Source organism: Helianthus annuus, chromosome 13, assembly GCF_002127325.2.
Source record: "Helianthus annuus cultivar XRQ/B chromosome 13, HanXRQr2.0-SUNRISE, whole genome shotgun sequence".
NCBI lineage: Eukaryota > Viridiplantae > Streptophyta > Magnoliopsida > Asterales > Asteraceae > Helianthus > Helianthus annuus.
The window spans coordinates 150,066,999-150,139,087 of record NC_035445.2 but is presented as its reverse complement, the minus strand read 5'-3'; the positions used below and the strand labels follow the sequence as shown (position 1 = coordinate 150,139,087).

Below are 72,089 nucleotides of genomic sequence, written 5' to 3'. Positions count from 1 at the left end.
GAACGGCTAATTACCGAGGCAAGGCCCCAATCATACTCGATTTTTTCCCGAATTTGTGTCTATGAAAGTTTTCGTGTAAGTTTATGTATATATACGGTGGGTTCGTGTCTGTTCGGAGGAGATACAATCAGAGGGGATACTACGATTGCTTGAACGTTTTTTGTGACGGTTGATATTTTAGTGGTGTTAGACGGTGATATCTTAGTATAACAGTTATAATATATGAAGATGCATATCCGATGCCGGACACTATCATCAGGACGAATCGTGCTCCACTGGGACGGACACCTAAGACGTGTCCGATCCACATCACGTACCTCCGAAGACGAACCTCCATTCGAGTGCGTCTGGCCGGATGACGTCATCTCAGTTGACTACTATAAATACCCTGCCAAGTACAAAACCAAGTACAGTTTTCTGAGCTTCCGTCCTTACTTTCTCTCTCTATTTTCTCTCTCTAAACAAATACTTATCCTCACGCCGGAGGGTGGTCGCAGAGGGGCCCTCCCATCTCTGCGGCGAGCCTAACGGTTTTCTGTTTTGCAGGAACCTTTCTCAACCTTTGACAAGATCCAAACTCTCGTTTACAGGCTCCGGCCTAACTACGGTTTTTTGGTTCTTCAATTGGCGCCATCCGATCTTAAAGCTCTTAGTCCTTCACTTTAGTGAATTTCTTGAGCAAAGAACTGACAAATGGCGGCCTTAGGTTCTTTGAATCTGGGATCTACGACTGTTAGTACACAAACTACTGCACCAGCAAGTATTGTTTCCACAACCTCATCTACTTTAAGCTCAGGGCCAGGAACAACCTTGCCATTTATTCTACTTCCTACTTCGCAAACATCAGAGTTTAATGCAGAGTTTCTCTCCAAAAATGCAAGTCTTCTACGAAGATTAAAAGCACAGTAGGCTAGGGATGAACAGATCCTCGGTCTACGAACCAGGCTCTTTCATGAAGAAGCTCCGATAAGGACTATGGGTCCCACAATGATTACCCCTCCTACTTTCTCCACAGTTGTCACTTCGGAAACTTATACTGGATATGTACAGGGTTCATCCGGGCCTTCGCCGGCAATGACTATACGAAATGAAGCGCAGATGGATGTAATTAGCGATCCGGAACTCACCAAGCCGTACCATCCAGTCTCCATGAAGCGCAGATGGATGTAAAAATTCCAAGAAATATTGTGATTACCATCATGCTCGGGGTCACAGTACAGATGATTGCTGGTCCTTAAAACAAGAAATAGAAAAGGCAGTGCGATCCGGAAAGCTATCGCATCTAGTCAAAGAAGTAAAGGAAGGAAAATCTTCGGGGAATTCGGGAGATAATCCGAATAATCAACCGGCGATTTGCATGATCAGAAGGGCGAACAACCAAGGCATCAAGCGATCCAGTCAGCACATGGCCGCTTGGATGCAGCAACCCATCGGTTTTCCTCCCATCAGTCCGGCAGAAGTCAAGGACGGACCAATCATAGTGTCCGCAGTCATAGCGAGTCACAGGGTTCGAAGGGTGTACGTCGACAGTGGAAGCGCCACAGAAATCATGTATGAGCAATGTTTTCAACAGCTAGCTCCACAGACAAAGGCGAAGTTGATCCGAGTATCAATGCCATTGGTAAGTTTTTCCGGAGAGGTGGTGCAGCCTTTAGGGCAGATCACTTTGCCAACAACAATGGGAGAAGGAAATCTGGTTCGAACCGTCAATCTAACGTATTTGGTGGTGGAAGCAAGGTCCGTCCATAATGTCATATTAGGAAGACCCGGTATGTGCGCCTTCGGAATTATCAGTTCTACCATACATGGAGCGCTAAAATTCCCTACTGAAGCAGGAGTAGCAACATTGTACTCCGAATCAACAATCAGCGTAGCTGAAATACGACAGAGTAACGGTGATGACGAGCCTCCAAATATTCTTACGGAAGAGTGGGCTATACACCCACACTTCCCTGACCAGAAAATTGCAATCGAGGTCCAACTTCCCGAACAAACCAAAAAGAAGTTGTGGAAGCTACTGTCCAATTCACTCGACGTATTCGCCTGGCAAACCTCCGACATGGTTGGAGTTCCTCGGTGTTTGGCCGAACATAAATTAAAGGTGTCGCATTCAACAAAACCGGTAGCTCAAAGAAAAAGAAACATGGCCCCAGCTCGTAATAAGTCCATCTCCGAAGACGTACGAAAGCTGCTGAGTGCTGGTATTATAAGGGAAGTGCGGTACCAAACATGGGTCTCCAATCCAGTAATGGTAACGAAGAAGGACAATACCTGGAAGATGTGCGTCGATTTTTCCGATCTGAACAATGCATGCCCAAAGGACTGCTATCCTTTGCCAGAGATAGATTTAAAGATCGACTCCCTCTCTAGTTTCCGTCTTAATTGCTTCCTAGATGCGTATAAAGCTTACCATCAAATTCAGATGGCTTCGGAGGACGAGGACAAGACCGCATTTGTAACAAACGAGGGTCTCTTTTGTTATACTAAAATGCCATTCGGCTTAAAAAACGCCGGAGCCATGTACCAGAGACTAATGGATAAAGCGTTTAAAGATCAGATCGGAAGAAATCTAGAGATCTATGTTGATGACCTGGTCACAAAAAGCCGGGCCGAAGACGACATGATAGATGATATACTCGAAACCTTTACCAGGCATCGTAGTATCAACCTCAAACTCAATCCCAAAAAATGCTCTTTTGGGTTAGAAGAAGGAAAGTTTCTTGGTGTATGGATAACCCAGTCCGGAATTTAGGCGCATCCTGACAAAATCAAAGCAGTAGTCTCCATGCAGCCCCCCAAAACTGTCAAAGAAATTCAGTCTTTAAATGGAAAGCTCGTTGCCCTTCATCGTTTTGTTTCAAAAGCGGCAGATCGCTCTGTTCCTTTCATGAATGTGTTGAAAAAACGAACGGAGAAAGGCCAAATAGAGTGGACATCAGAAGCCGATTCGGCATTTCAGGAGCTGAAAGTCTGCCTCGGATCCTTGCCCACCCTAACTGCCCCAACTACCGGAGAAACTGTCACGGTATATCTCTCCGCTTCCCACTTTGTGATAAGTGCAGTACTCGTAGTACATCGGAATCAAGCACAAATCCCGGTCTATTATGTAAGCCGCATCTTAAAAGACTACGAGACTCGGTACCCGATGATTGAAAAGTTGGCACTCGCTTTGGTACATGCTTCCAGGCGCCTCCGAAGATACTTCCAAGCCTTCAATATAGAAGTGCAGACCGATCTTCAGATCCAGCAAATTCTCAGGAAGCCAGAGGTCTCCGGACGTCTCACCAAATGGGCAATAGAGCTCAGCGCTTTCGATATCACCTATCGTACCAGAGGGCCAGTAAAAGGCTAGGCAGTGGCAGATTTCCTCACAGAGGTCCCAACCGGAGAAAGCACCAAGGAAAAACCCGCCTTGCCAAAGGTATGGAACCTATACACGGATGGGGCCTCCAGTAAAGAAGGGTCGGGAGCAGGATTGATCCTAATAGATCCGGAAGGAATAGAGTATACCTATGCTTTACGCTTCGAATTTAAAACTTCAAACAATGAAGCAGAATATGAGGCTCTCCTTGCAGGCCTCCAAACCGCAGCCAAAGCTGGTGCAACCTCCGTATTAGCGCATGTTGATTCATTGTTGGTAGCCAATCAAGTCAGCGGAGAATACGAAGCGCGAGAGGAGAATATGGTGCGGTATCTTCAGCAGGTCAACAGCTTAATCTCCTCCTTTGATTCTTGCAAAATAGTACACATACCGCGGAGCAAAAACAAAAAGGCCGATGCCTTGAGCAAACTTGCATCCGTAGCATTTTGTCATCTATCAAAAGAGGTTCTAGTCGAAACCCTGCAAGTCCCGGCCATCCAACAGACAAAGTCAGTCATGTCGGTCTCCACGCTTGAAGGCTCTTGGATGACCCCGATTATGGATTACTTAAAAAATGGGACGCTCCCAGAAGACAAAGCTCAGGCCCGGAAGCTGAAAGTGAAAGCGCTGCAGTATCAGATTCATGATGGGCAGCTCTACCGTAAGACCTTTTTAGGTCCGCTCCTTAAATGCTTAACACCGGAGGAAGCTAGTTACGTCATAAGGGAAATCCATTGGGGAATATGTGGCATCCATGCCGGACCGAGAATGGTTATAGCAAAAATCATGAATGCCGGATATTTCTGGCCGGGTATGCATCAAAGTGCGGTTAATGAGCTCCAATCATGTGAAGACTGCCAGCGTCACGCTCCCATTAGCCATCGCGCCAAAAACAACCTCGTTCCCGTAACATCGGCTTGGCCATTCCAGAAATGGGGAATTGACATTGTGGGTCCTTTCCCTGTCTCCACCGGAGGAGTAAGGTTCCTGTTGGTTGCTATCGACTACTTCACGAAATGGGTCGAAGCCAAACCCCTTCGGACGATCACAGGAGACCAAGTGCTGAGGTTTGCATGGGAAAACATTGTGTGCAGATTCGGAATGCCTCTTTGTATAGTAAGTGACAACGGAAAGCAATTTGCGGAAAAACCATTCAAAACATGGTGTCAAAGAATGCACATTGAGCAGAGTTTCGCTTCGGTGGCCCATCCCCAGGCTAATGGACAAGTGGAAAGAGCCAACCGAAGTATCGTGGAAGGCATCAAAAAGCGATTGGGGAAAGAAGGCGTATCGTGGGCAGATGAGCTCCCGCATGTCCTATGGGCACACCGGACCATGCCTAAAACGAGCAACAAAGAAACTCCTTTCAGCTTGATGTACGGCACCGAAGCTGTCATACCCGCAGAAGTAGGGATCCCCATACCCCGCATACAACAGAGCCAGCAAGCGAATGAGCGAGAACTCCGTCTAAATCTCGATTTAATCGAAGAAAGGAGAGAACTCGCAGCAATCCGGGAAGCCAAGTATAAAAAAGAGTTGGAAAGACACTACAACTCTAAAATAAAAGAAACCCGGTTCAAGGTCGGAGAGTATGTAATGCGGAGCAATGAAGCAAGTCTAACCGAAGGAGCGGGGAAGTTAGCCCCCAAGTGGGAAGGACCCTACCAGATCAAAACGGCTGGAAAGGACGGCGCGTATACTTTAAGCAAAATGGATGGAACCTCCGTTCCACGTACTTGGAACGGAGTGCACCTGAAGAAATGTTATCTTTAGAAGTTTGTTTCAAAACAAATAATTGTAAAGCGGAAGCTACGAGCTCCGTCACCTTTTAAATTTCCTTGTAAAGCGGATGTTTTTGCCCGCACAAGTTATATTACAAGAACCGTAGAGGGTTATACCTGCGGACTGTTTAACATGTTTTTACTTCGTACTTCTCGGAGAAATTTAACTCCGAGTCCAATAAATAGAATGTTATAAATTTTTCTATCAACAAAAGTTGCAACTTATAAATAACCACCGGCCGAACTCAGGGATCCAACCCTAAAGGGAAAGGACGAACTGGCATCGTTCGTATTTCCCTCAAAATTATCCTTAACAAAACACAAAACGGATCCGCATCTAACAAAGAACGTTCTAAATATTCAAAATGTACACATCAAAACATGGACGCATGTGCAAAAGTAGTTACATCAAAATAATCCGGACATAAACAACCGGAATAAATATCGATACCATTCACGAAAGGATAATTGTCAAAAGTAAAAACATCATTACAAATTATAATAAGGCACCTATCAAGGTACCGATTGTATTCACTATTCAAAGTAAGGATATTATCCGGACTAACTAAAAACTTCCAAGGTGCATACCCCAAGGAGTCGGGCATGTCCACCTTACTCATCCGTAGAATCGGCATTGGCAAAACGGAGAACTTTCTTGATCTCACTAAGAGGCGCGTCGCCAAGCTTCGGAAGATCCTCGATCACCGGAAACTTGAGAGTATCAAAGCAAGCAATCGCCGGCTTAAGCTCCTCCGTGGCATTGCGATTCAGTAACGGAACCTCCTTGAAAGGGGTCTTTTTCTGCAAGGCATGAACGTAACCAGCATGCAGACCTGAGTTGATGCCCACCGCACTCATTGCATTGTTGACTCCAGCCACGGCGGCGGTCATCTCTTTACCCTTGTGGATATTCTTTGCCAAAAGCTGGGCTCCCTCCGAAAGCATCCAAACTTTTGTCTCGCAAAGACTGTCCACTTTTGCTCTCAGAGAAGCATTCTCCGCCTTCATCTCCTCAACTTGGTCTTTTAAATCAGCCTCCCCTGATTTAAGCGCATCATGCTCTGGGGAAAATGTTAGAAAAACAGGAAAAATAAGAGATAAGTAAAGCAGAAAGATAGACGTACCAGCCATCATGCTCTCATAAGCAAGACGAGCCTTGTTGAGAGATTCCTCCATCTTAGCCAAAACCATCTTATGCTCTTCATCCTTCTGTTTCATCGATTCAGAAAACACTCTGAACTCCGAAGAGATCTTATCTCTGTCCTCGGCTGCGGCAGCAGCCGCTTGGGACGACTGATTCTGAGCAGTCAAAGAATTGACCTACTCTTGTTGAGCTCGCAGATCCTGGGTCAACTGAGCTATCTTCTTTTCCACCTCCGGACTCCTCTGGACTTTGCGCTTCAATGAACGAATTTCTTTCTCTAAATTCTCCCGCACAGATTCCGCCTCAATCCACCTACGGTAAAGCTCCGTCACGAAAATGTTCGATTGAGCCTGGTTAGTCAAAACCGTAGCTCCCAGATCCGGATTCTTCATCTTTCGGCTTCTGACATGATCTATCGGAGTGTTTATATTAAAAAGCATGGTCCTAGCAGTTAAAGTATCCATCACTGTATCTTTGTTCCGGATGTCCCAGTCAGGAATAAATTTTTCCTCAGCAGTCACTGGGTCAATCTCCATATTATCCGAAAACAAATCTGCATATCGAAAAAGGACATCAACTCAGGTCCGAACCAAGATGAGGGAAGCGAAGACACTTGATCTTCCTCATCATCCAAAAAACAGTCCGGACCCAAAGATGATCCCAAGTGCGTACCTGAAAAAGTCACCACCTTCGGTTCACTATGGGCTTTGCCCTTATCTGTACCTACCGGATTCTCCACCTCCATGCTCTCCATTTCACTGTCAGGAACAAAACCACCTGAATAAACAGGAGCCGGTTTGTTACGAGCTAATGCTGCCTCCTCCCTCGAAAACTTACCTCCGGTCAGGTGTTCATCTAGCTCGTCCATTATGTTACCTTCGGAATGAGAACCCCCTTTGTTTTCTTCAACTTTGGCATTGGGAGAGGATCACTGGAGCGTATCTGTACCGTTTCATTCTTCCTCTTGCGGGAACGAATCGTTAAATCCGCACCCAGCTCAATACCTTTGCTTTTTAAAGACGAAGGCCGAGACAGAAGGGCCTCATCCAAACCACGAATCTCCGGATCGTCATCCACGTCATCAAGGATAGATTTCCGGCCAGTTTGGGATCCGGATGAACCGCCAGCCTCCTTTGAAGATATCAGAACAAGGGAAACAGTTTTAATAGTATCTTGTTCGGACGGACTCTTAGGAACAGAGGAAGTCGCCTCAGCAGCAGATGACGTGGTTACGTTCGGATCAATCTGGCCACGGATTGGATGAGCCGAGGGCGCCACCTGTTTCATTAACGGAACATCCTCCTCGCCCTGTTGCTCGAAATCAAAATCAAAAATATCCATGCTCGGAACTTTGAGAGCATCAAGAAGCGACATTGCGGCACCTACATTTCCAAAACAAAAAGAGAGTTAGCAAAACAATTAAGCAAGGATGCCGAAGGGGATATAAAGAGCCGAAACTTACGATCACTCTTTCGGAGAATAATCGGCCAATCCTTATCCCCTCGGGCCCATGAAAAACTAACTCGACCTAACCAAAGGAAATGCTCGGGAAGAGGACGAATAGGGGACTGATGCTCAACTAGGGCACGGCCTAGACTCTCGTTAAATACAAAGTCTTCGTCAAGATCAAAGGACATCGACTGGTCTTTAAAACGCCACCTCATGTCCTCCGGAAGACAACGGTCGTCTAACCAGAAGAAATTATCTTTCCAGTTTTTCAAGCTAGACCGTTCGTTAGAGGACGGAGAAGGAACGTTCTCCCGGTGCGCGAATGTGAACCAGTCTCCGGCCGTAATAAATTTGTAAAAGTATCGGAAAACGTTTAAATCTGGTTTCTGATCAAGGGCTCGGCAAGAAAGTTCAAAATGATTTACACGGCTAAGACCAAATGGGTTAACCTGACTGATATGAACCCAAAAAAATTGCAAAACCTTAATCAAGAAGCAAGAGAAAGGAACCCTATAGTTAGCAAAATTACAGACACGGGTGTAAAAGGGAAACTTCCCTTGGCAGAATGGATATATGACCTCCGTTCTGGAAGGAAGGACCGGATGAAGGTCTAAGGGAATCCTATACTCTCTAACAAACTTGTCAAACTGACGAGGGGTAAGAACACTCACGCTATCCGCAAGGTTATCCTTACCAGGAGCCATGTTTTAAAGATAAACAAGAAGGTACGCACCTTTCTTAGAAGAAGAAGAAGAAGAAGGTAAAGAGGATCACAAGTAGAGAGAATCAGAAAAACAAGAAGTAAAAAGTGAAAAGGGGCAAGTTTATATAAATGTTTGAGTCGGTTAAAGGGGTGTCAAATTAGACCGTCGCATCAGGCATGCTCCCACGAATTCCAACACAAGGATTCGTAAAGATCACGTGTAGGTGACTGACAGACAAATCACAAAAATCACCCACATTGTAACACCTCGAAATTTTGGGTCCAATAATGTGTTAACACGTGTCATAAGTTTACACGTGGCATTAAATATTAAATAAAGGACTAAAGTTGACAAACCTTGAAAGTATGTAAATTCGAGGGTTATAAATGTCAACGAAGGGTAAATATACTGTATAGTAACCCTAAGTAGTGCTTATACCTTCAAACGAATGAATCATGGATCGTACGGAAGCGAAACGTGGAAGAAAGTGAGAGATTACAAGCTACAGGGGTTAACTGTGTCAACATGTTTAATTATACCTCTGAGTGACCCTTTAACGCTCCCGAGGCTTTGTAACAGTATTATACGCTCACTAGAATATACTGTATAAATTCCGCGAAGTTCCGCTTTAAAACGAGAAAGTTATGATCGAATTCGTATGAGGAGGGTTAAAAGCGTCAATAATGAAAGTTAAGGCTTTCAAAATAATTAAATAAACTAACCAGGGACTTAACTAAGCGAGTAAATAACACGAGGCCCTTAGCAGTAAATAATCAAGGACCAAATCGCAAAGTTACCCCTTCAAAACCCGAAAGGTCAAGTTAATGATTACTAAAGATTTCATTATTAATTACTAAAGATTTTGTTATTATTACCAAGATTTAGTCATGATTATAAAAGATTCAAAAATCTTGAAAAATAAACCTAACGCGGGCCGCGTAAGGGTTCGGGTTAAGTTGAGGCGGGCCGCGAGCCTATGATTGAACGCGCCTGATTTTTTAAACTTCAGGCGGCCCGCGTAATATGTGTATGGTTCCTCCATACAGGCCGCGTCAGGCGCCCAGATGCAGAAACATGCTTAAATTGGCTGTTCAGCCTTCTAAACGCCAAGAGATGCATTTAAATCTTTCCAATTGACCCCTAAACAACCCCTAAACATTAGGAACACATGTTGGAAGGTTGTGGTTAGTTGGGGGACTTGTGTGTCAAAAGTTGTGGTGAAACTTTACTATAAATAGGCATACATAGTTCACAACTTAGAACACACCTCACAACACTACTTCTGATCATTCTTGGAGCTCTCAAGCTTCCTTCTATATTCCTAAGTCTTGCATTAAACTTCTGTAAGTTGCCTAACCTTTTGTGGTCTCGTTTTTCAATGGTTTTAGCTTATAAACCAAACCGTCGTAATTAACGGTTGTCATAGCGATAATTCACAAATGGTCCAGTGAATTGTCGGATCAAAAGTAGTTATGAGTTGGTATTTATGTGGGTAATAAACCCCTAAAGGGGTTCCCTCTGATCACCGCTCTAACTATGTCGAATGTCGAGTCAAACGTGCACTTAAAAAGTCAACAGAAAGCCATTTTGCCGTTTTATACATAATCTGTAATGTATATGCTATGAAACCTGTTTTGGCACTCATAAAACATGATATTAAGTATATAAACTCGTTTACGCTCGTTTGAATCGACCATTTGCTATATTGACCCGGTTCGGAGCCGAATGTCGCAAAAGTTTGACTTTTGCTTTGACTTCGGTTCTGACCCGTTTTAGTAAGGTATAGATATGCCTTAGGACACTCTTAGGACCAGGTTACATGATGGTATAAGCCTATGTGACCGGTTCGTTAATTGTTCGAGTCTTTTACGCATTTCCGCTAATTACTTAAAAGCTGACCGTAACGCCCTTTATAAATTTAAACGAGATTTTCGGACATGTGAGCGGATCATGACCTTGGTTACTGAATTCTAAACATGTCCCTAAAATTTCATGTCAATCCGAGGTCCAGAATAAGAGTTATGCCAATTAGCGCAAATTGCGAAACTTTAGTAATTAAATAGCGCAATTAGCATAACGCCTATCTAAACCCGGATTTCGACACCAAAACTTTTACTCGCTGATGTAAAATAATATTTTGGGATTTTTAAAGATTTTTAATTATTTTTACCTTGCTCATAACCTGCGGTTATGGCTACGGTTCGGTAAATACCGAATATACCCTTTTCGGCCATAACTTGAGTTCTACAAGGTCTTTTGACCCGATTCCAGTTGCTACTGATTTTAAATAATAAATAAAGTATTTTGGACTTTATAAACTGTTCGGGAAACTCAGATTTCCTGTAGAACTCAGAAACCCTTTTTATAATCTTTAAAAAGACCAAAATACCCCTACGGGGCATATTATTAACTTAAACTCGTTACGGGCATTATGGAAGGTATCCTACTGATGCCACAACCTCTTTAAAGTATATTGGCTTAGGAAAACAATGTAGGACTCTAACGGATACCCGTTGCGTCCTTTGCGCGCACGGTTCGGCTTATGTAACTAGTTTACATAATTTAGCCGAAACGGGTCAAACTATATGTTTTAACCCCAAAAATCCAGAGTATGATTATTATACCCATATGAAACAAGTCTTCAAACTTGTTGGGTCAAAATCACACTCCATTCACGGTTTTTGCCTTTCACGCGATTAAACCTTAACAATTCTTTAAGACTGACCGGTCTAAGCTTAGGCTTAATTAAAGACCCGTTAGCATTCTAATTGGTTATTTATACCATCGTTCCAGACTAGAGCCTTCCGGTAAATTGTACCTACGCTTACTTAAGTGAATACGGCTGAGTTATTATTCTTGCTATTTTAAGACAGGAGCTAGCTCAGGTAAATACTCTTAACTTATTTCCCTATACGGGCTTGGGATACGGTATAATAATACCGCTTGGTCGGGTATTGAATATTTAATCGGATTGTGATTAAGTTATTGAGGTAACCCGGTTTGATCTGTATTGTTTGAAATAAAAGCCTTTAGGGGTTAATGACCATGTCCCGGATATCCTTGACATCATTGTATTATAAAATGGTCACGTCTTATGCACGGGGTGTAGGCATACACCTGACAGTTGCATAAGGGAAACGGTATCTCACGCTCAGTGGGCCTATACTTGTGACGTGTCTGTTAATCTTGACTCGGTTTCTACATCGGGCCCTGAACGTACAACGAACATGTAAATCTGTATACAAGATCATAATTATGATTGTCTCAAGTTATAAAAGATTAATTTTGCCTCTGTGCATTTTAATCAAAGTGTCAAAATAATTTGTGCCTGGTGCATCTAAATAAATTTTCCTAAACTCTTTTCAAATGAGTCAGCTGAGTGTATTTACCAGTGAAAACTGACGTATTTTCAAAAGTCTAAGTGACAGGTACAAGTACGTAATAGGCTGGAAGCTGCTCAGGACATTAATAAGGAATCTTGCAAGTTCTAGGCGTCTAAAGTCTGTAGAACAATGTTTATAGATCTGCCTGTGGATCCCTTACTTTCCGTTGTAATACTTGGATATTACTTTTATTCGGAATATAATATATTTATCTTTTGCTTCCGCTGTGCATTCATATATATTGTGTGGTTTGACTATATTGTTGCCAACTACGTCACGGAAATCCCCCACCGGGCCCACCGGTGAGACACATGGAAATCGGGGTGTGACAGGTTGGTATCAGAGCTAACATTGAGTGAATTGAACACTAGTCTTTTGTGTTTAATCTCAATGACACAATTGCACATACTTGAGTCTAGACTTAACATAGGAATACTCCCGATTCTAATCTGGAATTTACTGCTTCCAATTATTATTTTTATTGGATGCGTCGCCAAGCGAAGAAGCCGTAATAAGAGTTCTCCACACCGGAGTCTTGAACTGCTGAGCTTCGTACCGCGACCAGGATGAAACGTGCAACCAAGGAGAAAGCATTCAGGAAATGAATGAAGAAGAAACTCCTCTTGCTGAAGATCGTTTTGTTAATAAGTCTTTATAAGAACATATTTACCTTTCAGTCCCTTCGAGGACAACATTATTATTTTCAAGTCCCGCTTAGGGCAACCTTATATTTTTATTTTCATATAGTGGAATGATTAAATTTAAACTTTCATTCTAAACAAGCATATTAAATAAATGGAAAATAATATTTCCTATTGTAGGATCTACCATTATAATAAAATGGCAAAATCTAAAAAGGGCAAGACCTAGCCACGTGTCATTGTAAAGATCGGGCCAAGATGGTAGTTCCATAATTAGATTCAGATCCATATTTAACACCTCAAAAAAAATTGATCTGCGATAATTATTAATTAAGAATCTTAAGTGTGAAACCTAGCCTTCGGGTCAATTATAAGACCGGGCCAAGATGGTAAGACCTGATTAAAAGATTCAGACTCCCAGTTAACCTCTGTGATCATGTTAACGTCCTTGACAGATGTGATTCGCTAAAAATCGCACGCGTCATTCTTATATAAGAATCCTTCTAAGGATTCCAAAGCCCAAATTAATGATTGGTAAATCATGGGTTAAATCGTCAATAAAGATGATCATTTTTAAAACATCCATTAGTGATGTAGTGCCTACGGGCCAAACTTATTAAACATCCATTAGTGGTGTAGTGCCTACGGGCCAAACTTATTAAACATCCATTAGTGATGTAGTGCCTACGGGCCAAACTTATTAAACATCCATTAGTGATGTAGTGCCTACGGGCCAAACTTATTAGACATCCAATAGTGATGTAGTGCCTACGGGCCATACTAATTGTCATATAAGGCAGTGGTAGTCTATGACTCCCTGTCAGAAAAAGGTAATGAACTAGGTTCAAACCTCAAGGCTTTGATTCTCTAAAATCCTAGCTTATAAATTATAAATGTCCTAGTGACTAGGCCTATTGTGCCAGAATACCTTCATGCTGTGATTCTCTGAAATCATAGCTTATAAATTATATATTCCTTATGACTAAGCCTGTTGTGCTAATAGATTTAAGGGCCTTGATTCTCTGAAATCATGGCTTATGATTTAAAATTTGTCCTTGTGACTAGGCCCTCTGCGCCACCTTAATATCCTTGATGTTTTATAACTAGGATAAATTATAATGAAGATGATAATTAAATATAACTAACAAATTAACCAATATGGTTTATATTACCATGGTTAATAAATCGTTTAAGACGATAAAACTGTAAGAGCTTCCGTATAAACCTTGCCCTTGTTTGATTTTATGTAGCATATAAAGCTACATGGCTAGGTCAAAGGAAGAGAACAGTCACTCTCTGGAAAACCGCGATGATGAAAGGATTAATATAACCAGAGGAGAGCTTCGTACATTGATTGATTCAGCGGTATCTAAAGCTGTAGAGGAGCGATTTAGGGAATATAGTGAGACTAATAGTAAAGCCTCATCTATACCTCACTCTAAATCTGTCCCTAAAACTCATTCAGAGCCTCATAATGAGCCGCCCTCTAAGAATGAAGGACCAAAGAAGGATGACGATCGTCATTCATCAAATGAACACAGTGTTCCATCCAAGAAGCAAGTGTTCGATAATGAACAACGTACCAAGTCTTGTACCTATAAATACTTTGCTTCCTGTAAACCCCGAGATTTCACGGGGGAAAAGGGAGCAGTAGATTGTATGACTTGGTTGGAAGAAATGGACACGGTGGTGGACATCAGTAGTTGTGCTGAAAGGGATGTAGTAAAGTATGTATCCCAATCGTTCAAAGGAGAGGCACTGGCATGGTGGAGGTCTCTCATTCAAGCTACTGGGAAGATCCTGCTCTATAACATGACATGGGAGCAGTTTGTTACTCTCATTAGGGAGGACTACTGCCCTCAACATGAGGTCGAAAGGATCGAATCGGATTTCTTATCATTGGTTATGACAAACTTAGATTGTCAAGCTTACCTTACCAATTTTAATACCCTGTCCAGACTGGTTCCTTACCTAGTAACACCAGAACCCAGGAGGATTGCTCGCTTCATTGGGGGTTTAGCCCCAGAAATCAAAGCCAGTGTTAAGGCTTCGAGACCTACTACATTCAGGTCAACAGCAGACCTGTCGCTATCTCTCACACTCGATGTGGTTAGAAACAAGGCTGCCAAGGCCTCTGTAGATGGAAAGAGAAAAAGGGAGGATGAGAATTCTCATCGCTCCGATAAGAAGAGTTCCAGGTTTAAAAGAGACAGCCAGCAGTCGGTTGAGAAGACCAAGTGCGAAACCTGTAGGAAATACCACCTCGGGAAATGCAGATTTGAATCTCAGCCTCTACCGTGTGGAATTTGCAAGTCTCAGGAACATAAAACCCTGGATTGCAAGGAGCTAAAAGATGCAACCTGTTATGGTTGTAACGAAAAGGGGCATATCAAGACCAACTGCCCTAGGAATCAGAAGAAGCCCGAAGGAGCCAAAAGAACAAACGCATGAGTCGTCAGGATGAACTCCCGGGAGATTGTGCAGTATGATAAATATATAGCAGGTACCTTCCTTATCAAGCAGTTATGCAGAAATTAGTTATTACTGACACATATAATTCTATAATGAATCATAGTTGCTGTGAACTGTTGTCTCCGCCTGTTTTGGACTCCGATCATTTAATACGAGATGGAAATTTGTCGTTGATACTTAAGAAAACGCTCCAACAAATCCTAGATTGATGTTGATATCTATTAGGAATCACTCTTTTCTAATATCCTTATGGCAAGCTTTCGAGCTATCCAAAATTCATCAATGTAATAAAGACAGAGGTGATGTTTTGATCCCCTGTCAAAAAGATGATGAACTAGGCCCAAACCTTAAATGCCATTGATGGTCTTTCGTGACCTAGGCTAAACATAATGAATATATTAAATAACATTCATTGAGAATGTTAGTACTATATTAGCCCATATGGTCTATAAATACCATGGTTAGTATATGTTAAGGCCATCAGGATAAAGAATAGCGGTTGATGGATTGCAGCTAAGAAGTTATTTTTATTGGTGTTAGGGACCAATATCGAAAATGGCAAACTCAGATGAGACAGCCGTCGATCGTGTTATGAATGATGTGACACATGCAGATGATGTTACGATTGTGAGCCTTAGAATTTCCGAAGATGTTCTTCAAACAATGATAAACGCAGCGGTTGAGAAGGCTGTGAAGGAGGCTGTGAAAAAGTTCAAGGAGCCCCATGCTACTCACTCCAAATTTTATCTGGAACCACATTTCCTTACTCATAAGGAGGACCTTGTTCATACCTCAAATGCCAAAGATAAGCTAAAAAGAAAAAGGGAGGAAAATAACTCCCAGAGCTCTATAAAGAAGAACAAACAAAAGTCCAACAAGAAACCGGTATGCAAGACCTGCAAGAAGTGCCACTATGGGAAGTGCAGGTTCGAACCAAAATCCCGATCACAACCAAGGGTATGTGGGATCTGCAAATCGGGGGAACATACAACGTTGGACTGCGGGGACATGGAGAATGCAGTCTGCTTCGGCTGTAATGAGAAGGGCCACATCAAGACCACGTGCCCTAAATATGTCAAAGGAAAAGCGGCTAAAGAAGGAAAGCCTAAGAATGAAAGCGCCTAAATACCTGAGCTAGTTCATAAATAATGGTCTCAGGTACTTTCCCTATCTTTTCATCAAGAAACTTAAATGCTAAGAGTTTTAATTTGGATCGGATACCAATAAACCTTTCATAAACCATAAGCTTAGCAAACTTTTATATTATTCGCAAGGTATAACTTACCAAGGAAACCAAATTAACCAATTTTTCTCAAATCGGCAAGAAATCCTTCCGAAAAATCTGGGAGTACTCTTTCCTCACATAGAATACGACAACATATGTTATTTTCATATATTTTTCTCATTTGTTTTTTTTTTTCTTCTTTCTATCGCATGCGAATGCCAAACTATGTTTGATAAAAGTACCATATGAGGATTGGCGTATCCTAATGTGTCCCATAGATTATTTCCATGCCTGATCAGTATGGAGGTTTAATACATGGAACCCCTGAGATATCCCAATGGTCATATTGTACTAATGTCGACTAGTAGTATTCAAAGAAGATATCCAGAATGGAATTGTCCAAGTAAAGGTTCCCAATTAAGGAATTCGTGTACTTATAACATAAATGTGTCACTTAATTGACACGAGCAATGGTGGATGAACTAGAGCCTGAATCATGGAAAAATCTCTGTAACTCCTTACATCTTGATTATTTCCACATAAATTTCCCTGCTTACCTCCTGGGAGGCAGGTGTAATTAAGATTTAGCATCCCGCTGTGGGCGGAAGTATTGTGAAAACTCTATATTAATTACGGAAAAATCGAAACCTTGATTAAGTAGGTTTTAAGACATAGGCTCATATAACCTGACTCAATCTTCTGAAGGTTTTATATTATTAAATAAGAAAGACGGTTCACATTGCTTATATAGTAATTACCGCAACCCTAATTAGGCAACGATTAAGAATTTCCATCAGCTACCCAGGATCTAAAGGCAAATTGTTGGTGGATAAGCTCGAAAAAGTCTGTAGCCACCTATGTAGCAAAATGCTTAACTGGTGCGCAAGTCAAGGCTGAGCATCAAAAGCCATCTGGCTTGCTACAACAGCTTGAACGTCCCAAGTGGAAGTAAGAGATGGTAACTATGGATTTTATTACCAAGTTACCTAAGACAAGGAAAGGAAATGATACGATATGGGTTGTAGTTGACAGATTGACTAAGTCAGCACACCTCTTACCCATCAAGGAGACTTATAGCTCCGACATGTTAGCCCAGTTGTACGTTGCTAAGGTTGTAGCCTTGCATAGCGTACATGTGTCCATTATCTCTGACAGAGATATTAGATACACATCGCATTTTGGAAGAATTTCCAACAATCTTTTGGGCACACGTTGAATTTCAGTACGACTCATCATCCTTAGACTAACGGTCGGAGTGAACGTACTATTCAAACGTTGGAAGACATGCTACGTGCATGTGCGATCGATTTGGGTGGTAGTTGGGATAAGAACCTACCGTTAATCGAATTCTCCTACGACAATAGCTACCATACCAGCATTAAGGCTGCGCCTTTCGAGGCATTATACGGTAGAAAGTGTAGAGCGACCGTCTGTTGGGCGAAAGTCGGAGATGTCCAATTATCCGGACCAGGGATAGTGTTCGAAACGATGAACAAGATTGTTCAGATTCGTGACCGTCTCAAAGTTTTCCCGGAATAGGCAGGAGAATTACGCAGACCCAAAAGCGTAAAGCTTTTCACTTCGAAGTAGGTGATAAAGTGTTGCTTAAGGTGTCACCCTGGAAGGGAGTGATGCGTTTTGGTAAGAAAGGCAAGCTAAGCCCGAGATACATAGGACCTTTCGAGGTTATCAAACGTGTCGGACCGGTTGCCTACAAGTTGAACTTACCAGAAGAGCTCAATGGAATTCACAATATGTTCCACATCTGCAATCTAAAGAAGTGCTTCGCCGATGAGTCATTGGTGATCCCACACACAGATGTGCATATAGATGAGAGCTTGAAATTTGTGGAGAAACCATTGTCGATTGAAGATCGACAGGTGAAAAAGCTTCGAAGGAAGCACGTACCGATTGTAAAGGTCAAATGGGATGCCCGTAGAGGTCCCGAATTCACGTGGGAAGTTGAAGCCACGATGAAAGAAAAATACCCTTATTTGTTTGAGTAAATCTCGGGTCGAGATTTATTTTAAGGGGGTGAGGATGTAACACCTCGAAATTTTGGGTCCAATAATGTGTTAACACGTGTCATAAGTTTACACGTGGCATTAAATATTAAATAAAGGACTAAAGTTGACAAACCTTGAAAGTATGTAAATTCGAGGGTTATAAATGTCAACGAAGGGTAAATATACTGTATAGTAACCCTAAGTAGTGCTTATACCTTCAAACGAATGAATCATGGATCGTACGGAAGCGAAACGTGGAAGAAAGTGAGAGATTACAAGCTACAGGGGTTAACTGTGTCAACATGTTTAATTATACCTCTGAGTGACCCTTTAACGCTCCCGAGGCTTTGTAACAGTATTATACGCTCACTAGAATATACTGTATAAATTCCGCGAAGTTCCGCTTTAAAACGAGAAAGTTATGATCGAATTCGTATGAGGAGGGTTAAAAGCGTCAATAATGAAAGTTAAGGCTTTCAAAATAATTAAATAAACTAACCAGGGACTTAACTAAGCGAGTAAATAACACGAGGCCCTTAGCAGTAAATAATCAAGGACTAAATCGCAAAGTTACCCCTTCAAAACCCGAAAGGTCAAGTTAATGATTACTAAAGATTTCATTATTAATTACTAAAGATTTTGTTATTATTACCAAGATTTAGTCATGATTATAAAAGATTCAAAAATCTTGAAAAATAAACCTAACGCGGGCCGCGTAAGGGTTCGGGTTAAGTTGAGGCGGGCCGCGAGCCTATGATTGAACGCGCCTGATTTTTTAAACTTCAGGCGGCCCGCGTAATATGTGTATGGTTCCTCCAAACGGGCCGCGTCAGACGCCCAGATGCAGAAACATGCTTAAATTGGCTGTTCAGCCTTCTAAACGCCAAGAGATGCATTTAAATCTTTCCAATTGACCCTTAAACAACCCCTAAACATTAGGAACACATGTTGGAAGGTTGTGGTTAGTTGGGGGACTTGTGTGTCAAAAGTTGTGGTGAAACTTTACTATAAATAGGCATACATAGTTCACAACTTAGAACACACCTCACAACACTACTTCTGATCATTCTTGGAGCTCTCAAGCTTCCTTCTATATTCCTAAGTCTTGCATTAAACTTCTGTAAGTTGCCTAACCTTTTGTGGTCTCGTTTTTCAATGGTTTTAGCTTATAAACCAAACCGTCGTAATGAACGGTTGTCATAGAGATAATTCACAAATGGTCCAGTGAATTGTCGGATCAAAAGTAGTTATGAGTTGGTATTTATGTGGGTAATAAACCCCTAAAGAGGTTCCCTCTGATCACCGCTCTAACTATGTCGAATGTCGAGTCAAACGTGCACTTAAAAAGTCAACAGAAAGCCATTTTGCCGTTTTATACATAATATGTAATGTATATGCTATGAAACCTGTTTTGGCACTCATAAAACATGATATTAAGTATATAAACTCGTTTACGCTCGTTTGAATCGACCATTTGCTATATTGACCCGGTTCGGAGCCGAATGTCGCAAAAGTTTGACTTTTGCTTTGACTTCGGTTCTGACCCGTTTTAGTAAGGTATAGATATGCCTTAGGACACTCTTAGGACCAGGTTACATGATGGTATAAGCCTCTGTGACCGGTTCGTTAATTTTCCGAGTCTTTTACGCATTTCCGCTAATTACTTAAAAGCTGACCGTAACGCCCTTTATAAATTTAAACGAGATTTTCGGACATGTGAGCGGATCATGACCTTGGTTACTGAATTCTAAACATGTCCCTAAAATTTCATGTCAATCCGAGGTCCAGAATAAGAGTTATGCCAATTAGCGCAAATTGCGAAACTTTAGTAATTAAATAGCGCAATTAGCATAACGCCTATCTAAACCCGGATTTCGACACCAAAACTTTTACTCGCTGATGTAAAATAATATTTTGGGATTTTTAAAGATTTTTAATTATTTTTACCTTGCTCATAACCTGCGGTTATGGCTACGGTTCGGTAAATACCGAATATACCCTTTTCGGCCATAACTTGAGTTCTACAAGGTCTTTTGACCCGATTCCAGTTGCTACTGATTTTAAATAATAAATAAAGTATTTTGGACTTTATAAACTGTTCGGGAAACTCAGATTTCCTGTAGAACTCAGAAACCCTTTTTATAATCTTTAAAAAGACCAAAATACCCCTACGGGGCATATTATTAACTTAAACTCGTTACGGGCATTATGGAAGGTATCCTACTGATGCCACAACCTCTTTAAAGTATATTGGCTTAGGAAAACAATGTAGGACTCTAACGGATACCCGTTGCGTCCTTTGCGCGCACGGTTCGGCTTATGTAACTAGTTTACATAATTTAGCCGAAATGGGTCAAACTATATGTTTTAACCCCAAAAATCCAGAGTATGATTATTATACCCATATGAAACAAGTCTTCAAACTTGTTGGGTCAAAATCACACTCCATTCACGGTTTTCGCCTTTCACGCGATTAAACCTTAACAATTCTTTAAGACTGACCGGTCTAAGCTTAGGCTTAATTAAAGACCCGTTAGCATTCTAATTGGTTATTTATACCATCGTTCCAGACTAGAGCCTTCCGGTAAATTGTACCTACGCTTACTTAAGTGAATACGGCTGAGTTATTATTCTTGCTATTTTAAGACAGGAGCTAGCTCAGGTAAATACTCTTAACTTATTTCCCTATACGGGCTTGGGATACGGTATAATAATACCGCTTGGTCGGGTATTGAATATTTAATCGGATTGTGATTAAGTTATTGAGGTAACCCGGTTTGATCTGTATTGTTTGAAATAAAAGCCTTTAGGGGTTAATGACCATGTCCCGGATATCCTTGACATCATTGTATTATAAAATGGTCACGTCTTATGCACGGGGTGTAGGCATACACCTGACAGTTGCATAAGGGAAACGGTATCTCACGCTCAGTGGGCCTATACTTGTGACGTGTCTGTTAATCTTGACTCGGTTTCTACATCGGGCCCTGAACGTACAACGAACATGTAAATCTGTATACAAGATCATAATTATGATTGTCTCAAGTTATAAAAGATTAATTTTGCCTCTGTTCATTTTAATCAAAGTGTCAAAATAATTTGTGCCTGGTGCATCTAAATAAATTTTCCTAAACTCTTTTCAAATGAGTCAGCTGAGTGTATTTACCAGTGAAAACTGACGTATTTTCAAAAGTCTAAGTGACAGGTACAAGTACGTAATAGGCTGGAAGCTGCTCAGGACATTAATAAGGAATCTTGCAAGTTCTAGGTGTCTAAAGTCTGTAGAACAATGTTTATAGATCTGCCTGTGGATCCCTTACTTTCCGTTGTAATACTTGGATATTACTTTTATTCGGAATATAATATATTTATCTTTTGCTTCCGCTGTGCATTCATATATATTGTGTGGTTTGACTATATTGTTGCCAACTACGTCACGGAAATCCCCCACCGGGCCCACCGGTGAGACACGTGGAAATCGGGGTGTGACACACATCACATCACCACCACTCAAAACACACCACGTCATTTGTTTAAAACCATTCCAGCAACGACACGTCATCCGCATAAGACAAAAACTTGAAACTTCAGTTTGCAAAGTCTTCACCAAGACTTAACAAACTAGGGGACTTGAAGATGCATATCCGATGTCGGACACTATTATCAGGACGAATCGTGCTCCACTGGGACGGACACCTAAGACGTGTCCGATCCACATCACGTACCTCCGAAGACGAACCTCCATTCGAGTGCGTCTGGCCGGATGACGTCATCTCAGTTGACTAATATAAATACCCTGCCAAGTACAAAACCAAGTACAGTTTTCTGAGCTTCCGTCCTTACTTTCTCTCTCTATTTACTCTCTCTAAACAAATACTTATCTTCACGCCGGAGGGTGGTCGCAGAGGGGCCCTCCCATCTCTCCGGCGAGCCTAACGGTTTTCTGTTTTGCAGGAACCTTTCTCAACCTTTGACAAGATCCAAACTCTCGTTTACAGGCTCCGGCCTAACTACGGTTTTTTGGTTCTTCAATATAAATTAGTGCCTTTCTGTGTTAGATGAAGTGATGCGATGGGTAACCGGTAGCGGTTGTGTAACGGTGATGAGAGATTGCTGGTGGTCGGTGTGCCGTATGGCGGTTACGGTGATGAGAGTTTTGAAGGGCGTGTCGATTTAAATTTAAAACAGAGCCCTTTAAATGGAAAGTGCAAATTTTACAAAAGTAGATTTGAATCGGTGTGTACTTTAAATGATTCGGTGCCTTTGAACGAAGGGATGCGAGTGTCGTTGAGACAACCGAAGTTACTTTTTGTATTATATAGTAATTTATTTTTTTGAGTGAATATTCTCCTTTATTTTAATTTTCTTTACATTTTGTAGGCGTTTTTGTAAGATCCATCATCCATGGTTATTTTAATTTGGGTCTCTTTACATTTGTAACATATAAGCTTTACTATGGCTAAGTTACAACTCTTTCACAGTACAACCCATGCAAAAAATAGGTAAAGTTACGAAATTGGACAAAGACCTAGTTGACTTACGAAATTGGCCAACTCATGTGTCGGTGGAACAGCGCATCCGGCCTTCCACGCGTTCGCCAGTAGCAGTGTGACACGTATATATTTTAACTGGAGGAGTCAGCCGCCAGCGCATCCGGCTAAAAAGTAGGCGGATGCGTCTGGCTCCGCTGCTTCCCGAGGCGCTTGGTTGGCTGGCTAGTAGCTCCTTGAGTGGCTCGTTTGAAGGACTAGCAGACGCATTGGAGGCGCTTGTCTGGCTATCTCCTTATTCTTTTTTTCATATTTTTTTTAACATTTTCGAATTATTTGTAAATTTTGATTTTCACCCTATAAATACCTACGAAAATTAGATGTTTATATGCAACCAATTGTATACAATGCCTATCTCTAGTTCTTTCGATAATCTACTACTTCTAATAAAGCAAAACCAACTTATGCCACATGGCATGAAGTTAAGCTACTAGATGCCACGTGGCAATGTGATACTCCTCCCTAATTGAGTTTGAGCGGCATCTCAAACACGCTTCATCACCGGTATCATTCCAAAACCCTAATTATCGTATAGGTGATTCTCCGGCGATCTCAAACACAAAAACTCTCATCCACGATATTTATCATCTTCAACCCTTGCTATTTATCATCTTTATCATCTTAAAAAACATGAGAAGCCTTCCGCCCTTTCTCTCACACACTGTTCAATCAAAACCCTCTTTCTCTTCTCTCACACCCACTTCAGAAAGAAACCCTAGCTTCCTGTAGCTTTTGCGCCTTCAACCTCAAAAACCCTAGATCGCAATTACAGACAACTAATCATCAGGTTTGTTTTTCTCTTATGCTCATCTTTTTAATGATTGAAATCTCGAGTCGTGTCTGAAATCTCCAATTGTGTTTGATGTTCTTAAATCATGATTGATGGTCTCGATTATATATGTTATATTTTTAGTGTTTTTCTATTTAATTATTCTTAAATAACTGATCATGTTTGAGATTTTTTATTATGTTCAGTTGACTGTGTCTATGATCTACACAATCTTGATGAATTTTGGTAACGATTAGGGCTCAAAAGTTCCACATTTGAAGGTAAACATCACGCAACTCCAACCTTTTTTTGGATTTCTGATTCTAAAGAAGCAAACCAGTCAATTAAAATTATTGTCGCCTTTGATTGCATCCATTGGTTAATTGGGGTTTGGACACTTTCAATCTGGTGCATTTGTTTTTGGCTGTCACACTTTTTCACATTTGATTTATAAGATGCGATTTGTTTTTCCCCAATCAGTTATGAATATCGAACATTTGCTTACATGGGTGTGTTTTGATTTAATCTAATTTAATTCAGTTTTCCATCTGTATGCTAATCTTATAATAGGCCTGTTGTATTTAAGTTTGATTACACATTTAAAAGCCCAGAAAAATGTGTTCGTATCATTATATCTGAGCATCTTTAATTTTCGGTTGTTTTTGTCACCAGTTAAAAGGAGAACCGTGACACACGAATTAATAATCGAAAACCAATGGATCTCCAGATGATGTGGCTGTGAAGAAGTCTGGGAGTATTTCTTCATTCGACTCTCATATGGAATATCGGTTTCTTTCCACTTCACAATGTACATAAACTCCACCTCAACTTCTTTGTTGGATAATCTTGACGGGTATAGGTACGGATAGGATCTGAACTGGTCACAGGTCTTCAATCAAGACCAAATTATCATTCTTTAGGCGGTAATCCACTTTACCTTTTATAATCATATGTGAGCTGACGACTGATTTTCATCCTCTCACTTACACAAACCCTAAAACTTTGGTTTGTGGTCTGATTGCTGATGTTATGTTGTTGTTGTTCCTCACAGGGTCAGATCGGTAGTAGTGGCGGTGTTCTATAAGTGACTAATGGCTCTAAGGACTATGGTTTGTTTTCCGGTCATCTCCCCATTTCCAGCGAGAAAAAGGTAAGCCGTGTCGTGTACACCTCATCTTTTCGGTGATTTGAAAGAATTTTTGTTTAACGTGTATGATTCTGGGTTGCTCCCCATTTTCGACGAGAAAAAAGGTAACTGTGTATTAAATAATAAAATCAAATACTTAAATACTCATTAAGAAATTCAACTAATGGTAATTTTGGGTGAATTCTTTTTTTATTATTATTATTATATTTTTTGTAGTATAATTTTGAAGGAAGATATGATTTGGTAAAGTTTGTAGAGTTGGTTCAGAAAGTTGGGATGTATATGCATCTAAGGATTGGGCCATTTGTTTGTGTAGAGTGGAATTTTGGGTAATTTTATCAAGAAACACTTTGTATGTTTTGTGATTTTTGATGTTTTTAAATTTAATTATGATTTTGATGTTTTCAAATTTAATAATTATTTTGATGTTTATGTAGGGGTTTGCCTGTTTGACTAAAGTATGTTCATGGAAACAGGTTTAGAACTGATAATGAACCTTTCAAGGTCTGCCGTTTACCGAAATCCTCTGTTTCATTGCATATAAATTGTTTGTTTAACACACTGGTAGTGTTCAGGTTCACGTATTTAACCCGTTTAATCAAACAAGTTGACCATCAACACGTTTAAAATAAAAATATATGTTTATTAAGCTCAACCCGTCAACATGTTTATGAACCGTTTGACACATTTACAACTTGATTACAACTCACTCACAAACGTTTGGCTCTTTTGCATAAATAGCTTATACTATTTTATGTGTGTCCATTATTCGTGAACCCAAGATATGTTACATTGGTATTGTTTGCTGAGACAACTGCAGTTTTGATCATGAACCAAAGTCATTGCTTCAGTTTATTGTCTCTGATAATATCATTTTCATGTTTTAAACAATCAAATGGGGAAAAGGTATGTGATCTTACCTAAATTTGGTAAGTTCACAACCAAGTTTTTTTACTTTATAATTATTATTTTCATTTTGTGGATGCTTATGTGCAGTTTTAATGGACTAAAAGTGATGAGAATGGTCATATCTAAACCATTTACATGAACTGGCATAACACTATAAAGGATAGAGTTGTATTAACCGAGTGTGAAGCTGTTCGTTTTGAAGTATATACATTATTCATCCATATATATATGAACTGCGCCAGATGGCTTACTTGGTGTTTCAAATGATTTACCATATAGATGGTCAATGTATCAATAATAAAAAATTCAGTTTAAGTATCAAAAGTAATCTTAAGATCATATCATGAATGGTGAGAATGTAAATTATCTGTGAGTATGCTCAGTGTCTAAATCATTTAGATTTTCTGTTTTGATTGAAAAAAATGTGCAATCATTTTACTGTAGTGCATTGATGTATAAATAATGCATATCTTATATGTAGGTATATGTGCACTCTAGGAAAGGAAACTTAAGGAACTGAATCCAGTCATGAGAAATATTACTGAGGTGTCATGTTGTGCTGCAAGCTTTTTTGTGATTTGGGCAGGAAAATGGATGAGTAAATACGGATCCCGCGTGCAGCTCCAAGCCCGTTTTTTTTTACCCGGCTATATAAACCATGTAATAACCCTATTCTCCTAAATCGCCTCATTCAACAACACTATTCGGAGAAACACCATCGCAAACACAATCGCATTTGTTGATTCTTCTTCTTCTTCTATACACCATCACATCTGTTGATTATTGATATGTGAACTACGAAGGGGTATTCCGGAACGTAAAGGGGATGAAGCATTGTTGAATCAAAATTAATTCTTGATTTCCTTGAAATCGGATTGATTTTTTTTTCTAAACCCTAGATATTGCCCTCATCTTCCTTATGGTTTAAGCATCTGCAATCTACACGATTCAAGGTAACCAAATCTCCTTTTGTTGATTCTGTGCAAGTTATATGTTTGTTTATATCAACTGTTTATACGAATAGGTTATAGATTTGTCTATGATTGTGATCTGGGTCTGAATCCTATATGATATTTTTATTATGATGTGCAATATTTGTTTGAATTTTAGTGTTATTATGTTAATCTTCAGATGGCAGTGACAGTTCAGATGAGGTAAGCGATTTGTTTCAAGATTAAATATAAAGCACAATTCAGATGAGGTAAGATCGAATTGAAATGGCTGTAAATGGTGGAGGCTTTCAAGTGGCACTAGTAAAGGGGCTGAAGCGTCGGTTTCGTTTACACAAGGTAACTGCCAAAGTTTGTTAATTTTTGCAATAACTTTAGCTGTTTTTTATGCTTTGGCAATAATTTCCAGTTTTGATTACATCCAAAGTTTTATTTATTAGCGTTTTATCTTATGAGGGTGACACGATTATTAGCGTTATAAAGAGAAAGGCGAGGTTCTCTTTTTTGATCTTTTTAAACTGATCTGTATAGATTGCATATCAACTGTTTGATAAAATGTCTAGCAGAACTAACGACATTTCACATGTGTATTAGCTATCTTGACCAAACATTTGCAAATGGGAACTCGATGCAAAATTACAATTTGGGTTAATTAAATGGGTCAATGCACGCTTTTGGTGCATTGGGATCAACCGCTTCAGGAATTCAAACACTATCTGGCCCATAATTTTCTGTGGGGTCATGAGCTTGCTGATGTTAGAGGTGATGTCATTTTTTAATTGAAACGCTTGATTTGAAAGAAGAGACGAAAGCCTGCTGTGAAATTTGTCCTCAAGTTTCTAAATATGTTTCATAATTGTCTTAGTGAGGTATGTGTCATTTAACCTCTCTATGATACACATATTACATTGGATGAACTTTTAATACAAGAAAGCAATGCAATTTCCTAATTGTCACAGGGTTGAGAGTGGCAGATGGGTGTTTGTTGATGGTTCTGCACATGCAATTTATGAGACTGGTACGCAAGACTAGATACCACACAAGGGCCCACATCATTTGAGCTACTCTAGGCGTGTGAGTACTTCACAAATTCTTATTACATCATATATACTCTTTAACTAAGCAAGATAATTTTGGTGTGGTTGTGGTGATCACTAATCAAGTGGTGTCTCAGGTAGTGCTTGACTTTCAGAAGTCAAAATGTTTGATTGATCATTAAAGTTTTAACTTTTTTTGTATGTAGGTGTGTGTGTAACTTTTAGTTGTATGTTTGGATAGGATAACAGAGTTTTGAAGCTAAAATGTGTTAGGCGTGACTCTTATTCTCACTTTTCTTTACATATGATAGTAGGTTCTTTTCAAGTAAAGAAATTGGGGGTACATAACTTCTTCTTTTTCTAAAGGTGGATTAAGGCCTCTAATTTTTACCATCCATTGTAAAATTTCAGCTTGTGGTAATGGCCCCTATTTTTTATTTATTTGTTTTTACTATTGCCTTAGAGTTGTTCTCAAGCTGATGGGATGATGGGTTTAGTTGCCTAATAAATTAATCAAGACATCGAGTATACAATGACTAAAAGTTTGTGTTATCGAAGTTAAGTAGCAACTATGTATTATTTGTAACGTGTTTTATGGGGGTAGCCATATTAGGTATACAAGAGAGTTATTACTATCTAAGGGGTTTTATTTCAAATGACACTGAACCAAATGCATAGATGCAAATAGCTTTTTGTTTGTGCGGATAAAGATATCCAGTTGACCCCAAACATCTTTCTTTTCTGACTTGGTATACTCTTGGATCTCATAGAATCCCAGACATTTGATTTCATTTAAGAATTAAGATGAAAAAATAGAAAAGGAAAATTTAAAACTGGATGTATGGCCACAAGAATTATTTATACCGAATATGATAATACTATTTTTAAAATACATATGTTAAAATGTTTTTTACTCTATAAAATACAATCTTTGCAAATCTAGGACCAATGTTTCCTTTGAGCACTTTTTCCATGATCGGAAATTAAAACTTGACCCGATCTAGGCCATGGTTTAAAAAAAAGGCCGAGGCGTCGGTACTGAGGCACGCCTCAAGGCGGAACGGAGGAAATCGTATACGAAGCGGCGCCTCAGATATAGATATTATACGTACGCCTCAGTGGTATAGATATTACACTCCTATTTAAATTCATTTTTAGTAATTCTTCACAGGTTTTAGTTTCATATTTTAGTTTCATGTCTTCATGCTTGGGAACCTAACTTCTCAGTTTAGGAGAGCTTATTATAGGGAAAAAGACTGCCTTTTATGAGTTCAATCTACACATCTTCTAAGCACATCGTTATTGCTATATCTCAAGGTTAGCCCCTAGACCAAAGTTCAATCTAAGTATGTTCCAGTTATTTTTTTCTTGGAAAACTTAATATGAGACATGCAACCCAGGTTATCATGAATAAAGATGGCACATTGCGGGCAACTTCTGGTGTTGAGGATTTGGCATTGCTGAAGACAACATAAGTAAGCTACTTTCTCATATCAAAGACGTTTGTTTGGATTGAAAAATGCTAAAGTAACTATGTCAAATGGTATTAATAACAGCCATCTAAGGGTTTGTATATATGCTCGAATGTAATTTTTTTGTTTATGTATGCCTACTGTTATGGAGACTTTATTTATCCTATTATGGCTTTTGATGGATTGGATTATAACATGCACCCCAGCTGTTTGTATATATGCATGAATGAAAACTTTGTGTTCTCCTAAAGCATTTAGTGTATCATTTTTCTTCAGTTGTTGGTTTTGTGTTTTTCTGAAGAGTTTGGTGTGTCGTTTCCCTTCTATTGTTGAATTGTTAACACTGAAGTGAGTAATTTTTGTAGATTTTGGCAAATGGATTGGACTAAAATATGCTTGCCAAATGCTTTTCTATGGCTTCAATGGTTAACATTGTTTCTATGAACTAATATGAATTTAAATAAGAATTTAGATATTGAAGTTTATATAAACTTGATGTCAATCAAAAGATGAAAACCATGACCTTTCGTTGATCTATTAAAGGTTCGCTGGTATGTAACAGGTTTTTGGAGAGGGAAGTGATCATTCTGTTCGGTTATGGGTTTGTACCGGTTAGGGTCCTGTATTGCCTGTTTGGGACCTGTTTCAACCCTTAGACGTGAAGCCTAAGTTTGGAAAGGCCTAGAACAAAAGTGATGATCTACATGGGCTTCAATGCCAGAACATATTATATGTTTGTGTTAAGCCACCCGCGAAACTCGCGGGATCTTAGGCTAGTCTACAAATAGAAACGAAGTTGTTTTCATGGTTTGAAAATGACGTTTTCTTGAGCTTTAGAAGTGCCATAGCCTATGGATGACCGTACCTGGCAGATAACACGGTTGTGATCAATGATTCTCTTCAAGGGTCGAGGATCAAAGCAAATTTTTTAGGAACTCGCCTACAAAGGGAACCTAGAATCACACCATGTTAATTATCGCTAAATAACATTTTGTTGTATTTGTTGTTGTTACTGTATTTGAATCAAACCTGTTGTATTTGTGATCTATGTTAGTTATTGTATTTATAAAATTTAAAAAAGTTGTTCCATGTGTTATTTTTTTCTAGTTTTTTTACATAACAATATTATCTAAAAAAATTTGACAATTCCGTGGCTCTATCTATATAAAAACTAGCAGACCACATTATCAATATTATCTATCAAAACTACTTATAAGATATGGGTGGTGGTGAAATCGGAAAATCGAATGATAGATGACGTTCTCGTCGTCAAACTATTCCACATGTTGTCGATACCCAGTCGTATGCATGTTTGAACCGTCCACCGGCAACCCCCAGAGCTTACCAAACACCGTCAGCAGCCTACCATGTGCCGCCAGCAGCCTTCCATGTGCCACCAGCAGCCTATCAAACACTTGTTTTTAGATGCGCCCATCGTCTTGTAATTGTTCTTTTAATAGGCTACCCACCACCTGTGGGTTTGCCTGACGCATGTGTGGATGTGTCTGCGTCTTAGAATATGTATGTTTATTCTTAAAATGTTTAACACGGAAAACATCACAAGACTGCCGACTAGCTGCCCTGAAATTCCACTCACAATTTTTGGCAAGACAAGATACTTCATAACGAGCGGTTGATGATCTGTCTACTTTATACGAAAAAGATTCAGACAGGCACATTTTTCCTAATTCGATTTCAATTTCTTGCTTGTTACGGAAAGTATAACCTTCGTAAAACTGACATTTATTTTCAGACGTACAAATATCATTATCATTTAATTCCGGTTTATCTCTTGCGTTAAATTCATTACTGGGAAAAACAAAATCATTTAAATGGGGACATTTGAAATCGTTGGAAGAGCACAAGAAGATGAATCAACACCAACTTCTTGCACAACATATAATTTAAACAACTCATAAGGATTTTTTTAAGCAAGGTAGAAAAAAAAAAGTAAGATCAGAATCGTCAATTATATCAATAGGATCGGTAAAGGCTGACATTTTGTAAGATAATCGTGTGATGTTTTGAAAACCACACAAATCACTAACATTTTTGAAAAAGGTATTATAAGAAATTGTTGTAGGAGTTTTAAAGCCACGTCTAAATGAATCTGCTTGGACTACGTATTCAAGCTTCCCGTCAACGACTTCCCACTTGCTACCGGTGTAAACCACAAATGTAACAGTCTTATCACTTGAAGGTAAAAGTTGAAGATAAAATGCAGTTGATAGTAAAAATTGGAGATAAATTTTTATGGGTAACGGGTCCTCATAACTGAAAAAACGAGTAAATCTTTTATATTACTGGGTTTTAGCTTAAAGCGTGGGGAGACTCATGGGATACGTCTGTGTACAGACAGTTGTACGGAAAGTGGCTTCTAAGAAGTGGATGAGTCAGCGACACATGGGAAGTGTCGCAAAAGGGCTTCCGAGATTGACACATGGATGCGTCAGCAACGCATGGGAAGCGTTGGCAAAGGCCTTCAAAGACTGACACTCGGGATGCGTCAGCGACGCATGGGAATCATCGGCAAGGATGCGTCGGCAAAGGCTTCAATGGGAGGCATCAGGATGCTTCAGCGACGCATGGGAGGCGTCTGAAAAGACACATCGGGACTAGTGATGGGAGAGGGCTGAGCCAGGCGCTTGGCACGGCAGGCGCTTGGCACGGAGCCGGACGCAAGCCGTTATGAATGCGTCCGGGAGACGCCTTGATAAGTACCAATCGGTTGATAGATAATCCGTTGAGTGGATCAAGCTCAAGAAATTAGCAAGAAGCAAGACTTGAGATAATTCTTCATATTTTTCATTCATAAAATCTAAAAGACTAATTCATCCCCTTTTAAAGAGGTACAAACCAACAACTAAACCACTACTACCCTAAAAATTGGAAAACATGGAAACATGTAGAACTGGTCATCCCCACGATCTCCATTCTAGCATCCTACACTATTACTAAAAAATAGAAAACAAGTAATTAATAAAAAGATTGATTATTGACCACGTGACCATTCTCCTTCTTGACACCTGCATGGGCTTACTAGTAGAGGCACATAACACGCCTCCGATGCGTCCGCCTTCTGGATTGCCACGTGTCAGTCACATAATCAAAGACGTCACAATTGGTTTGCAGACGCATCACGTGCATTGGGATGTGTGATGTGTTGTTCCACCAACGCAGGAGTTGGCCAAGTTCGTAAGTCAACTTGGTCTTTGATCAATTTCCTAATTTTCCCCAAAAAAATATTACTTGTGTGTCGGTAGGAAAAACTCAATTTTGTGAATTGTGTGTCGGTGGGAAAAAATCAACTTTTGTGTTACAAATCAGAAGTAGAAAGTGATATCATATATGTATGGAACCCATCTCAGTGTACTATATATAGGATTACTATTTTTAAACTTTCAGTACAAGTAATCTTGCTTGTTGTACCAAAACGCATGCATAAAAAATAACGTGAAAGTTAGTCCCTATGTAGTTGGAATTTAAAAAAATACTACCTCGTTCCCATTAAAAGTGTCATATTTTGAATTTTCAAAGTCTTTATTTATAAACTTTGACTTTAATTATATATTTTTGTGTTATATAAAACTTGATGAAAATTAACCCGATAAAAACACTTGTAAACACACTCAAATCATACAAAATTATTATCTAACACAAACAAAATTATTTAAGGTCAAAGTGTATAAATAAAGACTTTGAAAATGCAAAATATGACACTTTTAATGGAACGGAGAAGTAGTTAGTATGAATTTCTCGTGATATAGGTAGAATTCATCATCCCATGCTTAATACTTATATAAGGCTTTAACACATTATTTCCTTGTTTATTAAATGATGTAAAAACTAAAATGATACTTCACCTAAAAACATATGTGGTTATCCTCTATTACTAGCTATTCACTACACAGTAAAAGGTTATTTTTATTTTATACCTAACAAGTATGTGGTCATCATCCGTTTCTAGCTATTTACTACCCATGTCACTTGGGTATAAAATGCAACGTGACCAAAACAATAACATATACCAAAAACATGGGTGGTGGTGTTACTATCATGATGGTGGCCATGATGATGGTGCTAGCCATATCCGGGTTGAACGCGTCCAAGCACAGAGCAGGACCAAGTGCTGCTCAATGCCATAATGAGAAACAGTTAGCGGTGAATGCCTGCTCTTCGGTGTTGCAAGGAGGGCGTCCAAGCGCACAGTGTTGCCGTCGGGTAAGGGTTACCCATGCGAAGTGCATATGTCCGGATGTCACACCCGAGTTAGTTAGAGCGGTCGGAGGCATCGCTCGAGCCGTTAGGCTCATAACAAGCTGTGGTAGAAAAGTTCCTCATCATTTCAAATGTGGAAGTAAGTCTCTTTAGATACATTTATTTTCATGTTTTACTCGATCTTGATTTAATTTTAATTTTAATTTTAATTTTAATTTTAATTTTAATTTTAATTTTAATTTTAATTTTAATTTTAATTTTAATTTTAATTTTAATTTTAATTTTAATTTGTGTTTGTATTTCAATTTTGCAGGTGTGACTACTCCATAATGGTTGATTGTCGGCTAAACCGTTTATATATGTATTCCTTTAGGTTAAAAACAATGGTGTAATATTACTTTCTGTTTAGTCTTTGTTGAAAATATTAATCCAAATTATGGTGTATTATTACTTTCTGTTTAGTCTTTGTAGGAAATATAAGAAATGTTGTATTTTAATAATCCTAAGTATTCGTCGTTGGCCGTCAATAGTCTTAATTTAAGAAATAATCACTGGCAGTCCCAACTATTTACATATTGGCCTTCAATGGATCCTGACTAACAGAACTGTAACGTCGTTAGTCTCCGATCGCCGGAAAGACGTTTTTGGCCAGAAAACTCAACATTTTCGTGCCAAACCTCTTTGTAACCTTATTACAAACCTTTAGGAACTTTTTTTCTAGTAAAAGCCCTAATTATTGAAGTCATCGAAAAACTTCTTTTTTCGTCGAAAAACTTCTTTTTGGCCAGAAAACTCAACTTTTTGGCCGGAAAACTCAACATTTTCGTCCCAAGCCTCTTTATAACCTTATATCGGACCTTCAGGAACCTTTTTCTAGCCAGAAACAGTTTTTCGGCGACCGGAGACTAACGACGTTAGGGTTCTGTTAGTCAGGGTCCATTGGAGGCCAATATGTTAATAGTTGGGACTGCCAGTGATTATTTTTAAAGTTTGGACTGTTGACAGCCAATGACGAAGGTTATTAGATAAACTAATTATCATTATTATTTTTTGTAATAAGTCTATAGATTAAAATGGCAAATAAAACAACCTCGACGAGCACTACGCAACAATGGAGCATTAGTGGCTTGACGAATATTAAACATAAAAAAACAATATGTATTCGAAATTTCTATGTTTTTTTCCAATGAATTTATGTTTTTTTGTAATGAACTTAAATTTGTTTATTTTGTATATTTAAAACCGCTGTTAGGGGATTATCCGTGTAATAAAGTGTAACATCACAGGAAACATGAGTGTAATTATCAAAAGTTGAGGACTATGTATTATTTTAATAAACTACAAGGACTATTCAGGCATTTTACTTCAGTTATTTTGGTTGACTACCAAACTAGTTTTGACAGGTAACACTTTAGGCAGCCTCGAATCAGTTATTTCTTAAACCGGTTTTGACCATTTTGACTTTTAACCGAATTGGTTAATAACCGAACCCGTTTTTTTTTTTTTTTTTTTTTTAATAACTGATTTGTGCACACCTCTAAATGTAGGAACGATTGTTACAATGTTCAGGTTTGTGTAATCAAGGCTCGGGCCCATTTCTTCAATCTCAAATCAAGAAAACGACACATGACAAATTGGGCCCAGCTTCGAGTAGCTCGACAACTCCTATACACCCACATCAATTCTCTTTTAAGGAAACTGACCCACGTTCACTAGCCCAATTGCGTCAGCCATTATCCTACGTATACATCCTACGTATACATTTATAAGCTAGGGGAATAGTCTGGCACTCCCCATTAGACCAACACGTTTATTGTTTTATATCCATTATAAAATTATCCTACGTATACATTTATAAGCTGGGGGAATAGGCCACTCCCCCATTACGTTTTTGCCCTCAGCTCAAAATAAAATTACGCTTTTTGGCTCCATCTCAAAATTACGCTCTTGCCCTCAATTCAAAATTACGACTTTGCCTGACACTCTCCCATTGGACCAACCAGTTTATTATTTTATATCCATTCTAAAATCACGTTTTTGTCCCTTTTTAAAATTACGGTTTTGCCCCCAGCTCAAAATAAAATTACGCTTTTGTCCCCATCTCAAAATTACGATTTTTCCCTCCATTCAAAATAAAATTATGGTTTTGCACTCAGCTCAGAATTACCTTTTCGCCCCGGGTTCAAAATAAAATTATGTGTTTGCCCCCAGCTAAAAAATACAATTTTGCCCTTTGTTCAAAAATGTGATTTTTCTCCGTTTAAAAAATTGTGATTTCGCCCTCAATTAAAAATTACGTTTTTTCCCCAGTTCAAAATAAAATTACGTTTTTCCCCCCAACTCAAAATTACGATTTTGCCCTTGGTTCAAAATAAAATTGTGCTTTTGCCTCCATCTTAAAATTACGATTGTTCCCTTAGTTCAAATTTATATTACGTTGTTACCCCAAGTTCAAAATTACGAATTTGCCCCTATGAAAATTTACATTTTGCCCCTAGTTCAAATTTAAAGTACTGCCATTACTTTAGCTTTTGGCAAATTACGATTTACCCCAGTCAAAAAATACAATTTTCCCCTCAGTTAAAAATTACAATATTGCCATTATTTTAGTTTTTTTTTTATCAAAACTATAAAAGTGTTCTATTTTAATTGGTTGACTCGATTTAATTGTTTTTGTATCAATGAGCTGACTAATACTCGCTCATTATTCGGCTATCGTCCCGCAACGCGGGCGAGCATTAACTAGTGACAATACAAAAAGTGCCTTTGTAAAAACATTCGTTACAAAGAAAAAAAATCAAGAGTGAATCGCAAGTTTTCTGAGACGGTATCCTTTATCTTTAAAATTGATGTGTTTTGTACTTAATGTTTTAAAATTTTGCACGTTTTGTCCTTTAACTCTAACAGTTAGATTTTTCTCAAGGCCGTCTTCGGAAATCCAAAAAAAAAAAGGCCCTGTGCGAGATAAAAAATTTGGGCCCTATTCGCGAATCTTAATTTAAGATAAACCCATCAATCATTCAATCAAATATATAAAAATTAAAAACCCTAAACATATGAAATCACACAATAAGACTAAAGGTTCTAAAATAAAACAAGAATCTCAAGAATTTTATACCTTAATCTCAAGATTATCCACCCAACAAAACCCTGGAATCTCCCTTTGAAACCCCTTCTTCACTCGATTTCGACCTATCAATCCACTCCTCCGCTTCGATGATGATGAATGAATGAACCCAGTGACCAGCGTGAATGATCGACGTTCTGACTTCTTCTATTGCCCAGCAGCGCCCAAAATTGGGTTATAATTTTTGAAATACGTTTGTTTATTAACCAATTGGGGCCTGGGCCTGTTAATTAGGCACAGAGTGGCCATTGGGCCTTTTAACTTTTAAGGGTTACCTATCTCATTCTCATATATGATGTACACACTTATAACACATACCCACTTAACATTTTTTTTGTTATACGCAGACCCTTTAAGGATATATTTATAAAAACATACAGATTTTTTTTAAAATATATATGTATAAATAAATTTTAAAATTTTTTCAGGCCCTATATTGGTTTGGGCCCTGAGCACAAGCCCATCCTGCACTTGCTCAGGGCCGGCTCTGATTTTCTGTTAAATCTGGCCATGTGACTTTCACATATGACATATTTGTCTTTTTACCATTACATAGACACTTATGCAAATATTTAATATCTATGGACTATTGGGATATTGTGCAAAATAATATTAAAAATATATATATAAAAATACAATAAATTAGTATTCTCTCTCTCTAACCTTCAGACCACCACCACCCACTTACCACCACCACTGGCTGACATATCGTGTCAGCCCGACCTGTTAAGACCCGAATACGATAAGACACAAACCCGAAACAGGTAAACATAAACATGACACGAAATCTTATCATGTCAGATTTTCCAAACACGAACATAAACCTGATAATAAACAGGTTACACGAAACGACCTGTTAAGACACGAAAAATTTACCAACGTATCATATAACCTGTTAAGACACGAACAAGACATGTTAAGACATGAACATGACCTGTTACTATATGTTTGATATTTAGCCATTAACAGGTATTGTATAATGTTCTTAAGTCTTAACATGCCATATCGTGTTTGACATGACTTGTTAAGACACGGACACAACCTGTTAAAACACGAACACGATAAGACACGAACACGAAATACGTAAACACAAACGAGACGCGAAATTAAACAGGTCTTATCGTGTCGACCTGTTATAGACACGAAACCTGTTAAGGTTAAACACGAAACCTGTTAACTTTGTATAGGTTTGTGTCGTGTTATCGTATTCATGTCAGAATTGCCAGCTCTACCACCATTACCACCACCTCCAACCCAACTCACCCACCTCTCTTTAACTGTAAAACCCCATGTTTTTTTCAATCCAACAATGGCAGGAGCAACTAAAAGATCTCAAAACCCATTTACGCCAACATATTTCCAATTGCTCAAACTTTTTACCTAAAATGTTCTCTCAACAGCTCTCTAGATGTCAAAACCTCCATAGCCAGCATAGGTCTCCTGGAAAATCCATTAACAGTTCGTTGAAGCACCGAGCACGTATGGTTCTAGTTTTAGTTCTATGGTTTGAGATGAACGATCGGATGAGGTGGAGGATTCTGGACCATAGGTTCGGAGAGATCCGCCGGCGTAAGCGATGAGGTTTGAGTCATAGGATTTGACGGAGTTGATCTTTGTAGGGCAGCCGGTGAAGAGTTCGAGTGAGTCGTATGCAGTGTTAATCGAACCCGATTATGGTGTTACCCTATTAACCCGAACCCAAACAAGATGGAAACCAAAACCCGAACGTAGTATTCGGGTCGGTAATTGGGTTGAAAAAAAGTTAACCGGCTTGACCCGATTAACTCGAATTACATAAAAATAGTCAATTACAATAATACATAGATAATAACTATAAAAGTCGCATATATTTTAAACATGATGTTTTGCCGTTTTTTTAGCGACTAAAAAAATTTAGTTCGGTTGATACGGTTTGGTTTTGTGCTTATTGTATTTGTCGCTCATTAAGTTAATATATATGTTTAACGCATGGGTTTGAATGAAATATCATATTAGGAGTGTTTTTATTTCACATTTTGTGCTTTTTACTCGATATTAATCATGTCAAGTTAATTTATATAAGTACGCATTGCAACTTGTATTTAAAAAACCTTATACCGATTAACCCGACCTAAATAAACCTAAAACCGATCCAAATCTTATTTGGGTTGGGTTATGAATTGGATTGACATAACAAAAAACCCAAACAACTAGGTCCAAATAACCGAAACCTGAAGAACACCCTACTTCCAGTGCAGAAATTATAAAAAGACGTTATGATTTCAAGTAGTGTGCCCCACACCCAAAGGTCAGGGATATCAAATTCTACAAAGTGTACAGCAGGTTTTTAACGGTTTAAACCGATAGAACCAACCTTACTGACAGTTTTAGAACTTATGCGGTGTCTTCGTTTTACCGGCCTTAATCGTAGCCGTGTCTAGTATAACAGGCCAGTTCATACCGGTATTTAAAACATCGATACCAAAATACGTGCAAACAAAATACATAACTCATTTCAGACGTACCAATGCTCCATAATACAAGATGTCAAACAAGAAACTGGATATAGAAACTTCAAGTCAAAATAGCAATGCTAATTTCTATAAAAAAACATCACCTGATATTGTTTGAGGTTGAACAAATTAAAAGAAAATAAAAAGTAGAAAATTATTGTTCAAGCACCAATCACCTCGGTCGCTTCAGGAATCGGCTCATCAGCAGGCCTATCTACCTTCACACCTACATCTTCAGAGTAATCTCCATGAACCTACACATCGTAAAAAGTAGAGAACCATAAATCGTGTTGTTCATCACCGGTCAAAGTAGTGTTTGGTAGGTCAAGCCTTCACACGACGAGCTTAACCCAAAAAAGTTTATTTATTTTGCACATTAATAAATAATTATCTAAAAATGAAACTTTATAACAAAAGAATATAAAAACTTACTTCCATCAATTTCCCAATGTCAAACTTAGGCGCCTTCAAAATCTTGACTTTGCGGATAAAAACGTTCTGCAACGGATAAATGCTGGATGTCGCCTTCTCAATCTCCCTACCAATGGATTCAGGGATGAACTTTTGAACCAACTCCTTTAGATCACAAGATTGTGCTTGGGTCACCATGATCTCCCTCATCTTCCTGCGAATCTTTTACAGTAAAAAACATAAAACAAAAAATTAGCAACATAGTATCTTAATACTTATTTATGATGCACTGCAACCATAATTGTCAAATAGAAAACTCAAAAGAGTTCGTATGCACCTGTCGGATTTGGCTGGATTGTGCGTAGCAAGTTCTCTTCACCTGATTGGCCCTCTTCTTAGTGAAGCCGATGCAGAACATTCTCAGGGTGTAGTTATCGGTTGTCTTAACATCAACATGAGCCTCGATCAATGATTGCCATTTCTTAACGAGTGACCTCAGCTTATCGGTTGTGAAGTCCATACCCTAAATAATGCAAATTGTTGTGCTTAGGATATTGTTAACTAGATATAAAACAAAAAAAATTAAAAATGACGGAATACGTGACATACCCAAAAGTTGGTCAACACATTCTTTCCTTGAACATCTTCAGCTCTCAAACGGATCTTTCTGTAAGCATGGTCCTCATCATTTTGAAGGTCAGCCAAAGATACTTCGAAAACACGATGTTTTAGCCCTTCTGAAGCAATCTGATAAAACAATAAACATTTGGATATTCATTTCTAAAGCAATATAATAGAAAATTCTCGAAACTTGATAGATTCTTATGCAGAAACAACTCTTCAAAGACAAAGATTGAATGTTTTAAGTAGTATAATGAAAATTAACTGCAGAATATACACAATGTATATGCATAAGATTGAATCTATGCAGAACCCTAAATATTGCAATAACAAAAAGAATCATTCCAGTCTTTTATTTTCAAAATTTTATTACGGTAAAAAATTACGATAAAATGAAGTGCTTGATCATCTCTATAAATTCAAAGAAAGATATTAACAAATTTATAGAACCAACACATGTGTAAGTAAATAGTTACAATCCATAAAGTTAAAACGCTCCAAAATCAAATAGCGGTCAAGCGCCGATATTTAAGATACAGGTTCAGTAAAATATAAATAAATCTAATAGTAATAACAAATGTCAAAACTCAAAAGTGCCAATATTTGAAACATAAGCATATATGCATTTGTAATTAAAGATACTTATTTTTAACACTATGAAACATAAAAAGGGCAGATTACAGCTAACAGTATGTCAACCCTATATGAAAGCTCTAGATCATATCATGTACACTAGCAGGTACTAAATTCATTTATTTAAATAAAAAAGCATGAATGCAATTTACCTTAGTACCCTGAGTACGAGTAACTAGGGTTTTGCCAACATTTCTGGTGCTGAATAGTGACGGAGCTTTGATATCATACCAGTCCTTCTTAGAAAACGGATCCGCACTGTTACACACATCATCAAATCAAAACACTAAAAAATTTCCAACAAATTTCAATAAAATTAATGAATACTCACGCTTTCTTCTTGCCTCCCTTCTTTCCCTTGGAAATTCTCTTGTTCTTCCTGTTCAAACACAATACGAATTACACGAATAAACGTAAGATAAGGATCAAATGAATAAGGTTTTGAGCGAAAGTGATGGAGAGACGGTGGTACCCGACGGCCATTGTTACGATTACGAGCTGTGAGCAGATGAAGAAGGGGTAACGGCTGCTAGAGAAACCCTACCTTTCGATCTGTAAACGAAACCCTAGAGTGGGTTTTGGATTTATACATACACTTGATTGTAGACTTCGGCCCAGTAATCTGGACCCAAACACTTTATGTTTGGTTCATTATGGGCTCTGCCTTTGGGCTCTTTGGGTTTGAGTATTATGTGTAGAGGTTAGGGCCGAGCAATTTACGGTTCTGAACCGTCAAAACCGAGGAACCATCAAATCCGAACTATATTGTTGTATTTAGTGTCCGGTTCTGGTTCTTACATCTGGGAGAAAATGGTTTCTGGTTCGGTTCTTGTTATACCCGATGGTCCGGTTAAGGAACCGCTAGAACCGGTTTGGGTTCAAACTTTAAATATTATATTCAAAAAATCAATAATTTATTTAAACTTTAAATATTATATTTAAAAGTATGTTTCTAGGATTAAAGAATGTAGAAATAGTTTTTACACAATGTTTGAATGACCTTTTTATGATGGTTAAGTAAAAGTTTTGTTTTACTTAACTTTCATTTTTAACATTGTATACTTTCGTTTTATGGTTTGAAACATTTTATTATTCTACGATTACGTTGGAAGATTTAAACTTTCGATGTTGCAATTTTTAGTTATATTTTTAAACGGTCTGATTTGTTTTTATTTAATTGACAACCGGTTCCGGCAAGAACCGTTTAACCTGGTTCCGAACCGAACCAAAACCATTAAAATACGGTCCGGTTCTTATAGTTTGCATATAACGGTTCTGGTTCGGTTCTGAACTGTTGCACAACCCTAATAGATGTGAATAAACCGGGTATTTCTAATAACAGGTTTGGTCATGGAATCGGTTAATGTTATAACCGCTTTGGGTCCGGATCCGGTTACTAGACCAAAAAATTATACCCTATATACTTGGGTTCAGGTACGGTTACTTAACAAAAAAAAATTATACCCTATGTACTTGGGTTCGAGTAGGGTTTAGTGCCGTTTCTTGAAAACCGGGTATTAAAATTCCTAGTTTCCAAGTTTTTTAATATACCTTGGTGGGTTTCTTTTTGAAGTGGAGATTCTAGGTAATATTCATATGTGTATTGGGTAAGGAGTCAAAACGTGTTAATTTTTGTCCGATTCAAACCCGGTCAAATAGACCCAGACCACTTTACTCTAAAATTCTAAAATCTTTATTTACACTTATCGTCACAAATTTCATTGCAAAGCTATATACTAGTAATAGGTAAACTTATTTTTGCTCATTTGTTTATGTTTTGGTTTTAGTTTTATCCGTAGTACAAACAATTTTTTTTTGTTATTAAAGTTTTGTATTGGATAATCTTCCTATCCTAATAAACAAAAATCTTTTTTTTTTGACACGTATCACTTCCTCATGCCTTCTCACATTATTTTTCTATTTATCTATGTTAAATAACAATAATAATTTTAAACTAAAAATTAGATAAGAATAAATATTTGTTTTTCTATGAATAATTTTAAACAAAAATTTAGATAAGGATACACCTTTTTTATAAAAGACTTTTATTTACTATATAAAAGATAAATAATAATATTAATAATAATAACAACAATAATTGTTTTAAATAATATTTTTTTATGAAAAATAAACAAAAATCTTTTTTGACACGTGTCACTTCCTCATGTCTTCTCACATTATTTTTCTATTTATCTATGTTAAATAACAATAATAATTTTAAACTAAAAATTAGATAAGAATAAATATTTGTTTTTCTATAAATAATTTTAAACAAAAATTTAGATAAGGATACACCTTTTTTATAAAAGACTTTTATTTACTATATAAAAAAGATAAATAATAATATTAATAATAATAACAACAATAATTGTTTTAAATAATATTTCTTTATGAAAAAAAATTAAAAAGTATTATATTCCAACAAACGAAAACATACGTATGTACCTTAATTGAGAAAAATCCAACATTTTGCAGTTTTTTGTTTTTACTATTGTTTTTATTAAGTGGCTTTTATATTAAGCAAAATCAACAACCATCTTTTATATTATTAAAATCTTCCTATATTAATAAACAAAAATCTTTTTTAACACGTGTCACTTCCTCATGCTTTCTCCACGTGACATTATTTGGAATCCTTTATTAGAATTAGATTAGATTATATTGCATTATTGTTTTTTCTTTCACTAGAATTAAATAATTCTAGGTCCAGGGCATATGCTTTTATCAAACTATAAGTGTTTTTAGATGCATCACTATAATGGTTTGGACTCACCGTTATAGTCGCACAATTCTTCCAAGTGTCAAATTTAGACAAATTAGTTTCTCCTTTGTAATGTTAGACGTGGTGTTATAATTGGTTTGCACCCATCATTCATCGCACGTTGCATCAACATTTAGAAAGAACATCATTTTAAAAAATATAACAATTCTATACTCCATTCAAAGAGAATTTATTTCTTACGGTATAATTCATAAAAAAATATGAAATACATAAAAATGTGGGGATCGATCTCCATCTTTTTGTACCATAAACTCTCTTGAATACAAAATTGAGACGAGTGTTTTATCTATCAAAATAAATAAACAAGCATGAAGGTCCTTAAAACTAACTAAAATAATTGTATCTCATAATTTGAATGCATCATGACAATATTATTCAACCATGTAATACATCTGTTTTTAAGCTAATAGTAAATATTAAAAACAAATAAAATGTTATAATAAGTAAATAGTAAATCAAAGTTCATTTTTGAAAGATAAATTATGACGACTGTATGTATTAATATATGACATTATATTTTGTTCAATACGTTCAATACACGGGTTTTTTTTTAAAGATAGATCGTTTTTATTATTTATTATATAAATTTATACTTATACAAACCGTGTAATACACGGGGTTTTAACCTAGTATTTGCTTATAAACAAATTGGGTGTGTTGTTGATAAAACTTTGAATATATATATTTTTTCTCAATTATTTCACACCGTATTATTTTTCCTTGTCTCATGAAATTCACGAGTATTAACACTAATTATATATAATATCCATTAGTAAATTTGTACTCTATACATCAAATTCACATTATACAAAAAGAATAGATCGTCTAGGCTCGCGAATCTACTTGAGCTCGATAAATGAAGCTTAGACTCGTGCTCGTTTATTAAATAAGATTATTTTGTCTTTTAAGGCTTTGCTGAAGAGTTTATTCTTGAAGCTTAACACAAGAGGGCTATTTGTTTTAATTGTTTTTACTTTCGATTTTGAATCAAATTTTTTATAACCATGACAAAAGTGGGTTGCGAAAAGATACGAGTCCCAAACCAACTCACAACATATTTTGTCTGATTTGTAACTAAAGTTTTGAGTATGCCATTAGATGATTGCGACGAGTGACACTCAGGCTAGACGGTATTGGGGGTCGTCCCCCTCCGTCCAGGATCGGCGCCGGTCCAAACATCGTCCCCCCTCCCCGTCCCCCGTCCTCGTCCTCCTCGTCGCCCACAAGCCGTTGGAAACGGAGCACTAAATGACAAACTTTTTCATTCTCCCATGTGTTTTGACCGTTTGAAAAAAAAAATCCAATTTCAACACCAAACCAAACGGCTATTTTTTAAAAAATTACCAAATTCATACCAAATATTATAAATATTCACCACTTTTACACTATTTTTCACACCTTTTCACCCACTACAATCTCATATCTCTCACACATTTTATAAGCACTCTTCCCTTTTTATATAAACTCAACATTTTTATACCATTTTTTACCTACTACCACCCCATCTCTCTCTCAAAATTTAACATGTCTTCACCTTCTTCACTTTCTTCATCTTCTTCGTCGACATGGTATTCATCATCTTCGGGTGGGAATGACGCATTTTTCGAAAACATGATTATGTATGCGGCTCAGATCTTCATGGCGGATGATGAAAACTCTGAAGCGTCGTCCCAACGACAAACTAGACGAGCAAAATTAAACCGAGACAAAGAAGCTACTTTACTTTTTTTACCGTATGTTTATTTAAATTTAAAAATGAATTTTATAAAGAAGATATGAAAAAAAGAGGATGTTAAAAAAAACAAAACAAGGAAAATGGTGGGGTAGGATCATCCTTCCATTTCCATTGTTTTTGTGGGATGGACCATCCTCAAGAGCACTATGATGTGGCGCTTAGGTGACACATCATCCTCCAAGAGAGGATAGTCACCATACCATGTAGCCTCATGCCAGAGAATAGAGGGGCATGGATATTGTTAAAAAGTCAACGATTGGGAGGAGGGGGTATGTATGTTAAGACCATGTATAGTGATTTCGTGATCCACCAACCACATGCAATCATAGGCATAAGACCGCACTATCTTCATGTTGTTTGTGTTTTTTGGCATGTCCTCGTGATTTACGCCACGAGATAAAGATTGTTCATTACCCAATCCCAATTTTTCTTTTTTTCTTTTTCAATTTCAAATCTATATTTAACCCATTAATTTCACATGCATCACCACTACACCAATTTACCTCGTGAAACACTTATGCTAACATGGACGCCACATGGTAAAGACCAATTTACGTGGCTTACCACTACACATGGTCTAAGAGCATTTGTAATTGGGTACGTCGCCTCGTCGATGACTAATTGACTATGTAGATGAGAGAAGGCTGCGGTGAAAAAGAGAGGGTGACGGAACTCATGGTTTTCCAATGCCAAAGTTGATGTGAAGGTATTTGGCCTCTATTGCGTTACTAATGCTTTTCTATGTTATTATACTCAACTATTATTTATTATTATTATTACAACTTAAAGAATCATTAAAAGAACCAATAACACCTCACAAACCACGTCATAAAAAGTGTAATGGGCCAGGAAGTTTGATAAATACAAGTTGTGCTCATCTTTTTTTGCTGACGATTCTTTGATTTTCTTCTTTTTTGCTGACGATTCACTCCACTTCCTAGCATATGACAAAGCAAAACATTGAATATGTATGATGTTCATATCTATGCAACCCGATTTCTCGTCTCTTTTGTACTTGTTAAACAGATCGTGTTCATGAGTTGAGGGTTTAAACTTAACACGAACTTGGTTTTTTACACGAACATGAAAATCTTGCCACGCATATCATTCCGAACTGTGTCATGTATTCACGAATTGACACTAATACACGTTTAACCCTAAAAAAACATTATTTAATTAGTTTTACATATTAATAGTTCAAATTTCCGAAATCTACATATTATTTTTATCTTTTTAGGCAATTATGTTTAACAAATGTCAATTTGGTTAAGTTTTAAAACTTGGGAAAAAAAACAAAAAACCTAATAATTTAAGTTGTTGCATAAACACATTTCAATAACAAATAAATAAATAAATACATTAAACGGGTCAACCTATAAAACTGACATGAGTCCATTTAGACTAAAGTCAAACCCTGAATTTCATGTCGTGTCAGACTCCACACCCTTACGGAAAAGTCAAAAAACGACCAGCAAAACAACCTTTTTAACACCCTTTCTCATCACAATTAAACATCTTACATAGAGATTTATTAATACATACACATGCTATGGATGTTATAAGGGAGTAAATATACACACACCGTTTCCCTCTATCTCTTTCTATACATACATACATACATATATAGAAAGAGATACAGTGAAAAAATGTAAAAATAAGATTTAAAGGTGCGAGAATAGCATAAGGCATATTATAAACATTAGTCATTTAAACACAAAACCTTTAACAAAGAGGAATATACAATCATCTTAAAATTGTCAAATATATACACACAAAAAGTCGAGTATATGAAGTTGAAAAACAAGCTATTGTTTTATTTTATTTTATTTTTTTTTTTGTGACGTTGACAACCATTCAATGAACTAGACAAATAAAAGTATTAAACCATCACGATTTTGTTGTTTGAAAAATATACATCTCAACATCTAAAAAGTTATGGCACCTAACAAAGATTTGTTTTCTTTTTATGCATTAAAAGGTTGTACTTCCTGTCCCTAAGTACAACCCCCCAATATGTGACATAGAAACAAATTCAACCACATAATTGTTGTGATCTTATACTGTCCAAATATAACATTACATAAACAATTAAACACCAATAAACCATTAAAACATGGGCTACAAGAAAGTTGATCTACAACAAACTTTAAAGATTCAAACTTTATCATAAAGATTGACTTCATTGTCGACACTCGCTATTATTTCTTCTCGTCTTGCCAAGTTGCTTGCCACTGCTTGTCGTAAAAGGTAGTCTCGTCGATTAATTTTTTCAAGGTGTCAATGTCCTCGTTCTTTCGGATCAAAAGAACACCGGCTACTGCTACAAAAAGAAGTGTTTTGCAGAAGAAATTTCCCATTTGGTCAACTAGACCCACCCCGGTCAAACTATCCACAAAGTAAGCCATGAAGAACCCTATCATTGCAGCCCGGCCTGCAAAATAGCGGTTAAATGTGTTATGAGGAACAAATAACTCAGTTAGCCAATTCAATGAACTAGTGGGAACATTATAGGTGCAGACGAGCCGAGCCAAGCCGAGCTTGGCTCGTTTATTATATACTAATTAATATATTAAATAAAAATAATTTAAATAATAGACTCGTTTTGGCTCGCGAGCTCGATAAGTGAGGCTCGGGCTTGTTTAGTACACAAGCTTATTTTTAGGTTCGGGCTCAGCTTGTAAACAAGTTTAAATAAGCTCAGCTCAGCTACTTTACTAGAAAACTTTAAATAAGGGGTAAATAATTAATAAAAACTAATATTACACTAAGGCTCGACGAGCTTCACATGCCAGGTTCGCGCTCGGGCTTGATAAATAAACGACCTTTATTTTTGGCTCAGGCTCGGCTCGTTTCGAACTTTTTCTCAAGCCGATCTCGAGCAGCTTGACTCGTTTGCACCCCTAATTATAGGGGTGTAAATGAGCCAGGCTGCTCGTGAGCATCTCAAGATCAGCTGACTAAAATCTCGAATCAAGCATGATGCGTTAGGTACAAATTACATCATTTGGGACTTTTAAGATTTTTGTACTTTTTATTTTATTTTATTTTAAAACGCGTATAACCAAGGAGTTCCTGTGGTTATGCGCTACCTCAGTTAGGGAATTTCGGTATGTTGGATCAAGCTTTGAATTTTTGACTGAACCCATAAAAAATAACTTCATGCTATATAGAACAATGTTATGCATGCCTGGAAAGATTGTCTATAACAGATGATCATTCTCGTTTCACTTTGAATACTTTAGTATTTCTGCTTGTTATCAGTATAAGCAAAAGAGTGATATATTGATGGACTAACCGTTGAGCCGTTCGGCTTCAGGAAGATGAAACCGTTTCATCCACGCCCACCACGGAATAATGGAGGTATCGAAAACTACAGCGAAATCATTGTTGGAAGATTCCGGATTGTCTTCAAGCCATTTCCTTCTTTTAACCTCTAGAAAAGTAACATCAAGATTGTCAAGACATACTTCAAGCATTATCATAATATATTAATACCATCTTCATTAGAGTCAATATTGTACAGGAAACCCCTTTATCAAACAGGAAATCAAAGAAACTTTAAAGAACAATTTAGGCTAATTTTGATAGTACTTGAATGCAATTCAAGATTTTGTCCACAAACTGAAGTAAAATTAGTTTAATTTCATGTAAATACACTAAACAGGCTTCCTAAATAACCCTTAATTATACTCAAATTAATATCTAAATCCCAAACACATAAATATTATAAAAAAGGACTTTTATCAAACACCTGGTGTGCACAAACTCACCAGCATCAATAACAGCATCCCAATCAGTAGCTCCATCTTTCTGAAACTGCTTCAAATCCCAAGTACCCGAAACCCATTTCGGATCTTCAAACACCACAACTTCATCCACCACACCCGCTACCGGGGCTCCATTTCCGATCGGATCCTCCTTCGTCTCAAAATCTTTCTTTCCCTCCACAACAATGGCCGCTCCAGACCCATTTTCAGTAGCTCTAACAGGCACAAAAAGCAGGCGACTTTGAGGGTTTAGAGAGAGAAATGGGTTGATTGGGAAGTGGGTTTTGGAGGAAGATGAAAAAGATGGAAGATTTGTTGGTGTTGAGGAGATAAAAGCCATTGATGAGGACATTGTTTAGAGGTTTTTTGAGGAAGAAAGGTTAGAGCATGGTTGTTGAAGATGATAACTTGAGGTTGAGAATTGGTGTGGGTGTTGAGAGTATGTAACCATGGTACATTAGGGATTTTGCTGGATTGGGTTAAAGATAGTGAAATCACAAAAGTATTTTGTTTTTGGTACATGTCATGGTTTTAAATTATGTTTTTATTGTCATAAATACCCACATGAATTTTATACAAACTAGGATTGCGACCCGCCGCAATGCGGCGGGGATTCCTTAATTATTACTAAGTCAATCTAGAACTCGCACGTTATGTTAAATATGTCAAACGGGGAAAACATAGACGATGTACAAACGTTCACCCACACATGCACATTGCGTCGTGTTAACTCGTAAAATTTAGAACGAAACGTAAAGACGTTAAACCAAAGACGCACATTGCGATGTGTTAAGTCACAAAATTTAGAACCAAGCATAAAGCGAAAAATTTGCGGAAAATGAAAACTATAAAGGATTAAAGTTGAAAGTAAAAAAAGTTATGAGAATATATTACAAAAGATAAATAGTTTTGGGTTAAAAGTAATTTATGAAATATTTTAGGGTGAAAAGTAAAAAAAATAATTTTTTTTTGGAAAACCCCAAAAGCCAACGTTACGACAACCATATGCATAACCATTTTTTCTTTGAAAACCCCCCAAAGCACACCCCACGTTGCGGAGGGGCGTAAAACAGTGTGTCCAATAGTACTAATGTCACACAACCGTCATCGACCACCAACATTGACTCGACTTAGGATATGCGTGTTGCAACGAACCTGTCAAACATGGAAAAATAGAGGAAAAAACGTTGAACCACACATGCACGTTGCGTCATATTAACTCGAAAAATTTAGAACTATACGTAAAACGAAAATTTGCGAAAGGTGAAAAGTATAAGTGACAAAAGTTGCGAAGTTAAATTGAAAATAATGAAAAGTTTTGGGTTAAAGTTAAAAAACAAATTATGTAGGGTTAAAATTGAAAAAGGAAAAACCTTTTGGTTAAAAGTAAAAAATTCAACTTTTATTTTTTGAAAAACTCACAAAGCATAATGTACAAGTTGCTATGCACAAAAAACTTGCAAACTTATATATGGAATAATTAGTATATGCCTGTGTACTAGACTCCTGTTTTTGCGCACTAGCTTGAGAGTATAACTTGATGTACAGAATCTTAGCGCCCCTGGCCACATCACACTCATTAGTGCCCTCATCCCATCCTTTGCCCGCCTAAGGGCGGACGGTATCATAACGGTGACCCCTTCGGGGATTTGGTTTCACCGCTCGGTGATTGATCGCCGACAACATTTCGGTGAGTTGGGACTGGCTAATTCGATGTATACTCTCCCCGTTTCTTCAGTACCTGCCAGAACATCACCTGCTCTGGCTCCACAACTCTGTTCCAACGACTTACACTATGTTCCAGAGTTTACTAATGGGAGGAAAGGAAAAGAAACAAAAAGAAACTAAAAATATTTTGTGTTCCAGAGTTTCATTTAAGGAAGGAAGAGAAAGGAAAATAAAACATGTCGTGTTCCCAAGTTTCATTTAAGGAAGGAAAAGATAAAAAAATGAAAGGAAAACTAGGCTAAATTCTTTAGTTTTTCTTTCCTTCCGATTTGGGAAGAAATGGTGGGAAAGACATCTTTTTTCTTCCTTTCTCGTCTTTTCCTTTCTCACTTTTACTTTCTTTTCTTATCTCTCGTTAAGTTAACTCGGGAACAGAGCGTTAGTTTCACCACCGCTCCCCCCCGGTCGTATCACCGTCAACCGGATCTCCTCCGTCTCTTCCACCTGCGTCAGATCTATCTCCGTCAACCAGTTACACCATAATCGAAATCGCCAACCACATAAGTTTCCCCATCACAATCGAAATCGTTGGCCACCTAATCTTCCCCATCACAATCGACGTTAGTTGGAAAACTTGAAGACTACCCGAAAAACTTGAGGGGAGGAGATGAAGTATGGGTGCTGCCTTGTGTATTGATCGGAATTGGTAGAATTCATCGATGGAAAAGGAGTTAGCCGATGATTGGTTTGAAGAAAATGGCCATGGTGTGTGGGGGTAGGGGTGTGTGGAAGTTTGATGACGGTGGTGGGTATAATGGGTGGTGGAGGTGGTCGTCGTTCAAGTATATGTGTGTGGTGGTGGGAGATGTTGAAGATGGATGAAGTGGAGAGGGTGTGAAGCCGGAGCAGATGATCTTTCGGATGGATTTGAGAAAACAAAGAGAGTGAATAGTATAGTAAAGGATAGTCGATAGATGAAGCTGTTAACCGCCATTGTTGGTGAGTTGAAGATGGAAGTTGTGAAAATATTGGTATTATTTTGGCAATTTTTAAACTAATGGACTGTAATAGTTATTTTCAACAAACCGCGGGGATGGAAACATAATTAACTCTTTATTTATTTATTTATTTTGTAGCTTTAATAATAGGGGCATTATGGTCATTTCTAATGAACTAACAAAATAACTTGATAGTGTTAGTGGGGTGGTCTGTAATAAACTAATGGACTGAAATAGTTACAAAAGTGAAACCATCATGCTTCTATTTTAACTAAAACGGTGTGCCTAATCTAGTTATAGTGTCTAGGTTGTCCAAATAAAATGACTTGTCTGTATTATTTACAAGAGTGTGCTTAAACCAATTATAGATTTAATTACATTTTTCATGTCTTTGGTTTATCAATAATCACTATTTCAGTCCATTAGTTAAAAAACTGTCAAAACAGTCCCCGTGGTTTCACTTTTGTAACTATTACAGTCCACCCACACTAACGTCATCCAGTTATTCTATTAGTTTATTTGAAATGACCATAATGCCCCTGTTATTAAAATTAAAATAAATAATAAGTTAGTTACGTTTTTCGTCCCTATGGTTTGTTAAAGATAACAATTACAGTCCATTAGTTTAAAAATTGTCAAAACAGTACCTGTATCCTTCACGTTATAAGCACTAAAAACTATCTGAAACGCACTTTAAACACAAAATTCTACACATTTCAGCAAAATTCAGTTGGAAAACTTGAGGACTACCCGAAAAAATTTAGGGGAGGAGATGAAATATGGGTGCTGCCTTATGTAGTAATCGGAATTGGTAGAATTCTGTGACAACTGGCACGAAACCGTTAATTTCCGTACTATTTTAATAATTATTTATTTCCTACATTTATGTGTTTAAACGTCAACATTATATGCTTGCAAGTTACGCATTTGGAATCATGCATGTTACATACTTCATTTATCGCATTGTGCAATACATTAAGCGTTGCGTCGAAATGATTAGTAAACTCACCGGTTAGACAAGCTGTGTTAGCGCAACTTCAGTACCCAGTTAAACGATAGATTTAGGACTTAGATACAAGTCCAATATAAAAAATACATTAAAACCCAAGTGGGTGAACAAGGGTTTATATTAACACTTTCTAGAAGCTAAAATAAGCACTAAAAACTATTTGAAACGCACTTTAAACACAAAATTCTGCACATTTCAGCAAAATTCAGCATTTAAACACTAGAATAACATGCAGAAATAATGATTTAACATCCATAATAACTTGTAAAGTTTCAGGAATGAAAACATGTCACAAAAGGTACTTCATACCTTGTAAATTTCACAACTTAACACTTTAACTAACCGACAATTGAACGATTAACCAGACACTACCCAAAACACCAAAAATATACTAGAAACATAGTTTTAGTGTTTTAAAGCTAGTTATGATGATAGAACACATTAAAAATCATAACAACACTTAAACACACTAAACATCATACTTAACCCCTAGCTTACCTTCTAACCCCTAATCTTCCAAAAACTTACATATTACCCCCCCCTTCAATGTAGCCATCCCCGTGAGGGACCCACATGGTGATCATGTTGACCACATATTGTTTAGTCAAAGATGCTAAAACACAAAACCTTTGGTTAATGATATGTTGGGAGATTACATGAAGGAACCATTAGGTGATGAACACTATCATTTCACACTTTCAAAAATTTCATCTCTTCTCCTCTCCCTCCCTTGTGCTTTCGGCCATAACCACATCCCACAACACTCTTATTTTTCTTCATCATTCAAGAAGATCTAAGGCTACTCAAAGGTGTATGGAGGCTAACTAAGAAGGTGTTGAGCATTAGAAGTGGAAGGACCTTTCTAGGGAGCTTTTAACCACCTTATTTGCATCATCTTCTTCATCTTGTTCTTTGCCATTTCCCTAGCCACAAGAGCTAGTGGTAAGCTTCATAAACTCACTTTTACTTCATGTTATCATGTACAAGTTACACCATGTAACGCCCCGAAAATATAAACTTTATATTAGAATTATAAAGTATAAAACAAACAAGAATAAGCTAGCTAGGAAATAAATAACCCAGTTATTTATGAGTCTTGTGATAACATGTAAGTGGGTTAAAATACCTAAAATAAGAACCAAGTGATTGTTGAGGGACTAAACTTGTTAAATTAGAAAACTTAAAACAATAAAACAAAATAAATCACACAAAACACACAAAAAGGAGTGTGTCTGGTCGATCCAAACCCAAGGGCGACATAAGGGTTCCCCACAAACCCAAGTTCGTGCAGCTTTCCTTCAAATTGATGGTTCTAATCAGCTCTAAATCAATTTTCAAGCACAAATTCGTGATCACCTCGATGAAGGGATCATAAGGTATGCTAAATTATGTTGTTTTGATTCAACTCGGATTCCAAGTATATTATAAAAATAAAAAATTGGAGCTTGATTAGGGATGTTTAGATGAAACTTGTAATAAAAACAAGTTTAGATGTAAACCCTAGCTAATAATTTGTGAAATTGGTGCTTAAACTATGAATATTCATGTTTACCCATGTAGGTGTTAAATGGGTTTTTGTGAATAATAGGGAATCTTAATAATGAAATCAGAAAACTGATGTTAACGGTTGGCATGAAGCAAATCTGATAATAATATACATGCTAGAAGTAAAGAATTTGTAAAAGGTACAAAAGTTCGGCTAAATAGTTGAGACAAAAATGTGATAATGGTTATTTAAAAACTACGCTTTTAAAGTGTTTGTTAAAATGCTTAAGAGAAAGCTAACATTGCAAATTGGAGCTAAAAAAACGCATATTTGAACGATATAGCAAATTAAGCGTGAAATATTGTGAAAGAGTTCTAAATAATAATTGGTTGAACTCTATAGGAAAGGAATCCGGATCGTCAAGTGGACAAGCCGGTGAAGACATGCGTTTGAAAGAAGTGCTTTAAAGGTACGTGATTTGTCGTCTCGTTACACTTATGTAGATAAACCTAGTCGTAGATATGTTTGATATTGATATAGCGTAAATGATTGTGTTTGGTATGTCAAAGAAGTGATGTAACTCACTCGACAACCAAACGGGTCAAAATAATCGAATGAATATGTTTGTTGATGATGTTGTTTAAAATAGCCGTGTTGGGACGTCAATGAAATGGTGTAACCCACTCGACAAACCAAACTGGTTAAATAATGGTCGAATAGGTAGTTGTTTGAATTGACTTAAACATCACTCATTAAGTTCGAGTTATAACAGCGTAAACCAAGGAATGGACGTGATACGCTAAGGTTGACAAGCCCGGGAATGGGTAATTATGGTTAGAAACCGGTGTTGATGAATTAGGTAAATACGTGACTTTGGTTCCGTCATAATATGAGTATACATTTAAATTTTAGTGTGTTAATAGTGTTGAAAGGTAGAATATGCGTTTGACGTGTCAATGAAGTGGTGTAGTTCACTCGACGCTCAAACGGGTCGAAATATCAGTTATAAACAGCTTGGTTCTACATTAAGGTGAGGATTTCACCTGTCAACCAAACGGGTCAAAATCATGTTCATAAAATGATCTTGTGCATAGTAAATTTAGAATATCATATTGTGCTAATGCTAGGTAGCAAATTAGCGATAAATGGGTACATTAAACCAAGTATGAATCCGTGATATCGGGTCAATTGGTATGAGTTAAATGTAAGTCTCGAATAAAGTGGTATGCTTGTACTCGTAGAAAATAAGCATGAAAGTTGATCGCGAGCATAAAGCCGTGAAACGGTTCGAATACTTCAAAAGATACAAGCCCGGGATATGGGTGAACGAAACTAGAATGCCCAAGAAGTGTAAATTGTATAATATGCACGTTAGTTAATGGGTCGAACAATCGTATTAGAGAATCTGTAAATCATTTGTTCGTAAACTGCTTTTCATTAAGGGAAATTCACATGGTTAGATCCGTAATTTTAAAACGGACGTATAGGAAAAAGAATCGGCTAAAAGGGACGCCTAGATAGAAAGTTATGAACTTTTAAAGTTGAAATTGTTGGAAAATTTGGTGCTGGGCAAATATGCAGGTCCAGGAACTAGACCCGCTGGAAAATCTGTTTCCTTGCGACACGCGACAGGATTCTATAATTGGGGCGCGACACGCGACAGGTTACAGGACATCTTCCGCGACACGCGGGAGGCATGATTTTGGAAATTTGATTTTTTTTCATCGTTTGATATTGGAACTTGTTTATATGTTATCAAAACTAACATTTAAGTTGATTTTGATGTTAGGTAATGTCAGTGATACTCCGGATGGCGATCAAGAAATATGGCAAAGAACCGAACACAACACTTTTGAAGCTTCTGCGTTAATATAATTTGTGTTAACCAAATGTGAACATGTAACTCTTGTCGTCATTTTTGTATGTTTCAAACTAGTAGGATGTTAATCCTAAATACTTTTGTCATGCAAGAATATTAAACACAACAATTCCTTTGCTAACCCGCATTTTTACGCTAACTAAATGCGTATTTAGTAGTAAATCCATTTTAAATTAATACGGGTGTTACAAATTGGTAATCAGAGCTCAAGGTTGTCAACAAAGTGTTCGGTTCAAGCTTGATCAAGCATCCGGTAAGAGCTAATTGTTTTTAGTAGACTTAGTAAATATAGAAAAATAAATACGATTAGATGTGCATGGGAAGAGCGAGTAATACACTCAAACCCGGAAAGTGCACCAAACATGAATAGTCTAAGCAAGTAGTGAACTTGGCTAAACCAAAGCGAAAGATGCAAATGATACAAAATGAAATGTTTAACAATTAATATAAACATCCAGATTCAAGATGATTGATGAAGGCAACGATAATGATACGGTGCCGAAGGTCACCAAAGAGATGAAAGAAATGTCCGGTGTAACGGAGAGCGAATTAGCATCTCAATTAACTGAAGAGGTGGAAGCTAAAATTTCTGAGGAAGTCGGAAAGGCAATAGAAGCCAGTCTACCACAGTTTGCCGAGAGACTACAAACCACAATTTTGCTAGTAGTAGAGGATATGATAACTGAATTAAAAGATAGTCTCTCACAAGAAAAAGATGACGGGAGTGAGTCGGATGTGGACCCAAGACCCGTAAAGAAATTAAAGCCTGATACCCCGAAAGAGAAGACAAGGTCTTCCCACACGATAGCCGCGGAGGCTAAAGCTGAATCTGATGTTGTTCCAGGTATGCTTATTACAAATTTAATTTCACTATAAATTTTATTCAATACTAGTGTGAACAATAGTTGCATAGGGGCATACATGAGTAGTGAAACAGGCGAATTAAGTGAATATATATATATATATATATATATATATATATATATATATATATATGCATAAGAAAATAAACAATGGTAAGCATATGAAACCAAGACAAAAGTAATCACGGTCAATATTGTCGTGGGAAGGAGTGCGCGTACACTCGAACCTGGGAACTTAATAAAGTGAATAACTGACGTATTGGGAAAGAGTGTAATAACACCCGAACCCGGAAATTTGCAATAAAAATAGATAACAAGGACAAGGTTATAGACTTGGCCAAAGCAAATAAAATATGCAGAAACTTCGTTATATAAATAAACGATGCAGATAAATTTCATACAATGATATGGAATAATAAAACGAAACGAATTGATTCTGTTATGGTTACAATAAGAATCAAGGTAATTAAAATTATAAACTAACAAACAAGAATGTTAAGGCACAAGGATAAAGTTTGACTATTATAAGTAATAAAGTTCATCAGAACAAGTTAAACAAAATAAATGGAAGGATTAAGGAATTGGTGGAATAAAGGCGACGAGTTACGCTAATACCACCGAATAAATCAAAACGAAATCTTAATGCATGTCGGAATGATGACTCTAATAATGACTTCGGTAAAATAACTGATAGATGGGTAGGACTACGGGTATATGCGTAAACCAAGAGACGGTGACGCAGATTAAAAGTCAAAAGACTCGGATTAAGAACTATGACTAAAAGATGATGAAATTTCGCAAAACAGAAATTTCGATAGTTATGTTCAACTATTGCAATGCCGGACGGGCCGAATAAAGTATAATACCTAATATTTCAAGTAAGCGCAAAACGAATAATCGAAGTGCGAAATATTACTGAATCTGTGTGATAGGTCGTAAAAGAGTATGGAAAGGAAAATGCAAACCAATAAAACCGGAGTGTTAAAAACATTAAGATAAAGAACCTGGGTGACGGGTTGAAAGGAATAGGGGCGTAAATCGAATGACGGTATGAGCGAAGCAAACCAACGCGAAAGGGACATAAGAAGTCATAGAGTTGGAAGGATAATCCGAAAGAAAGCGGGTGTAGCCTTGGACTACGGTCGAATCAATAAAATTCGAAAATAAATGAATTTTAGGCTTGAGAAGGGTGCCATGACACCCGAAATGTATTCCTAAGTGTACGGAAATTTCACAAGCAAAGATGATCTGCGGGATTGTCATAGCCTTTGGATACGACTCCCCGCGTAATAAAATAGCGGATAAGAATAAATTCTTGTCGTCAATTCTCGGATATGGATAATTGACATAAGTTAAAAGAGATAAACGTTAAACAGAAATTCAGTGTTAGTGAGGAACAAAGTTTAACAAAAATGAATGCTACGAGACAAATTAGAAAAACAGTTAATAACAAAGGACATAGGTCTTAACACCGATGGGTGTAAGACGATATATTAGGAAGAAGATATTGATAACGAGAAGATTATCAAAACTTAAACACGACGTGATACGATCACAATTAAGAAAAGTTATATAGAATATAGTCATGTCGCAACATGAGTTATGGGATTGAAGATCATAAACTTACTTAAGTTCGACTATGGGAAAGAGGGGTAGACCCGAAATTAACAGGGCATTAAGTGACGGCGACAAATTAGTCTAGCTGATGGGCCCGTTTGAAGTCAGAATAGTGGTGGAATTTATGCAAAACCCTTGTCAATATAGAGTTAGTATAAAGTAAACATGTGGGCAAGCTCATACTATTGGGTGGTCAAATGACAATTGGGACAAATAGGTGATAAAGTAAGAAACACAAGACACAAGATAAAGTCCATGAGGACTTACATGCGGAAAATGCATGCGTAAAGGCAAATGACAACATTTGACTAAAAGAAATAGGGCATGAAAAATGAAATTAAAGTAGTTGGTCCAAACCAAAGAACTACTTAACGAAGGTTTCGGGGACGAAACCTCTTTAAGGGGGGTAGACTTGTAACGCCCCAAAAATATAAACTTTATATTAGAATTATAAAGTATAAAATAAACAAGAATAAGTTAGCTAGGAAATAAATAACCCAGTTATTTATGAGTCTTGTGATAACATGTAAGTGGGTTAAAATACCTAAAATAAGAACCAAGTGATTGTTGAGGGACTAAACTTGTTAAATTAGAAAACTTAAAACAATAAAACAAAATAAATCACACCAAACACACAAAAAGGAGTGTGTCTGGTCGATCCAAACCCAGGGGCGACATAAGGGTTCCCCACAAACCCTAGTTCATGCAGCTTTCCCTCAAATTGAAGGTTCTAATCAGCTCTAAATCAATTTTCAAGCACAAATTCGTGATCACCTCGTTGAAGGGATCATAAGGTATGCTAAATTATGTTGTTTTGATTCAACTCAGATTCCAAGTATATTATAAAAATCTAAAATTGGAGCTTGATTAGGGATGTTTAGATGAAACTTGTAATAAAAACAAGTTTAGATGTAAACCCTAGCTAATAATTTGTGAAATTGGTGCTTAAACTATGAATATTCATGTTTACCCACGTAGGTGTTAAATGGGTTTTTGTGAATAATAGGGAATCTTAATAATGAAATCAGAAAACTGATGTTAACGGTTTGCATGAAACAAATCTGATAATAATATACATGCTAGAAGTAAAGAATTTGCAAAAGGTACAAAAGTTCAGCTAAATAGTTGAGACATGAACGTGATAATGGTTATTTAAAAACCACGCTTTTAAAGTGTTTGTTAAAATGCTTAAGAGAAAGCTAACATTGCAAATTGGAGATAAAAAAACGCATATTTGAACGATATAGCAAATTAAGCGTGAAATATTGTGAAAGAGTTCTAAATAATAATTGGTTGAACTCTATAGGAAAGGAATCCGGATCGTCAAGTGGACAAGCCGGTGAAGACATGCGTTTGAAAGAAGCGCTTTAAAGGTACGTGATTTGTCGTCTCGTTACACTTATGTAGATAAACCTAGTCGTAGATATGTTTGATATTGATATAGCGTAAATGATTGTGTTTGGTATGTCAAAGAAGTGATGTAACTCACTCGACAACCAAACGGGTCAAAATAATCGAATGAATATGTTTGTTGATGATGTTGTTTAAAATAGCCGTGTTGGGACGTCAATGAAGTGGTGTAACTCACTCGACAAACCAAACGGGTTAAATAATGGTCGAATAAGTAGTTGTTTGAAGTGACTTAAACATCACTCATTAAGTTCGAGTTATAACAACGTAAACTAGGGAATGGGCGTGATACGCTAAGGTTGACAAGCCCGAGAATGGGTAATTATGGTTAGAAACCGGTGTTTATGAATTAGGTAAATATGTGACTTTGGTTCCGTCATAATATGAGTATACGGTTAAATTTTAGTGTGTTAATAGTGTCGAAAGGTAGAATATGCGTTTGACGTGTCAATGAAGTGGTGTAGTTCACTCGACGCTCAAACGGGTCAAAATATCAGTTATAAGCAGTTTGGTTCGACATTAAGGTGAGGATTTCACCTGTCAACCAAACGGGTCAAAACCATGTTCATAAAATGATCTCGTGCATAGTAAATTTAGAATATCATATTGTGCTAATGCTAGGTAGCAAATTAGCGATAAATGGGTACATTAAACCAAGTGTGAATCCGTGATATCGGGTCAATTGGTATGAGTTAAATGTAAGTCTCGAATAAAGTGGTATGCTTGTAATCGTAGAAAATAAGCATGAAAGTTGATCGCGAGCATAAAGCCGTGAAACGGTTCGAATACTTCAAAAGATACAAGCCCGGGATATGGGTGAACGAAACTAGAATGCCCAAGAAGTGTAAATTGTATAATATGCACGTTAGTTAACGGGTCGAACAATCGTATTAGAGAATCTGTAAATCATTTGTTCGTAAACTGCTTTTCATTAAGTGAAATTTACATGCTTAGATCCGTAATTTTAAAACGGACGTATAGGAAAAAGAATCGGCTAAAACGGACGCCTAGATAGAAAGTTATGAACTTTTAAAGTTGAAATTGTTGGAAAATTTGGTGCTGGGCAAATATGCAGGTCCAGGAACTGGATCCGCTGGAAAATCTGTTTCCCCGCGACACGCGACAGGATTCCATAATTGGGGCGCGACATGCGACAGGTGTCGCGACACGCGACAGGTTACAGGACATATTCCGCGACACGCGGGAGGCATGATTTTGGAAATTTGATTTTTATTTTCATCGTTTGATATTGGAACTTGTTTATATGTTATCAAAACTAACATTTAAGTTGATTTTGATGTTAGGTAATGTTGGTGATACTCCGGATGGCGATCAAGCAATATGGCAAAGAACCGAACACAACACTTTTGAAGCTTCTACGTTAATATAATTTGTTTTAACCAAATGTGAACATGTAACTCTTGTCATCATTTTTGTATGTTTCAAACTAGTAGGATGTTAATCCTAAATACTTTAGTCATGCAAGAATATTAAATACAACAATTCCTTTGTTAATCCGCATTTTTACGCTAACTAAATGCGTATTTAGTAGTAAATCCATTTTAAATTAATACGGGTGTTACACACCATCTAAAAATCTAAACTTTAATAGATGAAGACCTGAAGATCTAACATAATCTAAGTAAAAACAAGTGATTTTTGTGTTGTTTGATGTATGATATGAAGTTGTTGTTGTTGATCTTGTATTTATAGTTAGATCCATCATGTGTAAGTGATGTGCGTTAAGTGTAATATATTTTTATATATATCTTTAGCCCTTTTTAACCACTTTAGTCAAGTTTTAAATTTATAAAACACGATATTTACTAACACCAAACACACTTATGGGCAAGTGCACCCATCGTGAGCGTAGTATAGTGTTGGTAAGATACCGAGGTCGTCCAAGGACACAAGAGCTTTTAATACCAGTTTATCCTCGACGTCTAATCAAATCAAAAGTTTAGAATAAGGTTTTAAACTAGAAAATAAAAACTAAAATGCTGAAAATAAAAATAAAAGAAAAAATATATAGACAAGATGAATCACTTGGATCCGACTCGCCTTTAGTGTAAACTTTGATTATTTCCGCATTTTTGCACTTTTTAAGAGATTATCTTAGTTATTGTAGTAGGCCCCTCTTTTGAAGGTGACGTTACCCTCAACCCAGTAGTTTGAGTCAGCAAGGATATAATCCTAAAGGGTTGGATTATTGAAAGATAATTAATTTAGTTATTAATGCGTAATGTGGTAGGCCCCTCTTTTGAAGGTGACGTTACCCTCGGCTAAGGAGTTTGAGTCAGCAGGGATACAATCCTAAGTAGCCGGGTTAATATATTAATAGTAGTTTACATATGAGGGGATCAAGAAATTCGGACCCCCGCCATCCAATACCAGTAGGTATTGAAGGAGATCCTACTAAGCTTGACCCAGGTTCTTGCAGGATATATACACTGAACAAGGCAAGACTCTTACCAAACCATTCCCTTAACCCCCGACTAGGTAGCCAACATATCTCCATATAGACCGTGGAGATATGAATGGTGTAAATCTTTTATTTTATATAGACAGTAAAATAACGCCAAGACACCACGGATAAATGATAAGGAAGACTCACCTTCAACATAAGAAACTAGTTCTTAAAGTCATTAATACATAACCAAATAAAAAGTGCGAAAAGATTAAAAATAAAAAGTATTACACTAAATGCTTTCCTTCACCAATTGATGTAAGAGACTTAGGCAAACATGGCCTTTGATTGTTAAGAACTCTTATGATCAATCTTGGATCCCGAGACTACTACACACACTCTATGATGGATGATGGACGATGGTGTTGTGGTGGTGGAGTGTGGGTGAAGTGGGAGAGAGGTGGTTTACCAAGGGATGATCTGCAAGTGAACCAAGCACCCCTATTTATAACCTGCACAGAAGCCCGGACACGGTCCCGTGTCCACCCATCTTCTCTTTCTTCATTAATTGAAGTTTGTCTACATTAGTTGACCACGCCCCCATGTCCGCTGGGCACGACCCCGTGTGGAGAAGCATATCTGTACTATCAAGATTCCCTAGATTCTGTGAATCTTAAAGTTGACCACGGCCCCGTGTCTGCTGGGCATGACCCCGTGGTGGGTGATAGAAGCTTTTACAACTTTGTCTTTTCTGCAGACACTTGGGCACGCCCCCCGTGTTCATTGAGCACGGGGTGTGTTCAGGCTTCTGTTCTCTTGTTTTTTGCTGGGGAGGATGCTGTCGAGGGGTCGGGCATGCCACGTTTATTCCTTTTCTTGTATTTATATTAGATTTAGCTGCCTTTTTTACTTCTTTTGTTCATTTGAGCTCATTTAATCCTGAAAATACAAAAGGAAGACAGAATCACACTTTTTCCAACATTAGTACTAAAAAGGGTTAGTTTTATGCCACAATTGATGTAATTTATAAGTTGCATTTTGCACACATCAAATACCCCCACACTTGAATCTTTGCTTGTCCTCAAGCAAAACTCTTTATAATGTGGCTTTACACTCCCAAATGGAATGGGTAGAAGAGAAGGTTTTTGGGCTTGTCATAGAGTGTCGAGATTCCAAGATTTTTATTAGGTTTTATTTTTATTTTATTTACAATCCTATTCGTCATGATTTATTATCCTCTTATACAATTAGTAATTTGGATTATGTCTCATTTATTTTAAAGTCACATCTTTTGATTAATTTTACTCACACCTTTTCATTTTATTATCTAAACATAGAAAAAGTAAGTTAAAGGGTTACAACTCTTAAGACACAATGGTTCATTAAAGGGTTACCACGTTTCCAACATATTGCAATATAGCAGACGCACCGTTACCAACATACTATGAAAACTAAACCGACGCACCATCTGAAAATTGCACTGTTCCAACGCACCATTTCAGAAAAAAAACCGTATATACATAAATAGCAACCATGCTTACCCATTATCATTTGCAAAAGAAAAATAAAAACCCCTTCCATCGATTTGTAACTTCAGTCCTTCCTCTCCGACGATTCTTAACCGCCGTCACTTCGTCTCTAGCTATTCGAAGCCGCTGCCTCTTCGTCACCAGCAATTCATATCCCCCGCCTCTTCGTCTTTGGCAATTCATATCCGCCGCCTCTTCATCCCCGACGATTCGTAACCACCGCCTCTTCATTTTTGGTGATTTATATGGGTTTTGTTTCAACAAACGTCGCCGTTCTCACTACTCACAATCCGTTAAACTATCGCCCACATAAAATTGGAACACCGTCGTTTTCATAGTCACCCGACACCGTATGGGTTGGTCCGCATGTGATGCTATGTAGTGTCGATGAAACCTCACCGCCAACGCAATTCCGGCGTAAACAACTGTCACGACCCCCGACCCCACCCTGGACGGAATCGGGAGCCGCGAGCAGCCAAATGGTACCGGTGGTTATTTTAAAAACATTGCAGCGGAAATTTCATCAGAACCGTGAGTTAGGAAAAATATCAGAGTTTAGAAACACCGGATTTTATTTATTAAATAGATGGGATAAAACCCATGTTTTTACAAAGGTAGCTTTAATATGGGATAACCCGAATACATAAAATAACTTTTCTTAATTTAATTTAATTGATAAAGATTAAGCCACTTCTGTAAGCCTTTTTGGTGCCGTATCCATCTCTTATTCCGATCTACTGTAATTACCTGAAAGGCGTTTTAAAAAGGTTTTGTCAGCAGGAAATACTGAGTGAATCATTCAGTTTGCACAAAATGACCCATAGTTATAATTTACAGTATTAAGAGCGATTACAATGTTTCTATATGTCAACCATATACCCACGGTATTTGTCACTCGACCACCTATTGCCTATTTCGTTGTCCAATGGTGTCAGTGACTATGGTCATATCACCCCTTGGCTAACCTGTTGTCCAATGGCGACGGATAACAAGTAATGTATACAAAACCCCACATACCGGCTGTAATGAAGACTACAAAGACTTAATCCCTGTAATTATAACTTTGAAAACAAACATGATTTTGAAAGCAAGTTTGGTAAAAAGAGAATGACTCACTTCATAAACATGCAGTATTGATTTAACAAGCTTCTTGATTCTACTCCTTCTGATAATTAAGCGTATACTTTATTGTTCTGAATCTTCTGATGATTTAACAGCTTGTTTGATTGTATATTTGGGAGTATTCTGATAGTTAAACATATAGTTTAACAGAATGGAATACGTATTTGTGTAAAACCCAAATCAAACCTAACGGTAGTCACGAGATTTGAACCTTAACAAAATTCACAAATTATAGCACTTTGGATTCCGTTTACCGAAATTCACAAAGTACAACACTTTGGCATTTGTTAGGTGGTTCATGAATCGATCGGACAGAACATCGCATCGGTGATTATTGGTTAGAACACTAACGTATAGAGAAAAGAATAGAAGAAATGAACAAAGGAAATGAATTCCTAAGCTTCCTATTTATAGGTAAGAAGATAAGTCTTATCCCTATATAGATTTTCCATAGATAAGATCTCCCCAGATAAAGTCTTCCCTGAATAACACTTTCCTTAGATAATACATTCCCTAGGTAATACTTTCCTTAGATAAAATCTTCTTTAGATAATATCTACCCCATATATATCTATTTTTCATGTATATCTATTTAGGTGATTAATAAATCTTACTTTTGCTGATTAATTTACTTAGCTTAATTAATTTTGCTTAACTTAATTAATCTTGATTAACTTAATTAATCTTGATTAACTTAATTAATCTTGATTACTGATTAATTAATCATACTTAACTTAATTAGCAGATTAATTAATCTACTCAGCTAACTTAACTGCTAAGTTTCCTTAACAACTAAGTGTACGGGTTAAGTTAAATAAGTTTATTTAACTACTAAGTTTAATTAACTATTAAGTTTATTTAACTATTAAGTTTACTTAGCTATTAGGTATTCTAGCAGCTTCCTGCTTATGAGTTCTAAATTCTAGATACAATGGAACTCGTATTAGTGTATTAACATAATTCAACTTTAACAATAATCACGAGATAGAAACCCTCACAACGAATGACAAAGTGCGATACTTAAACATCCATCGAATTCACGACGAATGACAAAGTATAACCCGAGTTTGAGCAGCAGTTAAACATCCATCGTATAGTTTCAATCGATCGGATAAAGTACCGTACCAGTGATTAGAGTTATTACCCTAATAACGGGCAGAGTTTCGGGATTTTAGAAGTTCTGACATTAGAATGACAGAACAGGAATAAGAGAAAGAAAGCAATTGAGCAGTGATCGAGTTACTACCCGGTATCCGTAGCAGTGTCTCCCTATGCGAATTTGTGATTTTTGAGCTGTATACTTCGTCTTTGAAAGAAACTTTTGACACAGAATGAAAGCTCGATGTCTAGGCTATTTATAGCAAAAATATGGGTTTTACACGGCCCGCGTAAACCCATGCATAACATTTACGCGGCCCGCGAGGGCCATAAAGGCGGCTAAGGGTTGCTGAGTCATTGACACGTGGCGGCACCAGGCTTTCGCTTATCGTTGAGCTGTCGCGGCCCGCGTGATCTTGGAGGAACACCTACGCGGCCCACGTATGGCCTTCATACGTATCCGGAATAATTTTGAAGTTGACGAGGCTCGCGTAAGGTTATGCTTAACCTTTTATGCGACCCTCATGAAACTCTAAATTCTTGATTTCTTGATTTCTCATGTACGTTAGGGTTTCAGGGGTTCGGATTCTACTTACGGAGCATTTTAGGACATTTTTGGGTGAGTCGTTACAACAACCACCGCCGCCGCAAGTTCCACCATCTCGATTGTCGTCAAAGGAGCGCCCTTCAATCCTTTGCAAACAAGAATCCCATGGTTGGGCTGTTATTCTTTGAAGATCAAACTCCAATTTTGAGATTTAAATCGGGGACCATTCAAATGTTTCGGATTTTTTAGGGTGTTTGCATAAGATGACCATCTGTGGGTTTTTGCCATACAGGAAGTTTGGCTATCATTTGTAGAGTAGAAAAGGTTATTTAGTAATACGTCAAAGGCCCAAAACTTCATATTTGGACATTTATCGCATATTTGGACATTTATGATATTTCCGATGCTTCGTTTTAAGCGTTTTCTTATTTATACATCTTTGATCTCTAACTTCTAACGGTACATAAAAAAATATATCAAGTTTAGAATGTTAAAATTATGCATATGCTTAGAATGTCATTAATTGGTTTTATAAACGTAAAGGTTAAACTTTATATTTTGACAAATACATTATAAATAATGATTTATTCAAATAATAATTAGTTATGTTTAAAATAGTTGTGACACCAGAAAATTAGACAAACAACGTTATTTGGTTCAAAGTTTTGGGGTGGTTTTATCTCCTTATCGGTATTTCTATTACATATATTTGAAGTTCAATTGGACATTTAAACAAACATGTATTGATCTAGGGTAGGGATAAATCACAATGAAAAGAATGTTTCTCATAAACTAAATAATTTTCACATCTCATGTTGTAATACTAATTTTTTTTATAATCAATCCTTCTATTAGAATACATAGATTGATCTTGGTTAAGGATAAAGCAAAATGAAAATATGTTTCGCATAAATGAAATAATTTTCGCATCTCATATTGTAATACTAATTTTTTTATAATCAACATCCCGCCGCAACGCACGCGGTGATTTCAACTTGTTTAGAACATTACATAAGATAAATTATTTATTTGGGCATAGCATGCCTCTTTAAAATCCCATTTATATACAGGTTCACATATCTCACGGGAGATCACTCAACACTCGGCCGAAGATGTATTTGTGAAACACTCGAGACCGGCATGGAACTTACTTCTACCATATGGCTTGCCAAGCAATCAATCCTCCTTTTTAACTATAAACCTTTGTAAATATCAAGAGGACTTTGGGGAAGGGTTAGGATTGGGTTAAAGGTAGGTGGTTGGGTTAGTGGTTAGTAGACTAGGGTGAAAGGCGTAAAAAGCGTCGGTTTTCGGAAGACTTTTATTTCTTCGTAACTTTTTATTTTAATGAAGAAATTCTTTAAACAAAGTTCTTTTTGATGAACTTGTTTGTTTTATTTCTTAGCTTCATCATTATCATTTTTTTTCAAGGAATGTCATATGAAAAACCGAGGTTTTTACTAAAATAAAGGGTTTATAATGAAGAAAGGGTTTTGGTGGGTAAAACGGTGTTTGTTTTGTGGGTTAAGAAATGAAAAAGTTTAGGCTCAATGGGGTTAACTAGAGGGATTTTGGGTAGGTGGTAAAAAAAGGAAAAATAATGGTGTAGAAATAAAAAAGGTTAGTCCTAATGCCTCCATCATTTACTTACTCGGTTTAAGTTGATAAAGACCGGGAATGAATCGTCGTGGCAAGTTCTAGAGTTAGAAGAAACTAAGCGGCTATTTACACAAGAAACGAAAAATAAGCATTTAGTTTAAAGATGTGTATTTGTATGCTCAATAAAGGCTCAAAACTCACTTTTTGTGGGAATGGGTTTTTATGTGATCAAGTATATATAATCATATTTTAACTAGATTTGTCATGCCGTTTCATAATTTTTTTATGTTGGTTTCTTTTTATCACGACGCTATCGGTTGTAAATTTGTAAAAATATAACCTTTTTAAAACTTGTAATTCCCAAATTAAACCGAGACAAGTAAAAAAAATGAAAAAATTTTGAAAAAATTTTGGGGTGATTAGCGGTTCCAATAGAGTTTTGTGTAAGGATTGTGATTAGGACTTGCAAAAATTCAAGGTTTTAGCATCCCCCCACACTTAAATTACACATTGTCTTCAATGTGTCCCAAAAATAAGTTTTTCGGTTGATTAAAATGTGTAAAAGTGAGTTAAAAACAAGATTTTATGTTACTGGGTAGCTGAACACGGGGTGTGTTGGCTGAGCACAGCCCCGTGGACCGTGGTCAGACTGCCAGTATCAAATTTAAACAGAAGGCTGGGAACGGGGGTGTGTTCAGTGAGCACGGCCCCGTGTCCAGTTACCTGAACATGGCCTTTTCTGCAGAACCTCGGGCACGGGGGCGTGTTGGGGTGAGCACGGCCCCGTCCTAAACTTGCTGTAATGAAGAAAAATTATCGGGAGGCTCTGTTTTTGTGCATGGGGTGTGGGTTCAAGTTTCCCTTAGTAACCTCCGCCATTTTAAGTGTGTTTTATTCCTGAAAAGTAAAACTAAACTAGAAAACATAAAAGTTAATCTAAAGCTAAGGATAGTTCAGCGGAATGCCTCCGTGGTGCGCCACGTTTATAAGGTCCTTGGCTAGACCCTCCTTATCGGGTGGTTCTGGCTCATCTTCAATTTGGGGGTCATCATTGCCGATTGGATATTTCATTGATCGTTCAAGATCGACACACCTTTTGAAGGCCCCTAATTGAATGGGAAAGTTATTTTTCTTCCGATTAATCAAAGCTTTGTGGGTTTTCACAAAAGGTTGTCCCAACACTAGTGGAGCGTCATCAAGGATGACAAAGTCGGTTGGGATTACCATTTGATTTGTTTGGACCAAGACATCCTCAACTACCCCTATTGATTTTATTACTTTCCGATTAGATAGAAAAATGGGTATTTGAAGTGGAGAAAAATCACTAATACTTAATTTTTCGAAAATGTAGTTGGGCATTATGTTAACGCAAAGATCTTTATCAATTGTTACTAATAAAGGAGTTTTGAAAAAAACACGGAACCGGTGTAATGTTGATTTCAAATGGGTCTTCTTTTATTAGCGAAGTTTGATCATTTGTTAACTTAATGCTTACCGTTTCATCAATTTTAGTGTTAGTGTTTAACTCTTTTAAAAACTTATCATGAGTGGGAACTAAACAATGGTTTTCAAAAGAAGGTGACAAGAGATTAATTTCTTTAGAATTAGACTCTTCTTGACTTTTAACGTTATTGGACTCACCTTTTTCGCTGTTTAACTTATGTGTCGGCGTTTCACTTATTTGTTCTTCCATTTTTACATTTTCAACTATCTCTTCTTTATTATAAGTTAATTCTTCTCTTGCGCGGGACTCCTCTTACCTTGCGTGAGATTCTTTTATGCAACGCTCGATAGTTTTAATGTGTTCTATTATCCTATCGGCTATATCGGTGATAGAGTAAGGATCAGGATCCTCAAAGCTTGAATCCGGATGTTCGATCCTTTGTTCCTCATAATACTCATAGGAAGTAGATGGTTCATACCATTGTTCTTCATTGTAAGTATATGATAGATAAGGGTCGTAATTTTGTTCTTCATAATACTCATATGAGGTGGGTTGTTCTTGCCATGGTTCCTCATAATAAGCATATGAAGGTGGAGGCTCATATTGTGGCTCCTCAAAGTATGAGTATGAAGGCTCGTACCTTGGTTCATCAAAATATGAGTATGAGGGAGAAGGTTCATACCTTGGGTCTTCATAGGATGTGTATGAAGTCGATGGCTCGTACCTGGGCTCCTCATAGTAGGTGTATGAAGTGGATGGTTGAAATAAGTTACAATATTGTACCGAGTGCGGGTCACCACAAATGGTGCAATAGTCTTCCCTATAATCATCCTCCTCATAGGTGTAGTTGTAATCTCCTGAGTATTGATCCATAAGAATCACTCAGCAGACTAGTTTTGTGCAGCACGGGGGCGTGTTCAATGAGCACGACCCCGTGTTCAGACTCTGTATCTGGGTGTTTTGAAAATATGCAGCACGGCCCCGTGTTCAGTGAGCACTGCCCGTTTTCAACTTACTGTAAATGCAAAAACTAACTAAAATGCAAAAAATTGTGCGCGCGTTTTAAAAAGGTTTTAAAAAAACTGATTAGGCCGTCGATTTTAAGCTTTCTAAAAATCCTTGTGTCCCCGGCAAAGGCGCCAAAAACTTGATGTGCGTTAAGTGTAATATATTTATATATAAATTTTTAGCCCTTTTTTAACCACTTTAGTCAAGTTTTAAATTTATAAAACACGATATTTACTAACACAAAACACACATATGGGTAAGTGCACCCATCATGAGCGTAGTATAGTGTTGGTAAGATACCAAGGACATCCAAGGACACAAGAGCTTTTAATACCGGTTTATCCTCAACGTCTAATCAAATCAAAAGTTTAGAATAAGGTTTTAAACTAGAAAATAAAAACTAAAATGCTGAAAATAAAAATAAAATGAAAAACAGATAGACAAGATGAATCACTTGCATTTGACTCGCCTTTAGTGTAACCTTTGATTATTTCCGCACTTTTGCACTTTTTAAGAGATTACCTTAGTTATTGTAGTAGGCCCCTCTTTTGAAGGTGACGTTACCCTCAACCCAGTAGTTTGAGTCAGCAAGGATACAATCCTAAAGGGTTGGATTATTGAAAGATAATTAATTAAGTTATTAATGCGTAATGTGGTAGGCCCCTCTTTTGAAGGTGACGTTACCCTCGGCTAAGTAGTTTGAGTCAGCAGGGATACAATCCTAAGTAGCCGGGTTAATATATTAATAGGAGTTTAAATATGAGGGGATCAAGAAATTCGGACCCCCACCATCCAATACCAGTGGGTATTGAAGGAGATCCTACTAAGCTTGACCCAGGTCCTTGCAGGATCTATACACTGAACAAGGCAAGACTCTTACCAAACCATTCCCTTAACCCCCGACCAGGTAGCCAAAATATCTCCATATAGACCGTGGAGATATGAATGGTGTAAATCTTTTATTTTATATAGACAGAAAAATAACGCCAAGACACTACGGACAAATGATAAGGAAGACTCACCTTCAACATAAGAAACTAGTTATTAAAGTCATTAATACATAACCAAATAAAAAGTGCGAAAAGATTAAAAATAAACAGTATTACACTAAATGCTTTCCTTCACCAAGTGATGTAAGAGACTTAGGCAAACATAGCCTTTGATTGTCAAGAACTCTTACGATCAATCTTGGATCCCGAGACTACTACACACACTCTATGATGGATGATGGATGATGGTGGTGGATGATGGTGTTGTGGTGGTGGTGGAGTGTGGGTGAAGTGGGAGAGAGGTGGTTTGCCAAGGGATGATTTGCAAGTGAGCCAAGCACCCCTATTTATAGCCTGCACAGAAGCCCGGACACGGCCCCGTGTCCACCCATCTTCTCTTTCTTCATTAATTGCAGTTTGTCTGCATTAGTTGACCACACCCCCGTGTCCGCTGGGCACGAACCCTTGTGCAGACGCGTATCTGTACTATCAAGATTTCCCTAGATTCTGCGAATCTTAGAGTTGACCACGGCCCCGTGTCCGCTGGGCACACCCCCGTGGTGGGTGATAGAAGCTTCTACAACTTTGTCTTTTCTGCATACACTTGGGCACGCCCCCATGTTCATTGAG

General features: G+C 37.5%; 5 protein-coding genes and 1 long non-coding RNA gene across 17 annotated transcripts; 3 read left to right on the top strand and 3 right to left on the bottom strand.

The window, feature by feature from the left end:
* Positions 1 to 975: 975 nt before the first annotated feature.
* LOC110901951 lies at positions 976 to 2,752 on the top strand. Its single transcript, XM_022148700.1, has 2 exons — positions 976 to 1,133; positions 1,216 to 2,752. The coding sequence occupies exons 1-2, from the start codon at positions 976 to 978 to the stop codon at positions 2,750 to 2,752; spliced, it is 1,695 nt and encodes a 564-aa protein (XP_022004392.1).
* A 3,002-nt stretch (positions 2,753 to 5,754) lies between these two features.
* LOC110901949 lies at positions 5,755 to 6,360 on the bottom strand. Its single transcript, XM_022148699.1, has 2 exons — positions 6,267 to 6,360; positions 5,755 to 6,203 (listed from the first exon to the last, which is right to left on the bottom strand). Exons 1-2 carry the CDS (start codon positions 6,358 to 6,360, stop codon positions 5,755 to 5,757), a joined length of 543 nt encoding a protein of 180 aa, XP_022004391.1.
* A 16,808-nt stretch (positions 6,361 to 23,168) lies between these two features.
* On the top strand, positions 23,169 to 30,089 carry LOC110899736. Of its 12 annotated transcripts, none has more exons than XR_004876331.1 (13): positions 23,170 to 23,503; positions 23,692 to 23,766; positions 24,158 to 24,408; positions 24,537 to 24,736; positions 24,849 to 24,984; positions 25,070 to 25,136; positions 26,023 to 26,494; positions 26,673 to 26,830; positions 27,086 to 27,360; positions 27,451 to 28,649; positions 28,756 to 28,845; positions 28,929 to 29,003; positions 29,563 to 30,089. It is a non-coding gene; the product is annotated as an uncharacterized LOC110899736 (long non-coding RNA). The 12 variants fall into 12 exon arrangements; XR_004876329.1 differs by having other exon boundaries at positions 23,173 to 23,503; positions 27,451 to 27,565; positions 28,533 to 28,845; XR_004876327.1 differs by having other exon boundaries at positions 23,173 to 23,503; positions 27,451 to 27,565; positions 28,472 to 28,845.
* A 2,929-nt stretch (positions 30,090 to 33,018) lies between these two features.
* Positions 33,019 to 33,668, top strand: LOC110903375. The gene is made up of 2 exons (XM_022149364.2): positions 33,019 to 33,357; positions 33,532 to 33,668. Exons 1-2 carry the CDS (start codon positions 33,036 to 33,038, stop codon positions 33,546 to 33,548), a joined length of 339 nt encoding a protein of 112 aa, XP_022005056.1. The 5' UTR covers positions 33,019 to 33,035; the 3' UTR covers positions 33,549 to 33,668.
* A 5,143-nt stretch (positions 33,669 to 38,811) lies between these two features.
* On the bottom strand, positions 38,812 to 41,109 carry LOC110899735 (40S ribosomal protein S3a-like). Its single transcript, XM_022146624.2, has 7 exons — positions 40,975 to 41,109; positions 40,834 to 40,881; positions 40,655 to 40,760; positions 39,858 to 39,995; positions 39,586 to 39,771; positions 39,270 to 39,470; positions 38,812 to 39,091 (listed from the first exon to the last, which is right to left on the bottom strand). Exons 1-7 carry the CDS (start codon positions 40,983 to 40,985, stop codon positions 38,999 to 39,001), a joined length of 783 nt encoding a protein of 260 aa, XP_022002316.1. The 5' UTR covers positions 40,986 to 41,109; the 3' UTR covers positions 38,812 to 38,998.
* Positions 41,110 to 47,048: 5,939 nt separating this feature from the next.
* On the bottom strand, positions 47,049 to 49,249 carry LOC110899734 (light-harvesting complex-like protein 3 isotype 2, chloroplastic). The gene is made up of 3 exons (XM_022146623.2): positions 48,790 to 49,249; positions 48,315 to 48,452; positions 47,049 to 47,450 (listed from the first exon to the last, which is right to left on the bottom strand). Exons 1-3 carry the CDS (start codon positions 49,136 to 49,138, stop codon positions 47,218 to 47,220), a joined length of 720 nt encoding a protein of 239 aa, XP_022002315.1. The 5' UTR covers positions 49,139 to 49,249; the 3' UTR covers positions 47,049 to 47,217.
* Between the last annotated feature and the right edge of the window lie 22,840 nt (positions 49,250 to 72,089).

What these genes read in the sequence shown, in the direction of transcription:
- LOC110901949 (XM_022148699.1), bottom strand. Translation starts at nt 6,360, where the DNA reads ATGAAACAGAAGGATGAAGAGCATAAGATGGTTTTGGCTAAGATGGAG. An exon ending in TTATGAGAGCATGATGGCTG is followed by an intron (nt 6,204 to 6,266) that starts GTACGTCTATCT and finishes CATTTTCCCCAG; the next exon opens with AGCATGATGCGCTTAAATCA.
- LOC110899734 (XM_022146623.2), bottom strand. Translation starts at nt 49,138, where the DNA reads ATGTCCTCATCAATGGCTTTTATCTCCTCAACACCAACAAATCTTCCA. An exon ending in GGATGCTGTTATTGATGCTG is followed by an intron (nt 48,453 to 48,789) that starts GTGAGTTTGTGC and finishes TTACTTTTCTAG; the next exon opens with AGGTTAAAAGAAGGAAATGG. An exon ending in TGAAGCCGAACGGCTCAACG is followed by an intron (nt 47,451 to 48,314) that starts GTTAGTCCATCA and finishes GCTATTTTGCAG; the next exon opens with GCCGGGCTGCAATGATAGGG.
- LOC110899735 (XM_022146624.2), bottom strand. An exon ending in AATCCAGCCAAATCCGACAG is followed by an intron (nt 39,471 to 39,585) that starts GTGCATACGAAC and finishes TTACTGTAAAAG; the next exon opens with ATTCGCAGGAAGATGAGGGA. An exon ending in ACATTGGGAAATTGATGGAA is followed by an intron (nt 39,092 to 39,269) that starts GTAAGTTTTTAT and finishes TACGATGTGTAG; the next exon opens with GTTCATGGAGATTACTCTGA.
- LOC110901951 (XM_022148700.1), top strand. Translation starts at nt 976, where the DNA reads ATGGGTCCCACAATGATTACCCCTCCTACTTTCTCCACAGTTGTCACT. An exon ending in GATCCGGAACTCACCAAGCC is followed by an intron (nt 1,134 to 1,215) that starts GTACCATCCAGT and finishes TCGGGGTCACAG; the next exon opens with TACAGATGATTGCTGGTCCT.
- LOC110903375 (XM_022149364.2), top strand. Translation starts at nt 33,036, where the DNA reads ATGGGTGGTGGTGTTACTATCATGATGGTGGCCATGATGATGGTGCTA.